The sequence below is a fragment of the Equus asinus genome, chromosome 25, assembly GCF_041296235.1.
Source record: "Equus asinus isolate D_3611 breed Donkey chromosome 25, EquAss-T2T_v2, whole genome shotgun sequence".
Taxonomy (NCBI): domain Eukaryota; kingdom Metazoa; phylum Chordata; class Mammalia; order Perissodactyla; family Equidae; genus Equus; species Equus asinus.
This window is the reverse complement of record NC_091814.1, coordinates 40,603,990-40,676,078: the sequence shown is the minus strand read 5'-3', so window position 1 is coordinate 40,676,078 and position 72,089 is coordinate 40,603,990. Positions and strand designations below refer to the sequence as shown.

Below are 72,089 nucleotides of genomic sequence, written 5' to 3'. Positions count from 1 at the left end.
ACAGTTTATTCTTTCCTTTATTCAGTGATTCTTATTTATTTATAAATGGCATACTTACATGTACATATATAAAACATCATACTAACATGCATTTTGTAAAGCACATACAGAAATAGACATTAAAAAGGATGAGAAGAGAAACAAGTTTAGGTGGAGGTTTTAAATGTTCCTCCTGCAGCCCATTGGATCATCCTGTGCCTCTCCTGGTCAGGATTCATCCCCTAGATTTACTGCTCAAGACCCTGGGAGGTCCTGAAAGTTAGGAAGTACTCTTCTAGAGGAGAGTTTTAGGAAATGAAGGACGTCACTCTCTCCTAGGCTTTCCTGTCTTTGTAGATGGTGTCACGCACACAGCTGCTCAAGCCCCAGACCTAGAAATCATCTTCAATTCCTCACTGCCATTTACCTTCATATACAGTCCCCAGCCGGTCCTGTCTGCTCACCCTCCCAACCAGGCCCAGAATCCCTGCTCCTCTCTCCACCTCTATGACTCCCATCCTACCCCAGATACTATCGCCTCTTATCTGGAACTCTGTAATAGTCTCTTGTCCTGAAAATCCACCCTCCATTGGACAGCCAGTGGGGTCTTTAAAACATGTAGAAAAGATTAGGTAATTGCCCTGCAAATTCTCCAGCTGGTTGACACTTCTGATAAAATCCAACCTCCTTATCCCAGCTTACAAAGCACAGTAAGAACTCAATAAATAGCGCTTGAATATTGTTAAATGTACGGATAGTAAAAAAAAAAAAAAAGAAAAAGGCTGAAAAATATATACAAAACTGTAGTTATCTTTACTGTTAATTTGCTCAATGGCGTTTCTTATAATTGAAAACAAAGTTGTTTACATTTTGTGAAGAAGAAGAAAGAGAAGGAGAGGGGAAAAGAGGAGGATAAAAAGAAGAAATGAAGGAATCTGTTTCCAGGGAAATTCCACTTTAACAACCAATTACTATTTTTACTACTATTTTCCCCTTCTAATTCAAGCAGATTCTAGCTTACATGCTTTGCAAGTGTTTAGCAGCAAGAAAGAATAGAAAAGATATGCTACTTCCCAGCTTTCTTTTTTTCCCAAAGAGCGAAACCCATTGAGCAGAATAGAGTTTGATGAGAGAAAAAGTGCCTCAGAGGAAAAGCAGGGATGGGATTTCCCTCCGAGAAAAAGAAACTGCCCTGAGTCGAGGGGAAAAGAGAGAGAGGTCTAAGGGACCTTGGAGAAAAAGGCCATGTGCAGCCTAAGGAAAGCTGGGAGGCTGGGTTCTCACCCAGGGCTGCTAGATCCTCATAGGGTTCAGGGCCCCAAGGGCCAAAGACAGCAGTAGTCTCAGTAGAAACAGCATAGATAATTGTCCAACACAATATATTGACCCTGCATAAGGCCCCAGAATCTTGGCACAGGCTCATGGGAAGTAAGAGAGTTTAGCCCAGAATGACAGAGGCCAAATTTCCAGCCAGTCCTAGACGTTGGTTGTGCAGAGCCAATATTAAGTTGATTTACAGAAACAAAAGAAATGTCATATTTCTTGGGCACCTTTATTTGTGTCCTAAGATTTATACCTACTATCTTCTTGCACAAAAATGTGCAAAGGATTTATCACCTTCATAAATTAGTTCTGATTCAATGTCATCACTATGATAATGTCACTCTTACTCCCATGCATTCTAATACGCTTTCCTGGGGCAGGAGGGTGGAGTGAAAGGGGTGGAATTATGCATCATGCTGGTGTTGTCCCAGAGAATGCATCTCATACATGCATTATCAGCTGGCATCCATTTCAGTGGGCAAAAAGCTGAGAACCAGTGTTCTATGCCTATCTATCTCATTCTGACTTCATTACAGTTGTTTGTTTGCATGCCTAGCCATGCCTACTACAGAGCTTCGGACGCAAGGAGATGAGATGGCAAAGCAGGTTCTGGCCTAAGACTGTCTGGGGTGGAAATCAGGCTCTGCCAGCTCAACAAACTCTGTGATATGGATGAAGGTTCCTAATCCGTCTCTCTTCTCATCTGAGGATAATAATATTCTTACTTCATGTTGTTATTATGAGGATTAAATATGATAATAATTTTAAGATGCTTAGCACAGTGCCTGTCACATGATAAGCTCCATTAATGTTAACTGTAATTACCAGCTTTTATTATAGTAGGCATTTGGAAAATGCTGAATGAATAAATGAATGAATGACCCATCCCCCAGCGTATTAAAAGCAAAAAATTTCCAAAACTACAATGAGATATCACCTTATACCAATCAGAATGGCTATAATTACCAAAACAAAAAACAGCAAATGTTAGAGAGGATGTGGAGAAAAGGGGACCCTCATACACTGCTGGTGGGAATGCATATTGGTGCAGCCACTATGGAAAATAGTATGGAGATTTCTCAAAAAATTAAAAATAGAAATACCTCACGATCCAGCTATCCCACTACTGCGTATTTATCCAAAGAACTTGAAATCAATGATCCAAAGACATTTATGCACCCCTATGTTCATTGCAGCATTATTCACAATAGCCAAGATGTGGAAGCAACCCAAGTGCCCACCTATAGATGAATGGATAAAGAAGATGTGGTGTATACATATACAATGGAATAGTACTCAGCCATAAAAAAGACAAAGTCATCCCATTTGAAACAACATGGATGGAACTTGAGGATATGATATTAAGAGAAACAAGCCAGACAGAGAAAGACAAATACTGTGTGATTTCACCCATGTGTGGAAGATAACAAATACAGGGATAGAGAGAACAGATTAGTGGTTACCAGAGGAGAAGGAGGTTGAGGGGATGGGAGAAAGGGATAAAGGGGCATATATGTATGGTGATAGATAAAAATTAGACTACTGGGGTGAGCACAATGAAGTGTATTCAGGAGCTGATAAACTATAACGTACACCTGAAATTACACAATGTTATAAACCATTACCATCCTAATAAAATTACTTGGGAAAAAAAGAAGCAGAAAATTTCCCAAGAAATATAGAATTGACCAGGTTATCCTCTATTTAAGTGCTGTTCTGGACCAAATACTACCACACTTTGTTTTTGCTACTAAAGCGCATCCATTGGGGTACTTGTCACATGTCTGAGGGGTGGTGAGGCGCTGCATGGAACATGCCCTCTCACTTGGGGGTCAATAGCCGACATTGGCAATAACTTCAGCCACGATCAGGAATGCGCTTTGTGATTATGCCAAAGAATTTTTTTCTAGAAATGCTAGGTGTCTTCCGTGGGAATCAATCTTTCAGTTTTGGCCTCAAGTAGCATTAGAATAAATCAATTTGAGGAATAATGGGAAATCAAGAAATTTGTATCCTTCTGCTGTGGATGTTCTTAAAACAACCCTCAGCCAACAATTCACCAGGGTGACCACTTGGACAGCAGCCATGTAAAAACACTCAAATTTCAAGAAATAGTGTTGATAAATTCCTTTCCAAATATTCTCTAGAAGAACTTCCGTGATGAAAAAAAAATGATGTGTATATGATCAATAGGTCTATGTTGCTTTCCCACGCAAATTCAAAGGGAAAATCACAAACATGTCATATTTTCTCACATCTTTGTGCCTTTGTCCATGCGATTCCCTTAGCCTGGAATGTCCTCCATGCCCCCATCCCCACTCACCCCCCTCATCCCAGCAAATCATAACAGTACGCTGCAGAGGTTGGTGGCACAGGTTCAAATCCCAGCTCCACTTTTCCCCAGCTAGGCGACACTGGGCACGTTATTTAACTTCTCTGTGATTCAGGTTCCTATGGGGATGATAATTGTACCAAGCTTGTAGGGTTTTCAGAAAATTAAATAGGTTAATATATGGAAAATGCTTAGAATAGGACAGTTTGTGGAACATAGTAAGCACTACATAATCGGTGTCATCATTGTCCTTCACATCCCAGCTCCAGCTCTAAACCCTTGAGAAGGTTCTTTCATTCCCCTGGGCAGAGTCACACACTTCCTCATCCGTGCTCGCACCTGTCTCTATTGTGGTGCGTATCACGTTCAATTACAGCCATCGGTGTGTATGTCTGCCTTGTCACTATGCAAAAATATGAGGAATGCAAACACCATCATTTTACCCTGAGAGTCTTCAGGCCTTACAACAGAGCCATGAACACAATAGATGTGCAATAAATATTTGGTTTACATACGAATGAATTAATTAAATGCTATTTAAGCTTTTCGAACTTCCCATGCAGTCAGTATTTTCCCCTCCTTGCATGAAACTGTGGAGCAATTGCTGTTGCTATGGCTGCTTCTGAAGTCAAATGAGGTAAGGTTTTGAACTCTCTCAGAGTTTGTATGATAGTCACTAGTATCATAAAAATTCATTATTAGCACCGTTAACGGAGCAGATTAACGTTATCACTGAGGTGGCAGAATGACTCTGCTTGGCACATGTTCTCTGTAGAGATGAGCCTGAAAGCTTCCTCGGGCAGCTCTCAAGCAGTGCATCCCTCCAGTGTTGCTGGGACATGGGACAAGCCTCAGTTCCAGCTGAGAGGAGATGTGGGAGTGGTTAGTCACAGTCAATCTGCAAGTGGAGAAGGGCCTTGGCAAGAGTGTGATCCAAGGAGACACTAAAAATAGCAGGTCCATGGAAGGCCAAGGGAACTTCCCCTTGTGAAAGTGAGAAGGGGTTGATGAAATAAGCTTCCTGGCTTGGTGAAAAGAAAACATCCTGAGTTGGAGTGTGAGAGAGGAACCAGCGAAGGCTCTGGCCGCTTTGGGAAGGCAGCGTGGAGCAGCAGGGAAAGCACCAGATTTGGAATCAAAGGAATCAAATCTTAATTCTTCCATTTGATGAGTTTTCTTCTCTTTAAAATGGAGAATCGAACGAAGAAAAGTATAAAACACCATATAAATATAAAAACACCATATAAAACACCATATAAACGTAGCAATGATCCAGTATAGTTAGAAAGGTCCCTTTCACACATGAACTCATAGAAAGGGCTCCCACCCTGAACAGAAGCCTCTCCATCTTCTCCACTCTAGGGTTGAAAGAGATGTCTCGGCCTCCTTTTCATTTAAGTTAGCAAGTTTTAAAGTTCAGAGGGACAATAGGCTTAAAGGTTTTCTTACAGATAAAACTTTTCATTGGGAATCTGCTTTTTTGTGGCCACTATAGCTTTGAAATGTAGGAAGCTGTACAGTGTGATTTATGACCTATTTGGAATTTTCTTACCTTAAAAGCAAACATTTAAGATGCAAACTGCCAGGTATGTGCTTCAGGAGCTGGCTGCTCTAGCTGGTAAGGGCCAATGTTGCACATCTCTTCCCAACTCCATGTTCGGCAACAGTACATTGGTAGCTTGAAATTAGCCATGGTGGGAATATTTAACCCAGGCAATTGACAAATGTTATAAATTAGGACGTTTTGGTTTTTTTTTTTCTAAAGGCTGACTTACCAGCACAGTACTGAGTCAAGAGTCCCCCAGCCATCACCCTCCAATCCTAGTGCTACAAAAAGGAAACTGAAACCACACATATAAATATTAGATGGGGAACATTATAGAGATACAATACTATGAGGATAGAAAAAACAATGAAAAACGCTGGTATACCAACTGCACATTTCCACCGCATGGGATTCTGGCAATGAGATATCTTGAGTTCTTTTTAACTGAGAGTAACTGTAATATGCCAAAGAATTTTGAATCAGCCTTATTTGGAGCCTCAAATGAATATACTCAAAGTCACGTTACAGCTGGAATTCAAACATCTCAATTGCGCTTTGAGGGTAATAAAATGATGGAATCACCACATTGTCAAAATAGGTGATCTGTCATTGATCCCAGTGAGCTAATGAAGTGCTGCATTTATAACCTTTCAATCTACATAATTGTCAAATGAACGAATAGTCTTTGTTTCTTCTTACATGTTTTATCTATTCTCTTAAAGTTTAAATGGATTGTTCCTTTCCTTCTGGAACTCCAGACGTTATGCTATGTTCTCAAGGCTGGTGCTTATGTTGGGGAAGAGAATGATGCCTTGCATGTATAAGGTGCTTGATGGTTCTCAGAGGCCTTTCTCACATGTAATGCTCAATTAATACTTACACATACCCCCCAAAGTAAGGTGCACCCATTTTCAGATGAGGAAAAAGATATTCAACATGATAACAAGAGCTGTGGACTCTGCACCCTACTGTCATTATTTCTACTGGACACTGGACACTGACTGTCATAGCCATCAACACTGCTATGCTAGATTGACTATCAACCTGCCCCTTCTTTTGTGTCACTCTTACAGTCATAAAGCTAAGGACAAGAGCTTAAATCTCATGTCCATACACTACAGCTTATGTCAAAATTTCAAGTGAACCAGTATCCAGTCTTGTTTTGGCTTCTGCTGTAGGACGAAGATCCTTCACCTAGCAGGACTCACAAAATGGTAGATTTTCCAAACATATGAGGGAGTTCAAAGTCTGGACAGAAGATATTATTATTATTATTATTATTATTATTATATAGCGAGCATCTATCCTATTCATAGCATTCTATCATCTTTTGAGTCTCCTTCCTGTATTTGGGGAAATATTCAAGTTATGAGTCATCACTGCTCCAACATAGGAGTCAGAATGCAAACTTCCAGCCTCCCTTGCAGCTAGGATTCACACGCATGAATTAGTTACTGCCAATCAGGTATGCCAGCATAAGATTTTGATTCTGAAGTAAAGAACAAAAGGAAAGAGGCTCTGCATGGACCTTCCATCTTTGCATCTTTGCTGGCGAGGAGGAGACAGAGGTGTTTGGTGTTCTGTGGTGGAAGCAGCAGCAGTGGCTATTTCCCGGGGATTGCAATGGTGTATTTCTCATGTAGGAGCAGCGGTTTTCCATTAGACCTGCAGCTGGGTTTGTGGTGTTGTTTCTCAAGGCTTGTCCTCAAGCCCACTTTTCCAGTCCACCCAACAGTTCTGTGGTCCACCCAATATTTTTTAAATAAAATGCTTTCCATTTATTCAGCAAGTGTGAGTTTCTTTTGCTTAGAGAATGCTGACTAATACAAAAACTCTGACTAATCCAATTATTTTTCTTATTTCTCAGATGTGGAAACTGAGGCTTTAAGAGTTTGTTAAGGGGCCAGCCCTCTGGCCAAGTGGTTGGGTTCATGCACTCCACCTCGGGGGCCCAGGGTTTCATCGGTTTGATCCTGGGCATGGATCTAGCACCACTCATCAAGCCATCCTGAGGCAGCACCCCACATAGCACAACCAGAGGGATCTACAGCTGGAGTGTGTATTGGGGGGCTTTAGGGAGAGGAAGAAGAACAAAGAAAGAAGAATGGCAACAGATGTTAGCTCAGGTGCCAATCTTTAAAAAAAAAAAGGTTTGGGGGCTGGCCAGTGGCACAGCGGTTAAGTGGGCACATTCTGCTTTGATGGCTCAGGGTTCGCCAGTTCGGATCCAGGGTGCAGACGTAGCACCGCTTGGCAAAAGCCATGCTGTGGTAGGTGTCCCATATATAAAGTGGAGGAAGATGGGCATGGATATTAGCTCAGGGCCAGTCTTCCTCAGCAAAAAGAGGAGGATTGGCAGCAGTTAGCTCAGGGCTAATCTTCCTTTAAAAAAAAAAACTGTTAAATTGCTCAAGATCACAAAGTTAGTCAGTGACAGAGCAAGGATTTGAACCAGGACTATGATAATCCAAAGCCCACATTGTAAGCCAGAAGGATGACACCACAAGGCCGTAAAGCTGATGCATTGGAGTTGAGTTGCTATTTTTTCAAGTTAGAATAAATTATAAACATATCTACTCTAACCTGAAGTTCTGAGAAATAAAGTCACAAAACAGAGGCCACAACCCAAATCTTCCGATCTGATATGCTTTCCGAGGTACCTCTCATCTTCACAATCCTGTCACATTTTTGCTTTACGTATTTTGAGATGGATTTTTAAGTGCAATTGAGTGCACGAATATTATACAGGGAGGAGATTACCACTGTTTCTTGCATCCCATACCTTCCTTCTGTATTCAATGTGCAAAGTATGTTCTTCGGGCGTTCTTTCAACAAGAGTCTATTTTTTAAACTATTCATCAAAAAATGCCCTTATTTTTCCCTCATTCTTGAATGACAGTTCAGTTGGATATAGATTTCTAGGTTGAACATCATTTTTCATCAACACCCTGAAGATATTATTTCATCGTTTTCTAGTGTCTGTTGTGGCTGATAGGAAGTATGCTATTGATCTACTTGTCTTTCTTTTGTGATTAATATGTTTTTTTCTAGCTGTTTTTAATGTTTTTATTTTACTTTAATAGTCTGCAATATCAGCCCAATTTGTTTGGTTTATTCTTAAATAGAGCTTGGGGCGTGCTCCATTTTCAGTCTTAGGACCCTTGTCTTTCATTAATTCTGGAAAACTCCCACTCATGATATCTTCTAATGTTGCCTCACCTCTGTGGGATAAAATGCTAGTTGCCCTCCCATATCCATTTTTCTCTATTTTCTTTGAGAATAGAACTATCAATTTTTTCTGGAACATGGATAGAAACTCTCCCTGCCTCCTCAATGGCTTTGTAATATGAAAAGTGATACATGTATCTTCTGAATAGTGCTCTTAAAGGAAATGGGCACGCATGCCCCTTTTCTCTTCCCTGAAAACTCCCCCACACCACCCCTGCCTAGGAGGCAGACCTGAGGGCCGGAGCTAAAAAAGCCGTGAGGGATCCTGAAACAGAAGCCACAAAGTGAAAATAACAGAGCCACTCTACCAGCCCTTGACATCTGGACTGCCATATGGGAGAGAAATAAATTTCTATCTTGTTTAGGCCTCTATATTTTAGGGTCTTTTTTTTTAAACCACTTCTATTGTATCTTAACAATGTATCTCTGTTCTCTCTACTCTCCCCTTTCCTCATGGCTTCCTTTATGTGTGTGTGTGTGTGTGTGTTTGTGTACGTTTGTGTTTATGCACACACACACACACACACACACACGACATTCTCATTCTAACCTCCATTTCTCCTATGCGTGTTCATACTCTTCTCCCTCATTGTTCCTCTGTGCTGTGCTCTGGGTGACTGTCTTCATTCTTTCTTCCAGTTCTCTCGTTCTCTTCAGCTGTCTAATGTGCTATTTAACATGTCCCTTTGAGTTTCTAATGTCAACAAACATATTTTTAATTTCTATACTTTCTATGTGGTTCTTTTTCAAATAAACCTGCTCTTTTTTCGTAATAAACTATTTTTTCATGGTATTCCTCCCTTTATGTCTCTGACATTTAAAGGATACTTATTTCGTAACCTCTTGCAGATTTTTTAGCTCAGTTCTTAGGTTGCTAATTTTCCGGTTTATCTTTGCATTCCCCTTCAATGTGATTCATTTCCTCATTTGTTTGGTTTTTCGTTTTTTTTTTTTTTTTCTTAGGAAGACTGGCCCTGAGCTAACATCTGTAGCCAATCTTGCTCTTTTTGATTGAGGAAGATTGTCGCTGAGTTAACATCTGTGCCAGTCTTCCTTGATTCTATGTGGGACGCCGCCACAGTGTGATTTGATGAGCAGTGCTAGGTCTGCATCTGGGATCTGAAGCTGCAAACACCGGGCCACTGAAGCAGAGCGCACAGACTTCACCACTACACCACCAGGCCGGCCCCTGGTTTGTAATTTTTCATTAAGACTTCGTCTTCAGCAGGGCTGGTTATCCCAGTGGACACCTGTGTGCCTAAGTTGTAGGAGTAGCCCAGCACAGCAGTTTGTTTGTTTCTGGGGAAATTCTGAGGGTTCAAATGTCCTGGACCAGTTTTTACGGTAATTTCTCAAGTTGAGATTTCTATATCCCATAGGTTGAATCCTATGGGATATAGAATTTGAATCCTACAATTTACTCCTGGAGAGGCCCATGGGACACTTAACTTTTCCCACCCACAGCCCCAGACCAATGACAAGCTTCCTACCCACTTCCTCACAACAGTTGTCAATGTTTTCTCTAGTCCCTTCTTCATGTACGAAGGTCCCCCTGGGCTCCAGGATTCATTGACAGAACTCTGTCACAGTTAGGGTTACCAGGTAAGATACAGAACACCCAGTTAAATTTGAATTTCAGATAAACAATTTTTACCGTAAGTATGTCCCATTCAACTTTTAGGACATACTTGCACTAAAAAAAACATTCATTGTTTATCTGTAATTCAAATTTCCCTGGGCATCCTGTATTTGTATTTGCTAAATTTGACAACCCTAGTCACACTGCCCTGCCTGAGCTTGGGCTAAGGCTACACATCCTATTCCTGCGTGGCCCTCAACACCACAGCCCCCAGTCTTAAAGTTAAAGTCTTCAGAACTTGAGCTCCAGGGACGCTGCCCATCTCAGCAAAAGAAGTTTTCCTTTAGGATGGATTCTTCAAAAAGAGGCAAACATGTCCCAGTTTTAGCTAAGGTTTGACTTCCAAAAAATCTGGCTGTCCAAAGATTTCCTCTATATTTTGGGGGCATAGGAAAGAAAGTAAAATTCTTTCGCTGCATTTTATTTTCACTGGGCCAACGGGAAGATGAGAAACTAGAGGATGAGGTAAAAATAGAAAATTATTAACTGAATGCGTTCAAATATGTATATTTTAAGACCTTAAATTAGTCGAAACCTAGAAAATGGAAGACATCAAATCATAGGTTGAGGAAATAAAGTGTTTTTGTATTAAAATGTTTCAGAGAAAGGCCCCTTTCAAAACAGTTCTAAATAAAGTTCTCGGAATAGAAAACGAGTATTTTGTTTTCACTTTTAGACATGGAAAATCCCAGGGACCAAAAATTCCAAAATCCTTTCCAGATCTTTTCTGACGTTTTTCAATAATTCCACATCCCTCACGTGGTTTCAAGGCAGGGCCTGATTTGGCCTGGACCCCAGATTCACCAAAGATCTCAAATTCAGGCTTCTGACATAACCTCCAAGTATTTTCACTTCCTGTTCTTGTATTTTACAAGTTAAAGGTATCGATTTGTTCAAGACAAGCATTTCAATACACCACAAATTTTTTTTAACTCTGTTTTGCTACATGTATTTTTTTTTAATATTCCAGAAGTCTTAGAAATTGATTCATGCCCTGGGCTTTCCGCTCCTCTGATGGGCTCTGCTGCTAAAAATTCACATTGTACGAGCCTGAAAGAGTGTGCATACTTCCAAAACCTCTCCCACCTTGATTTGAGTTCACAAAAGTAAGGTATACACTCTGCTAAATAGGAATTAATTATAGTGGAAAGGAGAGTGGCATAATTCTTCCGATGCTTGTGTCTTGGCCCAGAACTTCTTCGTTGTGTGAGATCTTTGGCTCTAACCTACCTCCTAGGTCTGTGGGAATCCCTCCAGGACAGCTCTACCCCACTCTAGGAAAACTCCCTGGATGACAGTGCAAAGCAACTCCCCAAACTTCCAAAACAAATTAAATCAGAGAGCTGGAGGATTTTTAATACACATTTTAGTACAGAGTAAGCCATGTAGCTTGGAAAATGTTTGGAAATTACACAAAAGCATAAAGTGGAAATTACATCTATCTTCACCACTCAGATGTTTCTCTGCATAAAACATATTTTTAACAAAAATGGAATCATACTCTACAAGTTTCAGATTTTTTTTTTACTTATCTACATACTGTAAACATTTTCTATCATATTAAATATCTTTCTATGGTAACATTTTGGTGACTACACATTCCATTTTATAAATATGTGTTAATTTATTTCATCAGTCCTCTATTTGGGGACATTTAGATGTCCCCAGTTTCTCTCAACTCTGTGATAATTATCTTTGTAGAACAGTTATTCTTGCAATCAGCCGTGATTACATCCTTAGGATGATTCCCCAGAAGTGAAACTGATAAGCTGTAGAATATGCATATTTTCAAGATTTGAAGTACACATTGCTAAATTATCTTGCAAAAGTTTTATCAGTCCTGCCAGTAGTAGTCAAGAGTATCTACTTATTTGCTTTAAGGAATCCTGTATAAAGATAGACTAGTAAGTGATTATCATATAAAAGAATTCTTCGTTAATGAAAAAAATTTATGACACGATTTCTTTAAATACTGAACTCTCCTAGTACATGTAAAACATTTTTCAATTTAAAATACAATTTTAGGTTTCTGTCGAAATTTTCTGTAACATAATTAATAAAGAAAATAAGGTATTTCTCTATTCTCCTTTTTAATGGAGAATACCACCTCTCAAAGAACTCTTTCTCTTTCTGTCCTCATCCAGACTGAGACGAGACTCCACGGTACAGTACGGTTATTCTGTTCTTAATCCATCTTCTATTTCATATTCAGTTTCCCATCATGCACTGGGTAAACACGGCAGCCTGACATGATGAGAAGCCTTCCCTGAAGACTACAGCCCACACTCATCCATCCCTTCACTGAACTCCTATTATACTTATTGTCTGTACCACACAATTAGCACTTTATTATATACTGTCTTGTTCTCTAATTGTCTGTACCACACAATTTAGCACTTTATTACATTCTGTCAGATTCTGTAATTCTGTCATGTATTTTTGTCTTGTCTCTCCACCTAGATTATAAGCATCAGGGTGGCAGGGACTCTGTATGGGCCTGCTTTAGCATTTCCCACAGTGCCAAACACTGTTCCAGGAACAGCAAAGTGGGCCTTCAGCAAATGCTGGCTGGTTTATTGGTTGGTGGGTGGGCAGGTTGGTGAGCGGGTTGAGAGACTGGTTGACTGATTTTCTGAAGGGCTTGAAGTAGGCTGTGTTATCTAGAACCTAGAGCAGGAAATAGAGAAGTTGCAGGTAACAGAAGTCTTGTGCCCTATGGTCATTCCAGCCACTATCCTTCAGTCCAACCTGCTTTGTTGCCTAGCAAGCCATTCAGTTTCTCTCTACCTAAGTTTTTCTATGTATACATAGAACACGGAAACCAAAACACATAACCAGACAATACCATTCTTTAAATCTCATAAAAATCAAATGTATTTCCTCTGAAGATTTTACATTATAACATTCTCTGACTGGGGAGGCACTGCCATGTAGCGGAGAGAGGTCAAGCTTTGGAATTAAAGAGACTGCTTACTAGTTGTGTGATCTTCAACAAATTGCTTAACTTCTCTCTCTCTCTCTGAAACTAAACCATCATTCCTCATCTCTGAAATCATTCCAAAGACCGTGATTATTTATGATATTGCCACTGTGTGCCTGTAATTGCCACAAGAATATTCTTATTTTTTCCAATTTCTGCAAATGCCATGCCTTGAAGTAAGTGTTAAGTATTATTATCCTAATAAACATAATTAGTGTCTCTGTTTTCTCACACACTAGTTGAAGAATGTCTGTCTCAGCTGTGATTCATAGGTTTGCTTCTCAGAGAAGAAAGTCAGGTAATTATACGACTTCTTTATCTTTCTTGGTTGAAGAGTCATTTACACTTACTGGTCTATCACACATCAGCCTTACTTCTAATAATTAATAAGAGAATAAACGCCCCATCTCCAGCATTAACAAACCCATTCCTCAGTGTGTCACTTTTACCTCTGCCACAAACATTTAGGTGGATCAAGCATTGAGTCAACCACATTTCTCTGAATTGGGGATGATACAAATAAAATGTTCTGTCCCTGTGTGTCATCTGCTTTTTCCCCTTCTGATCGATATGTTTTGCCATACTGTACCCTTTACCATGTTTTTGTCCTTGTTTTTTCAATTGGCAGATACACAGTAAAATGTGACTAGTCAATCACTGTTCCACATGTTATTCTCTCAAAAAAGATCAATTTAAGCCTCTCCTAAAAGTGCTACTCTGACCCTGGATCTTCTCCACCCTTGAAAACCCAAGGAGCCTCCAGAGCTCTGAATGGCGATTTGCAGGATGGAGGCCTCCCTTCCAGAGGAGCTTCCCTCCCTCGGCATGTGTCGCCTGAGCATCCCTTTGGTAAAGATGAGCTGTTTCCTTTTGCAAATCTCTGCTAAATGACCATGTTCAATTATTCTTTCAAGAGTATTTATCAAGGTCTGCCATGTAACAGGCAAGGCCAGGCTGCTGGAGATACAAAGATGAATATCACTCAGTTAGGAACTCACACTTGAGAAACCCACAGTCTAATGGGAAAGCAGCCAGGCCAACAGATAATTACCGTGCCGTGGGATAAGTGTGAATAGACTATGTGTGGCCAGGGTGTCAGCCTGAGCCCAGTTGTGCCCACCACTAAGTGTCAACTTCTTCTGATAAATCTAAGCAAGCAGTTGATCTGGTTAGAGCTGATTAGACTGAGGGAAATGACTGCTTGAAGATGTTTTTGTGGCAGCCTAGGGGTGGAGAAAGGAGGATAGGAAGGGGTGGCGTTGGGGTGGTGAAAGGGGGATGGGAAGGAAAAAATGTCTCATCTCTGACTTTGGTTCCCTGCCTTAGCTCCAGAGACTCATGCCTGAGCCCTGTGGAGGGAGAACCTACAGGTAGAGAGGGAAGGGGCTCAGTGAGACACTGGACACAAGTCATGCTGCTTTGGGGCCTGGATGAAAAAATGCAGCAAAGCAGAAGAAAAGGGGTTTCTCTCCACATCTTTAGGCACCAGGAGAGAGCAACCTTGGCCGAGAGTGACTGTGACAGTGGCTGAGATGAGACAGTGCCCCCCAGTGGCTTCATGGCAGGGGACACCAACAAGGAGCTCAAAGTAGAAGGAAAGAAAGGATGGGAGGGAGCATATTTGAGGTACCACCATCCGTCCCAGAGAAACTGGGGGAGACTTGGAGGGAAGGGTGGTTCTGCACTAGGCAGGTGAAGGCACAAACCAATGCAACGTGTCATTACCGTTAATATAATAACCATTACCATTAGGGCTGAGGCATAGATAAAACTTAGAGAAACACAGCTTCTATTTACACAAAAGTTGTGTGAACATGAAAAAGCACTTATTACCTTAAACCGAACAATGTTATATGTCAATTATATCTCAATAAGCCTGGCGAAAAACTTTTTTTAAAACTCTGTAGAGATAGAAGTTAACTTGGAGAAAACTGATAGTAATGCAAGTAACCCTTGTTCAGAGAAATCCAAGTTGTGTCCAGTGGAATGCAACTGGTCATCAAGCTCTGGATATGCCCAGTTCTGCTGGTCTTACGTCGATCTGTAAATTCATTTCTTGAATTGCTTCTCAGTCCACATACATGTGGTCCTTTGAGTTCTCCTTCGAACTGGTTGTAACATCTTCCTGGTTTCCGTATTAATTATTGAGTTAAATAAAATCTTTGACATGTGTTTGGAAAAAAACCCACAGGATTAAGCAAAGTGACACCTCTCCTAGTTATTAACAGGACGGAGGTCTCGTAGGTGGAGACACAAGAGGTCCAAGACAAGTAACAAAAGGAGATTCAGACACCCGCGGGGGGTGGGGGGGGGGGCGCTGGAAGTGGAGACTGAGTGATTGTGAGAGGGAGTTCGGCCAGGCTTCTCCTTCCCCACGAGGACAGGGGCTGACGGAAGGCTCTGCGTGGAGGCATTCCTGGTAAGATGGAATGAAAGAAATCGGCCCTGAGGTTGTAGACAGACTGGAGTCAGATGACTTGCCAGAAATGTCCAGAACCAATTTCTAAAAATATGACTTATCTCCTGAGCTGAACAAAATGAAATTCCATCTAAAGTATGTGAGTGAATAGAATTCAAACAAAAAAAAACCCATTCCAAACAGTACTAAAGGGCACCCTGGAAAATAAGTTGACAGCTGCTGGCGTGCAATAGTACAATGGCACAGGTTGTTAAAATACTTAAATATTTCCCTACCAGTTTGCATAAAGCCACAGCTCCAAGCCCCTGGAGTGCTGCCCCCACAGAATTTCAATCAATCATTGAAGGGTTAAAGCTTAGACATCAGAGCATTCCCAGCAACCCTCCGGCAGCCATCCCTTTGGCCAATGCTGAACCAGTTGTTCAATATTCTGAATTAACACTGTTATCCTTCCAGGTAACATACCTGCATATACAGGTATCTCCTTACACACACCACTTTTTTTCTTTTAATACAAATGAAAGAACTGAATAAATACTGTTCTGTATTTTGCTTTTTTTACCTGCTTGGTCCACCTTTAAATGCATGATCAAATATAGGTTGTATGTTTTTCTTTCAGAGCTAACATAATTTAGCTATAGCTAAGATACCTACCCTGAGAAACGGAGCACAGCAACAAAGAGTGAGACTCTGGAATAACTTAGGGGAGCTTTCCAGTAGGCCCAGAAGAAGCTGGCCAATGGGGACAGTGGCAATGACACTGCAAGCTGCAATCTGAGTGTACTAGTCCAGGATAACTATGATGGCTTAGGGGGAAGGAATAAGGAGGCACAGAACCACATAACTCTCCCCAAGTGCTCCCCAGAGGCGATCTGGGCTCCTGCCTTGTGTTACCAGCTGACAGAAGGCCTACACCTCCGGAGCCCACTATTAGCACCTAAATTTAGCTGTTACGCAGAATTGAACCAGCCTTGGATGCAAGCAAATTAAATTTCAAATTGTACTGACCTCACTGAACTATTTCCAGGGAATTTCCCCTTCATTCAAAAGGGACATAAAACGAAAGTTCTTCATAAAAGAACTAAAATATATTTCTCCTAATTGCCCATCTTCAATTCAAATGCTGAAAGGAAGCTTAGAGTTCTATTCATGAGGGAGAAAATACTTATAAACTAAACTTGCACCATAATTTTAAGTATCCTCTACACATCAAAAAGTTGAGCCCACTGGTCTTCATCTTCACAGCCATTTCATCTTCAAAACTCAAAGAACTAGTATTTAGGGGGGAGGGGTGTTTAATTTCTGTTTCTATAAATCGTATTTTTTCATTATTTTAATACTAATGAGAGAGACGAAGATTAAAGAAGAATGTTTAAAATGGAAGATGTTAACTGCATAGATTTTGGGGAAAAGGAGGATGGGAAAATGGGATCACGAAAAGATTGTCTAATGTTTTTTGGTTTACTGATATTCCCAGAAACTTCCAGTTTGGAAAGGAGTCATTAACAGAGAAAGCAATTTCTGCTGAGAGGCTGTCACCTAGTGGTGAGTTTTTACCATATTCATAATATGAGCAGCTACTGAGCTTTGGGATGGATGCTTTCAGAAGACATGTTTATTTCTCTTTGAGATCCCTGGGGAACATTTTAGACCACTGTCACAAGTAGCATAGACCCATTTGTGTGCTTCCCAAAGGCCTAATGCTCATGTAGGCAATCGTAATACAGGCTGAACAACTCTCAAAAGGAAGCTTTGCCTCTGTAATTATTTGAATATTGTCAAAGATGCCCTGCCAAGCAAAATCAACATTATCAACTTTCTCTTCTCTTTTCAACCAATGGCACCCTGATAATTCCCCCTTGCTGGTAGTCAAACTAAGCCCAAATTTTCAAAGGGTTTTCCAATTATTAGGGAATGACAAACCGATGTGTGCAACCCATTGGTACGTCAATGCAGAGATACAATTCAGAATGAGGGTCTCAAAGTCCACAACAAGGCAACATCCCCAGATTTAATCCACGCTAGGAATCCCTCCCTTCTCACCCTCAAAGAGGCATTACAATCCTCTTCGTCCAGCTCCTGTGTCCTGGTGCTCCCTAGTTTCCCGTCTCTGTGCTAACACCACCCCTCTTGGCCACCAGGGGCCCTACTGTTGCATCAACACCAGTCAACAAGGAGGCATTCTCTTCCCACCAGTGCAAAAGCCTATGTTCAGGCCACAGAGTTATCAGCATTCATTCTGCATTTCACACTATTTCAACTATTTATTGAGTGCCCACCATGTAGCAGGCACTATGTGTGTCCCAGGAAACAGGACAGGTCATTGTCCTGACCAAACTTCCATACTAATAAGAGAGAACTAAACACACTAATAAGTTGCGATAGGAAGGGAAAGTACTGGGTGCTATGAGGAGGAGGGTGTCACCCAGATGGGGGCGGAGGGGGGAGGGTGTCTGTGCTTGGTAACCTCTCAGGAAGGTTACTTTTGAGCCATGATCTGAAGGATGAGTAGAAGTCAGCCAGCTGCCGAGCATCCTGGGCATGTGTAAAAGCCCTGATCTTGGTAAGGACTTGGGGCTCCTGCAGAACTGAACAGAGGCCAGAATGCTGTAAACTAACTGCACTGGGAAAAGGACACCGCAAAATTCCAGGAGGTTTAAAATCTGCAATCACAATAGTAGCATTATTCATAATAGCCCCAAAGTAGAAACAACTCAGAAGTCCATCAACCGACGAATGGATAAATAAAATGTGGCATAGTCATACAATGGGATATTATTTGGCCATAAAAAGGAACAAAGTACTGACGCATGCTGCAGTATAGATGAACCTTCAGAACATTACACTAAGGGAGAGAAGCCAGACGCAAAAGACTACATAACATATGATTCCATTATATGAAATGTCCAGAATAGGCAAATCTACAGAAACAGAAAGACTAGTGGTTGCTTAGGGCTGGGGGCACAGAGTGGGAAGGAAAAGGGGAGTGACTGCTAATGGGTACAGGTTGTTGGGGTGGATGAAAATGTTCTAAAATTGATTGTGGTGATGGTTGCACAACTCTGTGAATATAGTAGATTTTTGAACTATTGTATGCTTAAAATGGGTGAATTGTATTGTATTGAGTTATATCTCAATAAAGTCATTATTTTAAAAAAACCTGGGGGCCAGCCTCATGGCCAAGTGGTTAAAATTCCACATGCTCCATTCCGGCCACCCAGGTTCATGGGTTCAGATCTGGGACACAACCCTACTTGACTCATCAGCCATGCTGTGGAGGCCTCCCATATAAAAGTAGAGGAGGATTGGCACAGATGTTAGCTCAGAGCTAATCTTCCTCAAGTGAAAAAAGAGGAAGATTGGTAATGGATGTTAGCTCAGGGCCAATCTTCCTCACCAAAAAAAAAAAATCTGGAATCACAGATCCCAAGTTAAGAATGCCAAATATGGAAGTACATCTCTCCTGTTCAATTCATTTTTTCCTTCAGGCTCCTTCTCCTTAAGAATCCAGTATGCATTCACCAAAGGGCTGAGCCAGGAGACAGTTGAGCATGACTGCACTATACTGTTCTCAAAACTGTCCCTTCCTGTGACCCCAAAGGGTTCTCTGAAACCAAGCTTATGCACAGGCTTTTCTTTTCTCCTCTCAAGAGATGTCCCTCTACTAGATGGCACTCAGCCTCAGAAGTTGAACCCTAAAAAGGAAGGGCCTTTGTCCTGGGGACTGGCAATCAGTCCAAATTCTAGCCACAGCCTGCTCCCTTCTCTGAAGATCTCTGGACTTTGATGCAAAAATGAACCCCAGCTTTTCCACCAGCCCCACTGACATACCCACACAACCAGAAATTCTGGGAGTAATTCTCATACCTCTAACCTGGTTATATGTTCTTTACACTGAGTGGAAAGATCTCTCGCTCACCTATGCACAGAGCTTTTTCTGGTCCACAATGCAATGCAACACTTTAAAATCCAACTTAGTTCTCCTTCATGGATGTTCCCCAATGTAGCGGTAGGTTGGCTGTCTAAAATCCATTTCCTCTTTTCTGGTAAAGGCAACTGTGACATTGTGATTTTATAATAAGAAATATATATTTGCTCTTCATCCAGTTGCTGGCACAGAACTCCTAAACCCTTGGCATCTTCTAAGTGATGAGAGCATAAATCTATCTTTTGTTATGTTAATGAGGTGACTCTTGGAAAGCACCTAAAGATGGGGTTTGGTTGCCAGGAGAACCAACCTGTGATTAGAATGTTGGAACTTTCATTCCCACTCCCTGACCTCAAGGGAGCCAAGAGGGGCCGAAGGTTGAACAATTGCCAATGGCCAATGATTTGATCAATCATGCCTATATAATGAAGCCTCCATAAAAACCCAAAAGGACAGGGCTCAGAGAGCTTGTGGGCTGGTGAACATGTGGAGGAGCAGGGAGTGGCACACCTGAAGAGGGCATGGAAGCTTCACACACTTTCCCCAGGCCTTGTCCTATGCATCTCTTCCATCTGGCTGTTCCTGAGTTATATCCTTTTATAATAAACCCGTGATCCAGTAAGCACAATGTTTCTCTGAGCTCTGTGAGCTGCTCTGGCAAATTAATCCACCCAAGGAGGGGGTCACGGGAATCTCTGATTTATAGCTAGTTGGTCAGAAGTATGGGTAACACCCTAGGCTTGCGATTGTTATCTGAAGTCCAAGGAGGGGATCATGGGAACCACCAATCTGTAGCAGGCTGGTCAGAAGCTCAGGGAGCAGCCTGGGTCTGAAGTGGCAGCTGAAGTTGGGTCAGGGGCAGTCTTGTTGGACTGAACTCTTAACCTGTGGAATCCGATGCTATGGGTAGTGTCAGAACTGAGTTAAATTGTAGGACACCCAGATGGTGTTGGGGAACTGCTGCTTGTTAGTATGGGGAACCCACACATGGGAACTGGTACTAGAACCTTTCAGCAACCTTACAAGAAGGTGAGGGGAACCTCTGTGGGAACCACCCTTCCGCCACGGTCAGTTCAGTAGCCTGTGATAGGGCTCTATGTCCTGCTCCAAGTATAGAACGTGTGGCCAGTTACAGCGCACTAGATTCCCCAAGCCCTTTCTTCTACATCACCAGGTTTCAAACCTGAATTGTAGCAAAGAAAATATGACATGGAACCCCAAGAGATTTTTTAAAAACAACGGAGAGTTGAAGGGAGTAAATGTCTCCGAATCCACCCTCTTGGCCTGCAGGTGGAGAGGCACCACGCTCTGCACCGTGGGAAAAACAGAGAAACAGGATGTGGTGCCTGCTTTGAGCACTCCCAGTGGAGTTAGGGGGCAAGAAATAAAAGCATGAAAAGTTAAGTAATGATGATTTTAAAACACCAGATAACAACAGAAGAAACGTCACAGAGCCCTCGGCCCTTATCAGAAAGTGTTAGAGGATGCCACTGTGAGCCTTTTGCTGACTCTCCCTTCTTTTAAGGCCTACTCGGTCATCCAAGACTGAGCTCAGGTATCACCTCCTCCAGGAAGACTTCTCCAAAACACTCTCCTGCTTCATCATACTCACAAACATACACGCACTCGCCTCTCCACCCAGATTAGCCTCCCCTCAGCGTTTCTTAATATCTTTGCACAGGTCTGTATATTTTTAAAGATGTCTCTCCCACAATTCACAGTAGAGGCCATGAATTTCTTAAGGGCATATGGTGGATACTGTGATGTGCCCCTCACCACTCAGTGAGACTCTTCCTCCCCCACCCTCTTTCTTGCTGTCTCCTACAACAGGTGTCAGCCCTGCATGACAGTCTGAGGGCTCTCTCTGCCTTCTCCAGTTTCCTCCGCCAATAAGTCTCCTGCACGTCAAATCCCATTTTAGCATCTGCTTCCGGACAAAACCTAGGACATTATTCTAAGGAATTCCTTTATATTACCACATTTATATAAACAGTAGCTGATGCATTTAGAATATTGCTTTATTGGTTGACAATATTAAGCCTAATGACCTATACCTTTTGGGTACTGAAATACTTAGTTTTGCATATATTAAAGAGCGATTTTGAAAAAAATTACTAACATTGTCCTGTTAGGATCTAATTTTCCTGTTAATATTACAAAACAAACAGAGGTTCCAAGGACTCTTCCTTCCTTTTTTGCAGGGTAACATAGGGTAGTGGTTAAAAGTACCAGCTCCCAGATTACTGAAATCAAACGACAGCTCAACCACCCATTGGCTCTATGGCCTTTGGCAAATCACTTCAGCTCTTTAACCCTGTTTCTGATCTGTAAAATGGGATGATGCTTCCTCATCTGTAAAATACGAATTAAAAAATTAGTACCCACCACGTAGGATTGTTTTACAAATTAATTTCTGGTACTATGCGCAATGAAAGGACCATTGTAACAGATTTAAAAAAGCATTTTGCAAACTAGAAAGCCCTTTGGGAAATTTATTTTCTCTAAATGAAATAAGCATCAGCCATTTATGGAAAATTGAGGTTAACTCATATCAGCAAGAGAAAGCTGGACTTGTTTATGGCTATGCTTCCCACTTATTAACACAGTACATGATATTAGAAAAGAAACTCTTGACATTCCCGCAAGTAGAGATTTTGATGAAAGATACTTTTCCCTTTCAAAAGTCTTTCAATCGTTCTCCAGAATACGCCAGAAAAGCTGCTGCATTCGTAACTGATCCGCTTTTAATACCCGTTCATCACTTTTGAACTTGAGCTTGCGGGCAGCAGCCCCTGCCTGAAGAGCACAGAGGCCCCGCCGGGCCGTCAGTGTTCTCAGCGTGCTTCTGAAACAGCAGCCCAAATTTCAACACCCAGAACCACGAAAATTCTGTCGTTGCAGGGCCCTGCTCAGAAGGAAAGTAAGACGGGAAGGAGCCCAGGAGGCGTCCGCAAGCGGAAGGACCGGCCGGGAGAAAGAGGAAGGGAGAGGTTTGGCCACGGCGGGATCAGGCGCGTGTGAGCGCGAGCTCCCGGGCACCGAGGTGCAAGTTCGGATGCTTGCAACTCTCGGGGGCCCAGGGCGGCGCGCGCGTGTTCCTTTAGCCCACACCGTTAGGGTACCGCCCAGGGAAGAGGAGACTCCACGGATGCATAACGTCTTGGGGGCGCGGGACGCGTGACCGTGCAGCTCCACCAGCGCCGCAGAAAGAGGCGCTCAACTACCGTCCCCAGGGCCCCGGGGCGTGGCGGGCACGTGGTGCCGGGCGGGGCATCCGCGGGGCCATAAAGAGCGCGGCGGGGCGGCGCAGAGATGCGGCTGCACAGCGCGGAGCGGCGGCGGGTTCCGCGGCGGCGGAGGCTGACCTCGCGGCTCGGGTGAGCGCGGCCCGCGCTGGCGTGGATGGACGGACCGGGACGGACAGACCCCCACGGGGTTCGGGCAGAGGGACGCGGGGGACGAGACTCGGGGGTGGGTGAGACGGGGACGGCCTGAAGGAAAGGGGGAAGGCAGATAAGCTGGGAAATGGAGCTGGAGGAAGTGTGAATGCGACACTCTGCGGGCCGGGAGCAAGTGCCCGACAGACCCGGGCAGAGGGACCTGCGCCCCTGGATTCTTTCACACCGCATAGCCGGTCTCTAAGGACCCTTTGCCCAAAATGATCAGAATCATCAGTTGAGCAGAAGAGAGTTTAGAGATTAAATTGGATATAATTCTTTCATCTTACGGGGCATTGGTTGTATTTCTGCGTTTTGTTGTTTTTGTTTTTTTTAGTTTCTCTGTTATTTCTTCCTTTCCAAAGATTTCTCTCTCAAGTCATCTTCTTGCCCAGAGCCGCGTCCTTCTCCTCCTCCGGAGATTTTTTTTTTTTTTTTTGAAACTTTGCCCTTTTAAGATCATTTGACTTCGGCAACCTGAATTCTTTGTACTAAGTGTTCTTGTCTGTGGCTATAGGTAATAAGATCCAAGAATAATAGCCCCTCCCCAGTGTTTCAGTAAGAACATTCTAAGTTCACATTAAGCCTCAAATTTAGAAACTATCGATCGTTCTCAGTTACAGTTGTTGTTACAGTTGCAGTTGTGATCTTTTCTCCATCTGTTCCATAAGAGTCTCACAGTTCACAAAGTTAGCAAACTTGGCTCATTTATTTGGTGTATTGCTCTGTGCAGAGAGATTTTTGAAGCCGTTCCTGCTCCCTGATGGCTTACAGGCCAGAAGAGGAGCAGAAACTACCCTGCTAATAACTCTGATATAAGGTTTTTAATAAAAAGCAAGGGTTTGAGGAGTTCTAAGAGGTGAAAAATTGTTTTCATCTTGGCAGATCAGGGAATGTTCCCTAGCGTTTAAAAAGTGAGTTTTAAAAGTTGGCTAGACTGAAGGGGCTACAGTGGGAGATAATGGCATTCCCAGGTGGGAGAACCACAGGAGAAAGGGAAGCAGGCCAGTCAGTACAAGGTAGGGAGGAGCAACGGGAGACAGTGCAGTGCATGCATTCCAGGCATGAAGAGATCTGTCCAGAAACCCAGACCGGGGAGTTTGCTGTTTATCCTGTGGAAGCCAGGGGATGTTATTGGCATTTTCTGTGCAGGGCAAAGGCAGAGCAGAAATGCCTGTGCTACTGGAAGATTAATCTGGCAGCCTGTGTGGATTGAAGAAGAGTGAGGATTAGGATAGAGATGCCCGACTCCCATCCCACACCCCCACAGGCCCCAGGGTTTGAGTTTTTAATTAATCAGACTGCACCTAAGTGCACTTAACTTGATTTCTTTCAATAAAAGATAGGTATATATAACTGCCAGTCCAAGCTTCCGACCGTCCTAAGCATATCAGTGTAACTGCCCTAAGTATGGAGTAAATGCTACTAAAAGCACAACAATATGGAAGTTTCTAGTGTGAACATCCTAGTAGTGTTGAACTTAGGAGAATTTTAATGCTGAACCCAGCTCTCACGCTTAAAGTTTCTTGAGCCCCTATGGGCCCCTAGGTCCTGGGCTTATGCGCATTGGCCTAGATAAGAGGTAACAAAGGGTAAGTTATGAGAAGGGCAGTAAGGGGGCGGGGAGGGGGCGGGAAAGGATTGCAGGGAAAGAAGATAAGAGAAGTGAAGTGACTTAGTCCCTGAACTGACAAGAGTAATGAGGGTTGAAGAGGAGTTACCAGTAGAGCTGAGATGACAGGAAAGAGGGTGCTGGCAAGGGACTAATAATCGTACTTGCTGACGTGCTATAGCCATCAGACGGGCTTCACGGAGCGGACTGCACTCACCCTTATTATGTACCTGGCTCTGTCGTTAATCACTTTACAAGAAGTAGTGCGTTCAATTCTCAACGACCCTAAGAAATATGGTCATGTTATCTCCATTTACAGAAGGGGAAACTGAATCACAGAGAGGTTGAATAATAGTGCCAAGGTCACAAAGCTAGCAGGTCATGGAGCCAGGATGCAGACCCGTGAAGTATGACTCTAGGGCTAGCACGCTCAGCCCTCTACTGTAAGAAACAAAGGAAGAAATCCTTCAGAGAATGAGACGGCAAGTTCCCCTTGGGGTATTGAGATGCTTGCAGAAGTCCCGGGAGGAGATATGCAGCAGGCATGGTATCGTATCTGATGCTCAGACATTCCTCTGGGGTAGAGAGGACCTGTGTAATTGGTCTGATGTTTTCCTCCTAGACCAGGTGATTACATTTTATCTTTCAAAACTTCCAACAGGAGTTTAGTCTCATCCTCAAACTAGGAAAAGTCGGAGAAATCTTAGTATCCTATATATCTGGTGAGGTTCCCCTTGACTGCCCTTCAGAACAGAGCAAAGCTACTTGAAGGATTTGACTTAATTTCAGGAGCAAGTCTTGCTGGGGACTCATCTGTTTGTAAGGGGAGGTATCAGATTGGCTTTCCACAAGAACCACAACTTTTGCTGTATTGTACTCTTTCATGTTTTTGTCCTGTTTCTGGTTTTAGGGGCTTACCTGAGCTGGGATGCTTGGGAGATATAGAAAAAGTAGAAGATGTGACCTCTGTACTCCAGAAGTGTATACTCCTTTTTGGGGATATGACAGCTATAAAAAGCAAACAAAATGAGCTAGTTCATAATAATTATATGTGTCAGATTTAAGTATAGTGGGCATTGGGTTTTTAAATATACCAGTGACCTCAGAACTTATACCCCCTCTTGTTGATTACCTATAGACATCACTGTATTTGCTCTAAGCCAACCATCTTTTATGTAATTGTCACCAAATACTATTTGATATTTTATTTTCTTCTTTAATTGTTAGACTCTGCTTTTGTAGTTTCAAGTTTTTATGTCTTCCAGCTCAAAAAATAATAATGCTTCTGCGACTAGTAAGTGGCGGAGCTGGGAGTTGAACCAGGCAGTCTGCCTGCAGAGTCCAGACTATTAAGCACAATGCTCTATTGCTCTCGTTGCCAGTTTTGGACAACTTCTTGGCTTTTTTATGCTGATTATGGACATGTACGCTCTCTGCCAGATGGTGAGGGATCCTTTTGCCCCACGTGAGTGAGGTCAAGTTGACTCGGCACTGGTCTCCCCATCTGTGGAGGTCATCATCCAAACAATCTGAACACCTCATTCAGTCACCCACACATTCATCACTTTTTAATTGAACACGAGGCGTTCAGCAAAGTGCTCAATGTGGGGAAAGGAAAGACAATGAGATATGTCCCCTGTCCTGGGAGCTTGGTCTAGGGGGGAGAGGTGAATAAATAATTGTGATGCAGTTTACATGGTTTGCTGGAACTAGGAAAACAGGGCAAAACTGGTCAAAATTAGAATTTGAAAGAATCGTTCGATAAATTTGAAAATAGTTTGATTGCCTCAGTCATCTATATAGATAAAATGGGAGGCCTTTGTGATGATAGTTTCCCGGAACATTGCTGCCTTCTTGTCACCACCGTCTCCTGTCTTTAAAGAATAATTTCCTCCCCTATAGAATTAAGCTCTAAAATTTTACATTCCTCTCATTTGCTCTGTGTGTTTGTGTCCTTGTAAGCATTTCTCACAGTTCTAAACTGGGAAAAGACTTTGCCCAGGAGTTTTATCATTAATTAGCGTTCCTTGAAGAAGGAAAAGAATCACATTGTATGTTTTCCAGACTCTTGTCAGCAGCTCAATGGCCTCCCCGAAGAAGAAACTTCAAGGTCTTGTTGCTGCAACCATCACGCCGATGACCGAGCATGGGTAACTATCATTTGGGACCTAAAGAAATTTGTTCTCACTCTGCCAAAATGGACAGAAGGTCTCGATCATAACAGTCACTCAGACTCTGCCTCTGTCGCCAAAGGGCGGCTTCTGTCAGTCACCCTGCTGCACTGTCTCTGACCCCAAGTCAGAGAGGAGGTCTCTATACCACAAATAGTGCAGACAGAGAGAAGGTAAGATGTGGCAGCTTGCCTTTCTGCCAGTGTCTGTAGCTCCACAAAGCAAATCCTCCTTGGATTTCATCAGAGCTCCGGCTTTGCCAAATAAAGCCAGTGGAGCTGAATAAGGAGAATCTCATTTGAGCAAGATTTGATGTCAAGCACTGGCCTGTCCCCTCTGGATCCTGTCTCTAGACGCCTGCGTGACTTCACCCCGGGCTGTTCATAGACTTCATGAAAATGTCCTGCCCTGAGGAAAGTGGGAAAGGTAACTAACTGCAAGGTGGCCCCCTTAGGGGTGTTTACAGTCTCATTCCAACATTGGTTAAATGTTGGGGAGCCTGCAGGAGTGGGAGGTTACAGCAGATGTTTGCTGAGAAATCATTACCCAAGCAAGTATTTTACTTCCAGATGAATAGTATGGTGGTTCCTTTGCTTATACTATCAGATAATTTGCCATAGGTGTTCATGCACAGACTATAACTCCTCTCTGGATATTGCCATTAATAAAAAGGGGATTCATCTACCTCCTGGATCTAAATGTTTTTGACCTGTTAAAGGAATCAGTCTACCGAAATAGAATTTTGGCTTCTTTAAGCTTCTCCTTTCTTCCTCTATAAAATATAATGATAATCATACCTACATCATGGAGTTATGAGCATTAAATGAGATTATCCATATAATACTGCTTAGCACAGGGTCAGTATGTACTTAGGTCAATAAGTTTGAACTGCTGTTGTGGCATAAGATGGGTGAAAGGAAGATGAGGTATTTAAGATATCTTTAAATAAGACTTTCGTTTTTTTGGTCTTCTGTTGGTGAATTTGTAAACCTTAAGCCTACCCCTTTAAAGTCGATGAAATTTCTCATGACACTCTTCTCATTCAAAGTTGGCCATATCACAGTTTTCCCTTAGATCATTGGAGTTCAAGGCTTCCAGCTTCTAAGATTCATGAAAAATCACATCTTTACTGGGTCTAAGTAAAATTCTTGGTGAGATGGCATTTAGATTACTCAGTGGTTAACAGCAATTTTTTTTTTCTGTTGCTCTCTTTCCACTAGTTCTAGAAAAGCCTGAAGTCAGCTTTTTCTCAGTGTGTCAGCCACTTATTGGGCAGATAAAACAGAAGACATGTGATTGCATGAGCAAGCAGAGTTTACTTCCTATTATGGAGTAATATCCTGTGTACAAGCTCAAAACACTAAGTCTGGTTGATGCTCCTGTAACCTGTTTAATCAGACCCCTCGTAGTCTACAAGTGGCTTCTTAAAACAGCCCTTTTTGTTCATCTGGGACTCACTGAGAGTATCAGTGTGTTTGTCCTCCTTATTCTGCTGTTTTCCTGGGACACCAGGCCCTGTGTATTAGAGGTTTCAAAAATGACTCTGCTTTGCTGGGTCCTTCTCCTTTTCCCAAACACCTCTGGCCCTGCTGCCTCCATTTCACTATTTCCTCTTTTTTCATCAATTCTTTTCTCTTCCAGGACCCTCACTTTCCTCAGGTGTGAAATCAAAATAAGAATGCATTTTTTTGTAAGGGCCTTGTTAGAATTAAACTAAATTATAATGTGTGTTAGTATGTAGCACAGAGTAGGCACATAAGCTTTGTTAGTTTCCTTCTCCCACCACCTGCTCCATGCAAACATTCCTATAGGTACAAAGCAGGTTTGGAGCACATGCCAAGAGCAGGTGAGCATTAAGCTACTTGCCCACAAGGGAATCTGCACTTCAGACATGTTTCCAAGACACAGGACAAAAAGAAAGGTCACTGGAATCTAACACCTGGAAATTCTTCCTGGTGACCTGCTGTCACAGAAATTTTCCTAACCTGGCTCATGCTGTATACCTTGGCCTCCATAATTTGGAATGGCTGAGCAATAACTATTCCCCTGCATCCTTTTGTCTTAGTAATTCTAAGGAATATTCATTAATGATTCAACTCTCTGAATTTAAGTTGATATCCTGCACTGGGGGAGATTGGCAGAAAGAACATGGTTAAATGGATTTTAGTTAGAGTATCTGGGTTCTTGACCACCAGCTAGTTGTCTGACCCTGGGGAGGTCTTGTCACTGTTTAAAAGTTCCCTTTCATAGTTGCAAAGAGAAGGTGTTCAACCACATTATCCCTAAGACCTATTCGAATTCTAAGAGTCTGTGGTCCTTTCGTGTTGTCATTAGGGATATTGTGGTGATCCCCATGAATGAGAATGTGTGAAGTCCCTGCAACTCCAGTGCATCCTCCACACTGGCGCCCAGTGAGCATCCTCGGAAATAAAGCTAATCATGTCACTCTTCTCTTTAAGAATCTCTGTTGACTCCCTTTTGTGTAAGCCTTGCTACTCATTGTATGTCCGTGGGCCATTTGCTCCAACATCGCATAGGAACTTGCTAGAAATGCAGAATCTCGGGCCCTACTACATACCGCTGAACCAGAACCTGCATCCCCGGGTCATTCTGTAGCACATTAAGGTCTGAGACGAACTGGTCTAAAGTGTAAAGCCCAGACTCTGGGATGACATAGTTACTCCTTTACAATCTTACCTTTCCTGCTTTGTTTCTGTTTCCCCAAACACCTCGTACCCTTTCTTCCCTCTGTGCCTTTCCCCATTCTGTTTCCTCTGCCTTTTTCTGTCGCCAGTGTCTCCTTTCTCTACTCCACTGCACACTTCTGTTCACTGGTCAAAACCCACCTTTGGTGAGTCTTTCCCATTTTCCCTAAAAAGAGTTAGAGAGCCCTCCCCTGTGAGCCCACAGCACCGTGTACATATCTTTTCACATTACATTAGAATTGTGTCGTTATAATAATTACTACAATAACTCTGTTACATATCTATCTCTCCCAACAGGCTTTGAGCTGCTTAACCTTACTCAACAGGTATTTACTGAGTATCAGGCAATACTGAGGACTGAGCATGTATGTTATTTATCTTTGTATCTTAAACATGTGGCACAGGGTGTGGTACATTTATTTCGTGATGGGTACTTTTGTTATTTCATGAGGAAAGGGAGCTAACACTGACTGGCTAAACACCATGTGTCAGTCACTGTCCTGGGCAGCTTAATATACACGTTGCCATTTAATCTTCACAGCAACTCTGTTAAAGGGCTCTTATCTCTGTTTTTGCAGTTGATGAAACCAAGATCCTAAAGATTAATGCTTACCCCTAGCCACATGGCTGAAAAGGAAGAGTTTTTCTCTACCCATCCCAACTCTTATGTTTTTCTACACCAGAGTGAAAGGCTTTTGCTTTCCTTAGTTGTTTCAAGAAGTCACTTTTTCCTTCAGGCAAGTACCCAGTCATTAGGACAGAAAGTCCATTTTCAGATTGGCCAAGATGTCACTAAAAAGTCGTGTTTTCTCTCTTTAATGTCCTTGACTTCACCATGGGAATCTTCACAACACCCTGTAGTAAAAACAAAGTTAGAGCGGTTCTGGCCCACTGGAGTCGGAGTTGTATAGATTATTGTCTTTTTAACTGTGTTGGGACACTCAATGACCCAGGCTCCCAGAACAGAACGTTGTCTACCTCTGGCAAGATGGGGCAGTACGGTCCCTGCATGCTTCTCTGCTGAAGGAGTTTTGAAATAGCCAAGTAGAGTTATTTTGCCGAAAGCGTACATAACTTCCATCTGACTTTGACTGCTGAGAGTTATACATAACAGGCAAAAAAGTGGAATGTCAGATTTTCTGATATGCATGCCACATCATGCCAGTTATGAAAAGAGCCTGTCCTGGTGATTCTGTATTCTCAAAGTGAAAGTCTTTCCCTGTGTGTCATGCACCAGGAGAGGAAATGAACAGCAATAGGGAAAGCCACGTCAGAAAAATTCTGTTATCCTTATACCCTAAGGGAAGAGAGAAAGTTCGCATGCAGTTTCACAGTTCGGTTTGTCCAAAAATAATTTGGTAAACTTTTTCTCCTCTTATATAGTTTGAAAGTAAACTAAATGTCCAAGAATAGAGGATTAGCTAAATGGTTTATGTTCGGCTGTACATGAAATGCTGTGTAGCCAGTGTAATAATGGTATCTGAAGATGTGGGAAAATATTCAATTTGGGCTGCTAAGTGAAAAAAATATGATGCTATGTACAATATGACTTTATTTATTTAGGAAAATACTATATTATGTATTTGTGAATAGAAAAATATCAAACTAATAAGTAATAATCTCCAGGGAGATCCTGAGGGTTTTTTTCCCCTTTTTTATTGTGTGTAGCTTCTAAAATAAACTATATAGCTTTTGTAATATGAAAAAAATAAGTACTTTTATTTAAAAAAGAAAAATCATGGACCTAAGGCAAAGAATCCAAAGCCATGAGAATTGAAATTAAGACATTGAATTGGAGTTAAGTATGGGAATGACCGCAGCAGGCATGGCATTTGGTTCTGGGACACTCTCCCCTGTGGTGACCAGTGGTTAGATCTGTGCTTGGAGCTCACAGAGGAAGAGACAATGCAATGGAAAGCCAAGCCAGTGTTTTCAAGTGAACTGGCTGTGCCACCTCTTGCTTCCCTGAGCAACAAGCCCCAACCAGCCAGCCAGTGGGGAGAAGAAGAATCTAATCTCGTCGTTTCCATCCTCTCTAGTGACTTCCTGATAACGGATGGAGTGCCTGCAGCAAGGACCGTAAACCCAGATACCAAGGGGAGGGCGAGTAGGGTGGGAAAACAGGGAAAGAAGCGAAGTCCCAGAGACAATTATCATCCTGTTGCCTCCTTAGCCCTGCTATTTGGGGCACCTTTGTGACAAATGTGACAACAGCCACGGGTGATTTCACTGCGCTCACTTGTGACTGGAGCTGCTGAGCATCTCTGCCGAGGGCCACAAATTTGCACCTCTAATCAGGCAGGAATCTGCAATCCCTGAGGTGACCTGAGGGGCTTCTGTGCCTCCGAAGGGGGCAGTCACTGCTCTTCCCAGCCAGTTGGTGCTGTATGGAAATGTAGGCCTGGCCTTGTTAGATCTTCTGGCTTTGCAAATAAAAGTCTTTTTTTTTTTTTAACATGAAAAAAATTCTAACATTGTGAAAGTCAAACAGTGTGCTTAGGAATCATCCCTTATCAACCTGTGATCTCTCTAAGGGGATTTGGTAGTTCCAAAAGGCCGTAAGTCCAGGGATGTTTTTGGGTGACTCTGCCACTGCCCCAGAAGTCCCACGATTAGTGTCACTCTTGTGGGCTAGGGGCATTTTATAAGACGCAGAAAACTGTGCTTTCTTGAAGAGATAGATGACATATCACCCGTTAGCACCCCTAACCTGAGTGAAATTGTCGTAGCTGTCATCCAGCAAGGCCTAACGGAGCGTGGGGAGGGCGTAGTGTAGACAGAAGCACTACCCACTGAAGCCATAAAATAGTGTGGAATTCACTGAGGAAGGAGAAGGAACCATGGGTTTCACTTACTGGCCTAGATCTGCCTAGGGTGCAGCCAACTTCCAGGAAAGAGGAGGACGCTGGAGTAGGGCCAGACAAATAGCAGCTCTGGAGGATGTAGGTGGGAGGGAGGATGATGGGATTTCATCCTATTTATTATTCCACCTCCTCCCTGGAGTTTCCTTCCCAGCCTCCCTCATTGGAATTAGCAGTCCCCCTGCTGAACCCCTGTACACTTTAACTCAGTCATATCCTTCATCATATTTTCCTCAATATTTTAGTTATTTATATATGCTATCTCCTTTGCTCAGTTAAAATCATAGTGGAATTTAAACGCATCATGCCAGTATGGGTATAAGCTGCCTTTAAGGCAGAGATGATGGGTATTTCACCATCGTTGTAAGTTTCTGAGTCACGCCTCCTTTACCAGCCTTTATTGAGCATCCGCGCCATGCCAAGTGCAGACGAGGGATTGTAAGTGTAAAAGGCACAGCTCCTGCCTTTCAAGTTCTTGCTCAAGCCTGGAGAATGGATATAAACAATTTACTGAATGATTTTCATGATGACAGAGATGTGAGCTTTGCTGAGAGTGTGAGATATTTCCAGTTTTTGTCACTGAGGAGTAATAACAGCATTTAATTGGAGCCAGACAGAATGCTGAGCACTTGTACTGGGCTCATTAGAGGCCTACTCGAGGGGAGTGGGCAGTGTCCCTGCTGAGTTTAGAGTCCACGTTGGGGGATACACACATACGCCCTAGAAGACTCAGTTGGTTTCTTCTCCTTAAGGATTTCTGAAAATGGAAGCAAGCTGTCCAGCTTCCCTTCCCAAATGAGAAAGCATTAGATTAAACCAGAAGAATGCAGATCAGAGTGAGGACAGTGCCTAGCAGGCCTCGACCATCCAGAGCTCTGCAGGCCTGTCCTTGGTGAACAAGCCAGGCCTGCTCTCAGTGTCTTTGAGGGTGTGGCCAAGGTGGGACAGGGAGGTATCAAGACTTCAGTGAGGGCCGGCCAGCCCAGTGGCGCAGCGTTTAAGTTCGCACATTCCACTTCGCACCTTCCACTTCTCGGCGGCCCGAGGTTCGCTGGTTCGGATACCAGGTGCGGACATGGCACCATTTGGCATACCATGCTGTGGTAGGCATCCCACATATAAAGTAGAGGAAGATGGGCATGGATGTTAGCTCAGGGCTAATCTTCCTCAAAAAAAAAAAAAAAAAAGACTTCAGTGAAAGTATACAGGAGCCACTGTGTTTGAATCTGTGACTCCGACAGGCTATTGCCCAGTGAGTTTATTTCCAGTTTCCAACCTGTGATTCATAAGTCTCCTGGGTCTGCCAGAGGCTGTTTCCTGGTTGCTTGCATGAGTAGATGGACATCAGTGGTCAAAACCAGAGTTAGTGTCACACAAACAAAGCGCCTGCTGATTGTCCTGCATTTCAGAGCTTATCCCAAGTGGGGAAGAGCTGATGGAAGCAGCAAGGAGCAGGTGTACAGTCATGAGCCACATAATGACATTTTGGTCAACAGCGGACGCATGGTCCCATAAGATTAATACTATATAGTCTAGGTGTGTAGTAAGCTACACCACCTAGATTTGTGTAAGTCCACCTGTGATGTTTGCACAACAAGAAATTGCCTAACAGCACATTTCTCAGAACTTCTCCCCGTCGTTAAGCAACTCATTACTGTATTGTAAAGGTGTGGTTCCAAGAGGCCAGAAATGTCTGAGGCAGAGAGATTTCGAGAAGTTGAGCAGGTCAGGCTGACCTAAATGAGGGTCTCGAGATGGATTGTCTAGGCAGCTCACTTCTCCATCCTCCATTTAGGTAAGAACAATCTAAATTCGTTCCTGTCATGCATTCAAGGAGCCTTCCCTGCTTAGCAAAACTGAGACCAGGATTCTGCATTTGAGCGAGTGGGGCAGGGCAGTGCTGGGGCGTGAGCCATCACAGAGGGAGTCTGCTCCCCTTGGAGGCTTATAACTACATGAAAGCACACCTTTTCCCAAGTGGCAGGCTCCAGCTAGTTGTCATTTGCGTGTTGTGGGCATTGATTGCCTGTGCAGTCTTTGTTTTATCTCTGTTGTTTCTATTCCCTTTGACAAATACCTTTTGATGTCTTTGTTTTCTCTATGCATCAGATTTTTTGTGTTGTTTTTGTTTTTTAAGGAATATAATAATAAAGATGAAAAGAATGTTAATAAGGTTAAAATTAAGTTAGGATTCTCTGGCCCCATTGACAAAAATGCAAACGGCAGCCAACTGGTACTTTGTGTTCTTGGCAAGGTAACCAGGGGTTCTGCAACATTTAACGCAGACTTGCCACACAGTTTTCCTTTGGATTTTCTCTCTCCATCCCCTATCCTTCCCATCTTCATTTTGATGGAGAACAGGTCGCTTTCTATGATTTGTATGTGAGTCCGTTTCCAGATTTTAGAATCAATAAGGAAAAGAGCCTTTATTGCCTAAAGCATCAGATCCTTACAAAGTCAGAGCTCTTCAAACTGCACAGTGCATGCAGATCACATGAGGATCTTGTTACAATGCAGATTTTCACTGGGTAGGGCTCCGTGGGACCTGGGACTCTGCATTTCTAACAAACTCCCCCAGGTGCCTTGCCTGCTGCTCCGCAGACACGCTTTGAGAGGCAAAGTGACACAAAGTTCCTTTCCAAATGTTAATCCTCTTCAATTTAAAACTAGCAAAAACAGTTTAAGCCTGCATTTGTTATCACAAATATTAAGTGCTGGGGCTGACCCGGTGACCTATTGGTGAAGTTCATACACTCTGCCTTGGCAGCCTGGGGTTCACAGGTTCAGATCCTGGGTGCAGACGTATGCACTGCTCATCAAGCCATACTGTGGTGGTGTCCCACATACAAAATGGAGGAAGATTGGCACAGATGTTAGCTCGGCAACAATCTTCCTCAAGCAAAAAGAGGAAGATTGGCAATAGATGTTAGCTCAGAGGCAATCTTCCTCACCAAAAAACAAGAAAGAAAAAAAGAAAACTATTAACTGCTGAAATTCTTAAATTGTTAAGATTGAATTTTCCTATCTTGTAAACCTAAAAAATTATTGTTTCCGACTGAATGTAAAATGTTAAGTTCTTTTTTAACCATGCTGCCAACCATTGCTCTTCCTAAAAAGGGCAAAAGATGATTAAGTAACTACTTTTTAAATATTACTTGTGATGAGATTTAAAGGTAAAGCCTTTGTTGATAACTAATAGTGTTTTGCTCACATAAGTGAGACACACCTGACTGAGTAGAGAAATCACCAGACTCAGGAGAAAAAAAAAGCATTACTCAGAGCAGGCTAAGAATTTCACAAACTGATTAGGTGGATTTTAATAAATATTAACAAGAGAGAAGAGTTTATAGACTTGGAGTTTGGTTGAATAAAAATGTCAAAAAAAGCTAAATATGCATTGTTTTCTATTTCTTTTTCCTGTCTTTTAGAGAAATCAACTTTTCAGTAATTGGTCAGTATGTGGATTATCTTGTGGAAGAACAGGGAGTGAAGAATATTTTTGGTAAGTCATTTTTAGAGATTTCACTACATATCTCTAGCTCAGTCCTCAGAAAATAGCTCTCAACTGATTGCTAACCAGGAGGTCACAGTGTCACTGTGTCATCGGTTGTGACTGAGCCTGGCTAAGCTGTGTAAAATCCATGAATTTGTGGACTCATCCATTTTAAGCCTATAAAGCACTCAGGAGATTATCTAATTTGCTGGTGTGCCTTCCAAACAGATAAGTTATTATTTGTATTCCCATTTAAAGAAGAAAATCTATGGCTCAGGTATATTATTTAGGTTGCTCAAGTCCACTCAGCCAAGAGGTGGTAGGGTAACTACAAAACCCAGCCTTCTCTCTCTTAAGGGGCTTCACTCTCACTTCACCCAGACCTCTCCTACTGTAAGCGTAAGAAAGGCTCTAAGTGCGGCACACAGAGGAATCGTGGGTCTAGCACTTACACTCGTTTACTTCATAGACGATGGAAATTAAAAGATCAGACCTTGAACATTTTAAGCCTGAGAACTATACTTACCTGCGATTGAGCTGCCCCTCGTGTTGCGTTCTCGTCACTCGGCCCCTTGGATTGCTTCTCATTCTGGGGACACTACACCTTGGCCCTGAGCTACTGCTCTGCCAGCAGGGGCCGCTTCAGAACTGGAGGCACTGTGGTCATAATCAGAACAGGCTAAAACTTCTGTGAAGAGGTGTCCAGCCCACATGTCAAAAGCGAAACCTGATTATAGAACCTCTCGGTGTCCCTCTATAGCTCCAGCCCATAGATGGGGAGACAGATTCTTCCTCCTCAGAGGGCTACAGGTTCCCGTGGGTTTGGGGAAGAAGTAGGAACATCCCTGCTACTGGAGCATGCTTGACTTGTGTCAAGGCCCCAAAGGAATGATAAAATCTTTCCTGCTGCCCCTCGCCTCCCACCCTCCTCCTCTGCCCCAATTGAGTGCTCAGCATTGGAGATCCAAAGTGCCGCCATATGCATTAGGCCCCAGTAATGTATCCTAGTGCCACTTGCATCCTTTCTGTGATCCATTAAGAGATGATTGTCGTAGAAGGGAAAGTTTGGCAATCATACAGATGTAGATTCAAACTTAGGTTATTTAGCGATTCAGAACCTCACATTTTCATTTGTAAATGAGAAGAATCATTCGTACTTTGCTGGGTTGTTGTGAGAATAAGTGAATATATAAGAGTGCTTGCTGCAAGAAATATTAATATCCTAGTGCTTTCTTATGAATTATCATTTAAAACATGAGCTGTCATAGAGCACTGCCATGTCAGACTTAGACAGAGGTCGTGTTAGATCTGTCATATATACCACTGTCCTCGTAAGTAACTCCCACTTACGACCACTTGACATCCCAGTACTCAATGGTCTTGATTTTCCTGTCCTTCAAACCCAAATATAGAACTGGGGGATGTGTTTGGAGATTTGCCTAAAATGTGGGCAGTCATCTCTGTCTCCATTCGAAATATGTGCTCTCTGTCCCTGATAGCAAGGACAGATTGTAATTACAAGTCATAATTAACCTTCCTGCTGCCTTTGACAAGGGGAAGGCAGAAAAAAGACTGAGTCTCAGGTGAAAGTGGAAACATGGCATTTTCCCCTCCTGGATTCTGTCTTCTGATGTTTCTCTGTGTCACTTGCTCGTAAGCAGGGATTTCTGACCCTGCACTCCCAGCATTGGCGTTGGAGGAGCAAAGTGTGTTTGTTGGTCCCACTGACTGCCTCTTTGTTTGGAACAGTGAACGGCACAACGGGAGAAGGCCTGTCCCTGAGCATCTCAGAGCGCCGCCGGGTCGCAGAGGAGTGGGTGACAAAAGGGAGGAACAAGTGAGTGGCCCCACGGTGATAAAAACTCTCATCTGCAAGAGCTGGAGTGCGGCTCTTCCCTGGGTGGCACAGCCTCCCCACCTTCTGCTCAGAGGCCAGGCTCAAGGTCAGCTTGTGGGAAAATGAGCAGGACCCGAGGATCCTAACACCTGGGCAAAGAGCTGAGGCGGAGGAGCGCCCTTCCTTTCTGTGTGCAAGAGCAGCCGGACTGCAAGACACACCTGGCCCTTAGAGGTTCCATCTGGAAACTGGAAACTGCCTCTTATCTATCTACCAGGCCAGTCCCCCCTGGGTTACCTGTCCTTGGGCTAAGGGGACATGAGAGGAAGGTGCTGGTGACCAACTCTGCTCTGCTCCTGGCTCTTCTGCTGAACAACTCATGCTCCTTCCCTTCTCAGGATGGATGCCTATCAACCCTGTTGCTTCCTCAGAGATCTTCTCAGTGCATATGACTCAGCATGCTCTTTATGGTACTTCCTCATAATCTTACGGAACTTTCTGCATCCTCCAAGCTTCAGTGTAATGATATATTTTTGTTATAATGCTCAATTCATGCCAGGGTTAAACAAATAGGACAGGAGCAGTTCAAGAAGCACATTCAATTAATCAAGCTTTATTCATTGTCTATTTTGGGGGCCACCCCAGTGGTGCAGTGGTTAAGTTTGCACATTCCACTTCAGCAGCCCAGGGTTTGCTGGTTCAGATCCCAGGTGCAGACATGGCACTGCTTGTCCAGCCATGCTGCGGCAGACATCCCACATATAAAGTAGAGGAAGATGGGCATGGATGTTAGCTCAGGGCCAGTCTTCCTCAGCAAAAAAAAAAAAAAAAAAAAGGAGAATTGGTGGCAGATGTTAGCTCAGGGCTAATCTTCCTCAAAAAAGAAAAGTGCATTTTCTATTTTTTGGTTGTGTATTATGCACTGTGCTGGCACTGAGGATATAAAACAGCTCTCTGCACTCAGGTTGCTTACTGTCCAATGGAGATGTCAGATCATGGAAACTAACCTTAAACTGATCCTTGTGATAAGTACTATAAACAGGCATCAGGGAAAGGAGTGATTGCTGTTGCCTTAGGGGGAGGCGAAGAGTAGAGGGAAGTCCCAAGTGAGCCAGGAGCAGAGGTGGTCAGTGTGAAGCCCATGGCCACCTTGGGAATCTTTTATTTTTTGAGGAAGATTAGCCCTGAGCTAACTACTGCCAATCCTCCTCTTTTTGCTGAGGAAGATAGGCTCTGAGTTGACATCTGTGCCCATCTTCCTCTACTTTATACGTGGGATGCCTACCACAGCATGGTGTGCCAAGCGGTGCCATGTCCACACTTGGGATCAGAACTTGCGAACTTAACTGCTGCGCCACTGGGCCAGCCCCACCTTGGGAATCTTTCAATGGCTCCCGAGCACCTTGAGGACTCTGAAATTGTATTGCATGCCAAGTTGAGTGTATGTCCACATAAGCATTTTCTGGTGATCCGTCAGCTTTCAGCTAATTTTCCATCAGGTCCTGGTTCCAAAAATATTAAAGACCATGGGCAGAGTGAGAAAAGAAGAAGGTTAAGGATAAACATTAAGAAAAGCACCAGATGGGCTGGCCCGGTGGCGCAGTGGTTAATTTAGCACGTTCCACTTCTCGGCGGCCCGGAGTTCGCTGATTCGGATCCCGGGTTTGGGCATGGCACCGCTTGGCAGAAAGCTATGCTGTGGTAGGCATCCCACGTATAAAGTAGAGGAAGATGGGCATGGATGTTAGCTCAGGGCCAGTCTTCCTCAGCAAAAAAGAGGAGGACTGGCAGTAGTTAGCTCAGGGCTAATCTTCCTCAAAAAAAAAAAAAAGCACCAGAAATAAGGGGGACAGCAAAGTGGGCAGAGACAGAAAGCCCTCAGGAGGGTAGGAGGGAGGTCGGGCGTGAATGTTGTCACTGCCGGAAGGGTGGTTTCAGAGAGCTGCGATGCAGCGTGGAGGTTAAGAGCGAGGACTGTAGAGCCAGCCCGCCTGAGTTTGGGTCCTGGCTCTGCCTCTTACTAGCTCTGTGAACTCAGGCAAGTCACTTAACTGCCCTGTGCTTCATCTGTAAAATAGGAATAATAGCACCTATCTTGTAAGGTGGTGGTGAGGATTCGAACAGTGCCTGACACATAGTACTAAGTATTATATAAGAATTCCTTGTAATTATTTGCAGAAGATGCTGTGTTCGTTATAACATTTGTTATAATAATTATTAGATGCTGTGAAAGTCAGTAGCTAGAGGACTGAGAAGACCATTTGAAGTGACCAGTGACCTCAAGAGCAGAGCCAGCAGGTTATTGTGGCAGAAGCAGACTGCGGTGAGCTGTAGAATGCAGCAGACGTGTGGAAGTGGGGGCAGTGAATGCAGCTTATTCTCGCAAAAACCTTCCTGGTGAAGGGAAGGAGAGATGGAGTCGTAGATTAAGGAGGAGGAAGCAGGATTAAAAGAAGGGTAGTTTCTTTTCTTCAAGTGGAGAAGTCTTGAGCACGTTTCTATGTTGAAAGCACACTGCCATGGGAGAAGGGATTAAAAGAAAGTAGAGAACTGATGCCTTTGATGGAAGGTCTTGGCAGGGGGCTTGAAATAAAACCAAAAGTAGATGGAGTAACTTTAGAAGACAGCTGAGAAGCTGGGAGGAAAGCATAGATGGTGACATAGCTGAGTGTAGAGGTGAAGAGGGGGAAAAGTAAGAGAGACTGTGCGAAGCCATCTTTAGCTTTGGTGTGTAAGAAGCGAAGACATCTGCCAAGAACAGGGAGTCGGGATGGAATTTAGAGCTTGAGGAGAATAGTCAAGATTTGGAGTAACCGCTGCAGGAAATTGGAAAGCGAAGTGAGTCATGGCGACCAGAAGGCTTTTTGGAGCCTCATTCTCCTGAATTGGGAAATTTCAAGTTTGTATTAAAGCCATAGGGTGGTTTTCTCTAGAAGCAGGGTGGAGAGGAGGAGGGTATAGATTATTGCTTTAACCTAAGCCTGGAGGAAGGGTAGTGAAGGGTTTAAGGAGGCTGTGCAGGAAGGCTGTTGGTAAGAGGAAAACACATCAGCCAGCCTTCTCTTCTCCTTTCGGAAGTCTTCTGCTATCCTTTAAAAATGCAAACCTGATCATGTCGCTTCCCACTAGTTCCTATTTTACCTAAGATACAACAAGTCAAGGATCATGGGAGGACTCAGTGATTGGGCCTAAGCAGGCACGTGGTGTCTCCATCCCTTGAGGATGGTATATGTGTCATTCAGAGTCCGTCGCTGACTGAGTTCACGGCTGAGTTTTGTTAATCCTTCCTGGGAATACCAGTCCTGCCGTGGCCTCCCCCCTCGGGGCCATGTGAAGCACCCCCAAAGGTGAACATTGGAGTCTCAGAAAACCTCTCTTGCGGCCAAATTCTGAGGACTTACAAGATAGGGAAAAGATTTTTACAGCGAATTCATTTCTCATATAGCTGGTTTCTGGTTTTGCTCTTTGAGGAATCTCTTTATTTTTATCTCCAACCAAAAATATCTCAGTTTTTTACTTATCTTCACGCACATGGCACTATCAAATACAGCCTCTAAAACAATGCTTAGTCGGGTCCGGCCCAGTGGTGCAGCCATTAAGTTCACACATTCTGCTTTGGCACCCGGGGTTCACTGGTTCAGATCCCGGGTACAAACCAACACAGTGCTTGTCAAGCCGTACTGTGGTATGCGTCCCACATATAAAGTAGAGGAGGATGGGCACGGATGTTAGCTCAGGGCCAGTCTTCCTCAGCAAAAAGAGGAGGATTGGCAACGGGCATTAACTCGGGGCTAATCTTCCTCAAAAAGAAAACAATGCTTGGTCAAAATAAGTATTCAAGTATTGATTAATCAGTTTGTTGGTTTCAAAATTCCACTGCCTGGTTGAACCTTAAATTTTATTCCCTGGACATTATTTTTAGTCCCTAATTACATTGATCTTAAATAGACCACTGTAGAATTTAATAGTCTTGAGATTGAGGTTAATGAGATGTTCACCAACTGCTGAAACCAGCACAAACCAGGATGGCGAGGCCATCTGTGTTACTGTAAACTTCAGGTGATGCCACAGTGTGTTCTCTTTTGCAGGTTGGATCAGATAGTAATTCACGTAGGGGCGCTGAGCTTGAAGGAGTCACAAGAACTGGTATGTATGCAGGTCCACCTGGGAGAGACCACTCAAGGGGCCTCCTCACTAGTAGTGACATTTTTCATGAAATTTGGCTAATTTTCTACTCTCTAGTGGTGCATCGGTTGGCATGTTTAGAGTTTGTTGCTAACCTCTAGTATCTAAGCTGTAGGTGAAATAGTAAATCACTTATTCCAGGATGGTTGTGATATTGTAATTTACAATAATATGTATTTGGTCTTTGTCCCATTTCTGGCACAGAGCTCCTAAAATCCTTGGAATTTCCTGTGATGAGAGCAATAAAGATGTCTCTTTTTATGTTAATGAGGTGATTTTTGGAAAGCACCTAAGAATGGGGGCCGGTTACCAGGAGAACCGACCATGTAACTAGAGAGTTGGAACTTTCAGCCCCAACCCTCAACCTCCAGGGAGGGGAAGGGATGGAGCTGGAAGTTGAAACAATTGACAATGGCCCACAATTTAATCAATCAGCCTACCTAATGAAGCCTCCATAGAAACCTAAAAGGGCGAGTTTCAAAGAGCTTCCAGATAGGTGAACCTGTGGAGATTTGGGGAAGGTGGCACCCTGGAGCTCAGAGAGGGCATGGACTCCCCAACCTTTCTTCATCCCTCGCCCTATGCATCTCTTCCATCTGGTTGTTCCTGAGTTATATCCTTTTGTAATAAACTTGTGATCCAGTAGGTAAAAGGCTTCTGAGTTCCGTGAGCTGCTCTAGCAAATTAATCAGCCTGAGGAAGGGGTTGTTGCCACCTCCCGTCTATAACCAGTCAGTCAGAAGCATATGTGATAACCTGGGCCTAGGACTGACATGTGAAGGCAGTTGGGGGTGGGGTGTAGTCTTGTGGGACTGAGTCCTTAACCTGTGGAATCTGACTATCTCCGGGTACATAGTGTCAGAGTTGAGTTGAACACCCAACTGGTGTTGGAGAATTGCTTGTTGGTCTGGGGAAACACTCACACCCACACACATCAGAATTGTGTCCAGACCCGTAACGGTCATCTTTCTTCTTTTGAAGGCCCAACATGCAGCAGAAATAGGAGCTGATGGCATCGCTGTCATTGCACCTTTCTTTCTCAAGCCATGGAACAAAGGTGAGTAGATAGGTCCAAACACACAGTGCCTCACATAGTCCACTTCTTTTTGCCTTCATTCAAAATGGTTATATTTAATTCGTGAAAGTAAATGTTTATGGACTGGAGGCATGAAGTTGCATTGGTGTAGCAGTTCTCCCAAATATTTGGCCTCCTTGGATCCATAAAATAAGACTATTAAACAGCCTCAACTCTTTTGCCAAGAATTTCCATTGAATCATTCACCAAGCCCCGGGTCAACCTATAAGTGCCTGTGTTTGGGTCAGGGGTCCACTCCTTGTCCAATCAGTTGTGCAGAGTAACAGTCACATGGGAAAGCATGGGACCATTTTTCTCAAAAAAGAGAAATATAAATGATGGGCCTTATGAGACTACAGATTTTATTCAACGTTGAGTCAGTGATGAACTTGAAAAGAAGTTTCACAGAAATATCCATTGTCTTCCAAAATATCAAGTTACTCCTTTCTCCTTCTCCTCTGCTTTCTCTATAGAAGCTGTTTGTGGTTTCCAAGTATACTGAGTCTTTTTAATCCTTTTGATTAGCAAAAAAAGAAATACAAATTTTAAAATGATTAAAAACAGACAAGATGTTATTTGTAGGCAGGATTAAGTAAATCCACAACTAAATGTATGATGGGTCAAAATTACCGTGAAATATCACCTATTATTGATAGAAGAAAATAGTTGTTAATATAGATAAGTAATTTAAATATTGCTATTTTAGGAATCTAGAATGGAAAAATTTTGAAGTTTTTTTCCACATGGTTTAAAAAAATTTTACATGAATACCTTTCCCAAAAGATAGACAAAGGAAAAATAGCATATTATACATAATAATTTTGTCAGAAATATTTATTGTAGACAGAATACATCATCACAGTATTCAGAGGAAGTACGTAAGATTCTCTCTCCTACTATCCAAAGCGTAAGCAATTCTGCTGGATTTATTTATCATCTGCAGTGATGTTGCAGTTGAACTTCACATTGGATGATGTAGGAAATCCCAATTCCTTAGTAAACAAGAGTGAGCTCTCTTCTGATATATCTGGATTTCTCCCAAAAAGGGAAAAGTACCAAACTATGGTTGAGTTATTTTGCAATGTGCCACTACTCTTATAACTTCCCTCTTTGATTGGTTGTTCTTTATCTTTTTATTGTAGAATTTTCTCAGTTACAACTTTATTATTTTGATTCTAATGCAAAGTCCTTGTTGTTCACTGACCATACTTAGCTGCCCTCTGGGGCAAAAGAGCAAGAGTCCTGCTGATGGTCTTCTGCTTTTTATAAGAGTATTTCATGAACCTCTCTTAATACGTGGGAAGGTTTGCACCAGTTTTGTGGGGTTTTTTAATCCATGTATCAGAACTTTGGGTCTATTTTATTTCCAGTTTCTTTTTTTTTTAATTGAGGCAACATTTGCTTATAACATATACATTTCAGGTGTACATCATTATATTTCAATTTCTGTGTAAACTGTATCATGTTCTCCACCCAAAGACTAATTAACATCCATCACCATACACATGTGCCCTATTACCCCTTTCACCCTTTTCCCTTCCCTCCTCGCTCTGGTAACCACCAATCTAATCTCTGTATCTATGTGTTTGTTTGTTGTTGCTTTTCTCTTCCACTGAGTAAAATCATACAGTATTTTACTTTCTCCACCCAACTTATTTCACTCAGCATAATACCCTCAAGGTCCCTCCATGTTGTCACAAATGACAAGATTTCATCTTTGTTATGGCTGAGTAGTATTCCATTGTGTATATATATCACATCTTCTTTATCCCTTCATCCATTGATGGGCGTTTAGGTTGTTTCCAAGTCTTGGCTATTGTGAATACAGTGAGGAACATAGGGGTGCAAATATCTTTTCGCATTCGTGTTTTCATGTTCTTTGGATAAATACCCAGAAGTGGGATAGCTGGATCATATGGTAGTTCTATTCTTAATTTTTTGAGGAATCTCCATAGTGTTTTCCACAGTGGCTGCACCACTTTACATTCCCACCTTTTCTCCACATCCTCTCCAACTCTTGTTATTTCTTGTCTTTTTAATTATAGCCATTCTGATGGATGTGAGGTGATATCTCATTGTAGTTTTGATTTGCATTCAGTGGGTGTAATGCCTTCAGCTTTGTTCTTTTTTCTCAGGATCCCTTTAGCTATTTGGGGCGTTTTGTCATTCCATATAAATTTTAAGATTCTTTGTTCTATTTTTGTGAAAAATGTTCGTGGAACTTTGGTAGGGATTGCATTGAATCTGTAGATTGCTTTAGGAAGTGTGGAGATTTTAACTATGTTAATTCTTCTAATCCAAGAGCACAGAATATCTTTCCATTTCTTTGTGTCTTCTTCAATTTCTTTCAACAGTGTTTTATAGTTTTCACTGTACAGATCTTTCACCTCTTTGGTTAAGTTTATTCCTAGGTATTTTATTCCCTTTGTTGCAATTGTAAATGGGATTGTATTCTTAATTTCTCTTTCTGCTACTTCATTGTTAGTGTATAGAAAAGCAACTGATTTTTGTATGTTGATTTTGTATCCTGCAATATACAATGAATAAATGTATTCATTTATTATTTCCAAAAGTTTTTTAGTGGATTCTTTAGGGTTTCTATATATAAAATCATGTCATCTGCAAATAGTGACAATTTCACTTCTTCCTTTCCGGTTTGGATCCCTTTTGTTTCTTTTTCTTGCCTGATTGCTCTGGCTAAGACTTCCAATACTATGTTAAAGAAGCGTGGTGAAAGAGGTCATCCTTGTCTGATGCCTGTTCTTAGAGAGATAGCTTTCAGTTTTTCTCCATTGAGAATGATATTAGCTGTGGGTTTGTTATATGTGACCTTTATTATGTTGAGGTACTTTCCTTCTATACCCATTTTATTCAGAGTTTTTATCATAAATGGATGCTGTATCTTGTCAAATGCTTTCTCTGCATCTATTTGATGCATCTATTTAGATGGCCATGTGATTTCTAGTCTTCATTTTGTTAATGTGATGTATCATGTTGATTGATTTGTGGATGTTGAACCATCCTTGCATCCCTGGAATAAATCCCACTTGATCGTACTGTGTGATCTTTTTCCTGTATTGTTGTATTCGATTCGCTAGTATTTTGTTGAGGATTTTTGCATTAATGTTCATCAATGATATTGGCCTATAATTTTCTTTTTTTTTGTCTGGTTTTGGTATCAGGGTAATGTTGGCTTCATAGAATGAGTTAGGAAGCTTCTCCTCCTCTTCAATTTTTTGAAAGTTTGAGAAGGATAGGTATTAAGTCTTCTTTGAATGTTTGGTAAAATTTGCCAGGGAAGCCATCTGATCCTGGACTTTTATTTTTTGGGAGGTTTTTGATTACTGTTTTGATCTCCTTACTGGTGATTGGTCTATTCAGATTTTCTGTTTCTTCTTGAGTCAGTTTTGGAAGGTTGTATGATTCTAAGAATTTGTCCATTTCTTCTAGATTATCCAATTTGTTGGTGTATACTTTTTTGTAGTATTGTCTCATAGTCTTTTGTATTTCTGAGGTGTTTGTTGTAATTTCTCCTCTTTGATTTCTGATCTTATTTATTTGACCCTCCTCTCTTATTTTCTTGTTAAGTCTAGCTAAAGGTATGTCAATTTTGTTTATCTTTTCAAAGAACCATCTCTTGGTTTCATTGATTTTTTCTATTTTTTTTTTAAATCTCTATTTCACTTATTTCTGCTCTGATTTTATTATGTCCTTCCTTCTACTGATTTTGGTCTTTGTTTGTTCTTTTTCCAGTTCCTTTAAGTGTACTGTTAGATTGTTTATTTGAGATTTTTCTTGTTTGCTAAAGTAGGCCTGAATTGCTATAAACTTCCCTCTTACAACCACTTTTGCCGTATCCCACAGATTTTGGCATGCTGTATTTTCATTTTCATTTGTCTCCATGTATTTTTTGCTTTCTCCTTTGATTTCTTCATTGACCCAATCATCGTTTAGTAGATTTTTGTTTAATCTCCACATGTTTGTGGCTTTTCCAATTTTCTTTCTGTAGTTGATTTCTAGTTTCATACAGTTGTGGTCAGAAAAGATGCTTGGTATTATTTCAGTCTTCTTAAATTTATTGAGACTTGTTTTATGGCCAAATATTCAGTCAGTCCTGGAGAATGTTCCATGTGCATTTGAAAAGAATGTGTATTCTGAGGTTTTTGGATGGGATGTTCTGTATATGTCTACTAAGTCCATCTGGTCTCATGCATCATTTAAGGCCAATGTTCCCTTATTGATCTTCTGTTTGGATGATCTATCCACTGATGTAAGTGGAGTGTTAAAGTCCCCTACTATTATTGTGTTACTGTCTATTTCTCCTTTTATGTCTGTTAATAATTGCTTTATATATTTAGGTGAGCCTGTGTTGGGTGCATAGATATTTACAAGTGTTATATCCTCTTGTTGAGTTGTTCCCTTTATCCTTATGTAATGTGTTTCTTTGTCTCTTGTTACAGTTTTTGCTTTAAAGTCTATTTTGTTTAATATAGGTATTGCTACCCCAGCTTTCTTTTCATCGCCATTTGCATGGAGTATCTTTCCAGCCCTTCACTTTCAGTTTGTGAATGTCTTTAGGTCTGAAGTGTGTCTCGTATGCAGCATATATGTGGGTCTTGTTTTTTCGTCTAATCAGCCACCCTTTGCCATTTGCTTGGAGCATTTAGTCCATCGATATTTAAAGTAGCTTTTGATAAGTATGTACTTATTGCCATTTTGTTACTTTTTCTCTGGCTGTTTTAGCAGTTCTTCTATGTTCCTTTCTTCTTCTCTTGTTCTCTTCCCTTGCAGTTTGATGGCTTTCTTTAGTATTATATTTGGGTTTCTTTCTCTTAATTTTTTGTGTATTAATTATAAGTTTCTGGTTTGCAATTACCATGATGTTTATATATAATAATCTACATATATAATGATCTATATTAAGTTGATGGTCTCCTTAGGTTGACCTCCTGCTAAAAGCTCTACTCTTTTACTCCCCTCCTCCCACATTTTATGTTTTGATATCATATCTAACCTCTGTTTTAATGTGTATCCATTACCCTCATATCATGGAAATAGGTAATTTCAGTAATTTTGTCCTTTGACCCTCTTATTATCTTCATAGGTGGTTGATCTGCTACCTTTACTGTATTTTTGCCTTTACCAGTGATTTTATTGTGCTTTTTTTTTTTTTTGGATAATTTCCTTATTCCTATTTGTGGCCTTCTCTTTCCCACTTAAATAAGTCCCTTTAGCATTTCTTGTGAGACTGGTTTCTTGGTGATAAAAGTTCTTTAATTTTTATTTGTCTGGGAAACTCTTTATCTCCACTTCTATTCTGGATGATAACCTTGCCAGGTAGAGTATTCTTGGCTAGAGGTCTTTTCCTTTCAGCACTTTAAATATATCATGCCACTCCCTTCTAGCCAGTAAGGTTTCTGCTGAGAAGTCGGCTGATAGCCTTTTGGGGTTCCCATTGTATGTAACTTATTGCCTTTCTATTGGGGCTTTTAGGATTCTCTCTTTATTTTTAATTTTTGACATTTTAATTATAATGTGTCTTGTTGTGGGCCTCTTTGGGTTTATCTTGTTTGGTGTTCTCTGCAGTTCCTGTACCTGGATGTCTGTTTCCTTCCTTAGGTTAGGAAAGTTTTCAGCTATTATTTCTTCAAATAGATTCTCTGCCCCTTTGTCTCTGTCTTCTTCTTGGACCCCTATAATATGAATGTTGGTATGCTTGATGTTGTCACAGAGGTCCCTTAGACTGTTCTCGTTCTTTATAATTCTTTTTTATTTTATCTGTTCAGTTTGGGTGAGTTCCTCTAGTCTTTCATCCAGCTCGCTGATCCATTCTTCTGTATCATCTCCTCCACTGTTGAGTCCCTCTAGTGAATTTTTCATTTCCAATATTGTATTCTTCATTTCTGATTGGTTCCTTTTTAATTTTCCAGTTCTTTGTTGAAGGTCTCACTGAGTTCATCCATTCTTCTCCCAAGATCAGTGAGCATCCTTATGACTTTTTGTTTTGAGCTCTTTGTTAGGTAGATTGTTTATTTCTGTTTCTTTAGTTCTTTATCTGGGATTTTGTCCTATTCCCTTACTTGGAACATGTTTCTTTACCTCCTCATTTTGCCTCTTTCTGTGTGCTTATATCTATGTATTAGGTAGGTCAGCTACATCTACCAATCTTGGAGATGTGGGCTTATGTAAGAGATGCCTTATGGGGCCCAGCAATGTGCTTCCCTCTCATCACCTGTTCTGAATGTTCCAGGAATTTCCACTGTCTGGACTGTGTATGCCCTTTTGATGTGGCATGGTTGCTCTTGCTGTGGGCACACGTGTAGGCTAGGCTGGCCCCTGGGCTGTCTGGTTTAAGGCTCAACTGTGTGTAGCTGCTGTAGTCAGTTTAGTCACTTGGTGGGTGAGGCAAGCCCCTGCATGGGGCTGGCTGCAAGGTCTAATAGCACACACCTGCTGCTGTTTAGCTGTTATGTAAGTCAGGCCCCCAGAGTGGCTGGTGCTAGGCTTAGGAGCTCACAATTGCTGTATGCCTCTCATGAGGCTCCCTGCAGTGCAAAGCTATTGTCAGCTCTCTCAGGAGCACAGAGGGGTGGATCCAGCCCCAGGCGTGGCAGCACACAATTGTTTCAGGCATTGGAAGGTGCGGCAGATCCCCCGTGTGGCTATTTGAGATGGCCAGTGGCACAAGTCTGCTGTGGCTGATATGCCCTACCGCCCATGGGCTTACATACCCCACCAACACAGGCCCACCCCTCACGCATGCCCTGCTGAGGGGAACCCATTCACCCTGCTGCAGAGATCCCACACGCCCCACTTATGTGGGCCCACAGGCTTGCTGGTGGGTAGGGCCTGTCCTTCACATAGGCTGCCAGCCCTGGCTGAGCTGAATTAAATCGGTGCTCTAATGGGAGGGGCAAACCCCTGTGCTAACAGGCCAGAGGGAGAAATCCAATAGCATCTGCCAGCATCTGTGTCAGCACGCCTGTACTGGGTCACAATAATGGCTGTCACCAGTGTCTCAGTCCCTAGAGAGATGGGACCAGCTGTTCCTGCCTCTGTGAGATGCACTCAGAGCTTAGCAAGTGAGTCTCTTTTACCAAAGGACTGTGTACTTTTCTTTCTTGTGTTTTTGTGTTAGAACAGGTGAATCTATGCATGGGCCCTTTAAGAGCAGGCTTTTCTTTCTCTGAAGTTTTATAGTTTTTCTGGGGGTATTCCCATTGCTTGTAAAAGCCAGAAAAGCCAAGTATTATGGGAACTTGTCTTGGTTGTGCCGAATTCAAAGGCTGGGATGCCTATTGTGGCATAGATCTCCCACTCAGATCTCCCCACTCCTTGGGGAAAAGCTTTCCTGCCTTTAAGATTGCTCCTGGCCGTGAAGCACCACCCTAGGATGTGGTTTTCCCTCAGCAGAGGGGTATTTCTGCCTCTTCCACCCCTGTCAGTGTTGTCCCTTGTTGTGGGGGTTCTATTTTTCCAGTTTCCGGATCTCTCTCACAGGAAATTGTTCCACAGGTAGTTGGAGATTTGTTGCGTCCGTGGGAGGAGGTGAGTTCAGAGTCCTGCTATGCCGCCGTCTCCCCAGAATCCTCTACACCAGTTTTTTTAATAACAGTTTACTATGGCAGGAAAGTGATCATCTTGTTTTGGCTTCTCTACAGAAAGGAAAATAAAACTTTCAGTGAAGTCAGTTGCAAAGACATTGCAGTAGCAATCTCGGGGATGGTAAGAGTGGTCAAGAACTTTTGGCTTCCAAAAAGGATGGTTACATTTCACTGGAGGGTTCATTTTTTTTTTTTTTTTTTTACCAGGGAAAGCCAGTGTTTTCTGCTTGTTCACACTAGGACTTTTCCTGCTGTTCTTTCAGATGTCCTGATTAATTTCCTAAAGGAGGTGGCTGCTGCTGCCCCTGCACTGCCATTTTATTACTATCACATCCCTGCCTTGACAGGGGTAAAAAGTAAGTACTCCTTTCCCTCCATGTCTCACGTCTTACTCTGTTTCGCTAAGAAACCCCCACTCCATCCCACCGCACCCCACCCCACGTCACAAAAGCATGACACTATTGCCTAGGTGTTCCAGTTGCTTCAGAATAAGTCTCTCATCAAAAATAAGTCAGCCCTTATCAATCACTGACACCATCTTATAATGAAGGTTAAGTATGAAAGATGAGTTGACCCCTAGGCACGTCCACACACTTTGTGTCAATCACACACCTCTCCTTCTTATATGGGGAGGTACAGCCTATACGCCCCATAGGACAGGGACTGTGTCTACCTTGTACCCTACTGTATGCTCAGTGCCTGGCACTTAGGAACATACTCTGATCCCTTCTCACTTTTCTTCTAGCTTTTCTTTTACTATTATTATTATACTTCTCCAGCAAGAAGATTATTGCAATTAGATGAAATTTCTTAGATTATTTTTTAAATCCCATTCCTTTCTAAGTTCCTTAAAAGAAAAACGGAAGCTGTGCTTTATAAATGTGTAAACATTCATCTACTGTCTTCAAGGAAGTGAAGCCTTGGAGCTATATTTTTTGTTTTTTTTAAAGATTGGCACCTGAGGGGCCAGCCCAGTGGCGTGGCAGTTAAGTGCGCATGTTCCCATGTGGCAGCCTGGGCATTCGCTGGTTCAGATCCCAGGTGCGGACATGGCACTGCTTGGCAAGCCATGCTGTGGTAGGCATCCCACATATAAAGTAGAGGAAGATGGGCAGAGGTGTTAGCTCAGGGCCAGTCTTCCTCAGCAAAAAAAGGAGGATTGGCAGCAGTTAGCTCAGGGCTAATCTTCCTCAAAAAAAAAAAAAGATTGACACCTGAGCTAACAACTGTTGCCAATCTTTTTTTTGTTTTAATTCTCCCCAAAGCCCCCCAGTACATAGTTGTAGATTCTAGTTGTGAGTGCCACTGGTTGTGCTATGTGGGACGCTGCCTCAGCATGGCCTGATGAGTGGTTCCATGTCTGCGCCCAGGATCCGAACCCGTGAAACCCTGGGCTGCTTAAGTGAGCACGAACTTAACCACTCGGCTACAGGGCCGGCCCCTGGGGCTATAATTTGACAAGTACATGGGAACTACTCAGCAAGGGCAAGTGATTATGTCCAGTCTGCAGTCAGTTCCAGCTGAGAGCAGCCCCTGGTAGCTCAATGCAGATGTGTAGGTCTCTTTGAGATGTTATTTGATATTTTCCGGAGGTGTGCAGATTAACGAGTCGTTTATTGTTTTGAGCAGTTCGTGCCGAGGAGGTGTTAGATGGGATTCAGGAGAAGATCCCCACCTTCCAAGGGCTGAAATTCAGTGACACAGATCTCTTAGACTTCGGGCAGTGTGTAGATCAAAATCGCCAACGACAGTTTGCTTTCCTTTTCGGGGTGGATGAGGTAAGTCACCCCCCTGGCATATCCCAGTAGGTTAGTTTCCCTCCAAAACAATTTATGTAGCTTCTTATGTAGTAGCATCTTTTTCTCTTTTTCATAAAAGTGAATACTCTTTGTTTCTGATTAGCAACTGTTGAGTGCTCTGGTGATGGGAGCTACTGGAGCTGTGGGCAGGTAAGTATGACTCATTTTTCCCAACGGTTATAAATGTACAGTCCCCCCACAGAGACATTCATCATCTAAGTAGTTGTATTTCTTGCATGTACACCTTTTCTAATAGAAGCTGCTTTTCTTTCCCACATTCTTTCAGTGAAAGGGAATTAAGTAGAGCTTAGCAGTTAGCAACTCAGTCGTTATTAGAATCATCTGTTGCCTTAGCGGTGTGGCACACAAGCTGAGAGCATGCACCGAATTTCTTTGTCAGAAATCATTTGGTTACAAATAACAGAAACCCATTCAAACTAACTTACATGAAAGAAGGTAAGTTATTATAAAATACTGGGAGATTACATAAAACCCAAGAGGCGGAAGTACAGCCAGGCCTCAGAGAGGATGAGAACCTGGAACTGCAGAGCCCTCAACAGCCAAGGCAGATCCTTCTACACCTTTGGCCCTTTGGACTCTCACCTCTGCATCTCTCTGCACATCTCTTTATTTCCCTCTGTCTTTCTTTCCAGATGGGCTTTCTCTGATTCCACTTGCACATGGCCAATCATGATGCCCAAATGTAGCATCTTAGGATGTCGCTAGATAGCACTGCCTAGTCCAGGTGTCCACCTAAAATCCAGTCAGCTGCAGCCAGGAAAGTAGAATCACTGCTCAGCAGAAGGCTTAGGGAAGGTGGGCAATTCGATTAGCATGTCCACTGCACGTGTTAATCTAATTCATTAGAAGTGCACCTGCAAGCAGATTGATCAAAATATTTGCATTAACTGAAAGTACGTTTCCTCCCAGTAGGAAAAGTACAAGGGAAGCAAAGTAATATTCATAATGTGTCTGGGTGAGTGAGGCTTTGAGGAAGAGTAATTGAGTTGGATGGTTTTAAGGGCTTGTTCACCAACCAGGGTGGCCTGCAGTATCCATCACCACTACGGACATTTCTACCGAGGAAACCAGAATGCCTGCATCTGCTGAACATGGAACATTTTTTTCCCCTGGAAATTCTTACTTTTTTGACTTTTGTTTTTTGACCTCCATACTAGATGTTTTAATTCTGTCAACATAATCTATAAGCAAAGTGCATTTGGTTAGACTTCGTTTCTTCTTGATTATCATCACATTCCTCTTTGTCTAACTGAGGATACACCTAAGACCACTGGGATTAGAATTTTAGTAATCTGAAACTCTTCAGACATTCATGTACATGTCGTGACTTAGGGATATTTCACATCTGCAAGTGACTTATCTCTGCTCATAGATTTTATTTTTCCTTAATTTATTACCAGAAGATGATGCAACTTCACGTTCCTGGAATCCCTTGCTGTTGACTCCAGGGTCTACATATATGAGGTACCAACAACATTCTGTTCTTGGTACATCAAGATAAATACATTTTTCTGATACTAACTTACTATATGAGAAGTCATTAGAAACTGAGGAAACATCCTTGTTACGAATTTCTATAACCTTCTGCCTGCTGGTTTCCCTAAGAATTCCATGATTAGTCTAAGATAATTTTCTTTATTGGTACGGTTAGTGATTTTTTTTTCCAAGTCCACAAGAACATTTTATGAGATCAAATAACATTCTCACCTTCATTTTTGTTCACTTGTAATAAAAGTCAGCATGAAGTGATGGAAAGCCTCTGTGACAATTCTGTGGCCCTTTTTTGAGCCGTAGTTTGTTCACAGTGAAATAGAAAACAGGTCTATCTGGCAGGACTTTGAGAGGATTAGACATAATTTATGTCAAGCACCTGGAATATAATAGACACTCAACAAATGGTCTTTCATTTTATTATTATCATTATTAATATTATTAGAAACTAGGTAATAAATAAGTTGGCAAAGAATTTAGGTCATCTGTTGGGATTTGCCCCTTTTACTGTGGTGCTCCATTCACCCAGTTCCTCAGCATAAGGCTTTAGGACTCTCCTCAGATACTGCATTTTATCCACGGTTCTTACCCAGCACTACACCTCTGTGTGGGCCCTGGGGCAGGTGCCGGCCTCAGTTGCTCCCTAGCAAATACACCTCCATCATTCACTCTTTTTTCTTTTTCCTAACTATGTTTTTTCTGTTTTTCTTCCTTTATTTGCTTTGGTGTTCTCTGCCTCCTCCTGGCACTGCGTGGTCTCGCTTGAAACCTCAGAACTTGAAGAAACCTGATCCTCTGATAGATTAGGGCCTAAATAGACTTCTGGAAGTCCTGGCGTATTTTTTTTTCCCTTTTAAGCAGCAAAGGGGTTTGAAGATCTGGACCTTTCTCACTGAGTTATTGATCCTGCAGGATGTGCTGTTTTCTTTCTAGCACCTATAATTACCTGGGAAAAAAGACAAACCAGATGTTGGAGGCTTTTGAACGAAAGGACTTCTCTTCAGCCCTGAACCATCAGGTTAACTTTTTCTTCACTTCACATAAATCGCAGCCTTTTTCTTCCCCACTGGATAATTCTTATTCTCTCTCATCAGCATTCCTACCACGCCTGCCCTCATTAAAATCGCCTAGCTGCCTCTTTCTTTGCTTTCCTTCTGTTCCTTACTTTTTCTTGTTTAAAACCAAACCTGTCCTTGTCATCCATGTTCCCTACATGTCTAATCAGTACAGGCCCCATACGGGAATGACTCCTCTCTGGTCCTCCTAGAAATGATCTTATTTTTACTGTATGTTCAAAGTATTTTTGTGACTGTAAAATAATAGTGATAGATTTCTGGGGAAATGACCACATGCTATCCCCTTGAGGACGTCACACCTGAGTCACCAGGGTATATGTGAAGCTGGTAACCTAAAATGGGGAGACTCAATCCAAAGTCAGAGCAGGTCAGTGCTCTTCACCCTGGAAATGTGCTGAGAACTGAAAACATCCACCAGGCAGGAAACAAGAGCCTTGTGGTTGATCCAGGAGAAGATACTGACTTTGAAACAGGAAAAGCAGCAGGAGCTGATATGTTACAGGGAGGACCCCAGAGGAAATGGTGGTTGCTATTAATGTTACATAGAGGACAACCTCTCTGTGCAGAAAATGAAGAACCTCACTGAAAGGTAGAACCAGTCTCAGCAGCTGAGTAGGGTGTGTACTTTAGACAAATGGGATGAGGTAGAAAGAAATAGGGTAGGCACAAGCAAAAGACTTTTGGAGGCTCAAAGGCACAGGGGTTTTCAGAGTAATAAAAGCGACTGAGAGGAGCATCCCAAGAAAATAAGTGGGAATGAAAGACATAAGCAAGATCAGGGCAGGTGGTCGGTCCCAGTAGAGCTCAGATAAGGGGTCTTTTTGAACTGGACAGGCCACCATCAGGGCAATCAGAGATTACAGAGCAGAAGTGCAAAGCATCCTGGAGGTTAGAGGAAGTGACCTGAGCTCCAACCCAGAGAGCATATGAGGAAGCAGTTGCCAGGAGTGATTAATAATCCCCCACCCTTTAGTCCTGAACAGTGAGCCAACCTGAATCTACATTCTACGTAAAGTTTAAATACCTTATTTAATTTTCCCTTTGTTCAGCCCCAGACCCAGTGAAGCTGAGAGCAGGAGCAGGGTAAGGACTTAGGAAGCTATGCCAAGTAAACTAAACATTGGCAAGACTTTGGTTTAAATTAAGATAAGAGGTCTGAATTGTACGGACTCTGCCATCTCTTTGCATTCACGGTTATTATCTTTTCCCTTAGTTTCCAAGAAAAAGTTATTTCTGAAAATTCCAGCCCGTTCTGAGCTGAACGACAGGGAAATCATAGGATGGAGCAAACTGAGACAGCTGTGATATGGACCCTTTCACTCAGTGGTTTCTTTTGTTGGCTGATCCAGTTTCCATCTTTTTTTCTTTTCCTTTAGTCCCACTCAAATAAATCATCCCACTCAACAGTATTGGTAAGGAATTTAGTTTACCACATTCTCTGTTTCTTCTTACTGAAGGCAAGTGGGAGTGGGTCTCATTTACTCATTTATTCATATACAAAGGGCTGAGCTGAGTGCAGAATTTCAATAAAGCTGGTCTCTGTCCTAAAGGAGTTTGCAGTCAAGTGAAGAAGCAGACAAGTAAAAAGTTAGGGCTAAATTTATTCATTATCATAGACTTAAATGCCCTCTGTTATGCTTACATAAAGGAAATGACACGTGTACAAAGATATTCCTTACAGCATTGTTTATAATAACAAAAGGTGGAAACAACCAAACATCCATCCATAAGGAAATCGTTAAATACATTATGTTTGAGTTATGCAATGGAATTACATATGGTCCTTTATAAGGATGAGATATTTTGTATGTACAGATCTGGAAATATCTCCATGATACATTAAGTATCAAAAAGCAGCAAAGTATGGACTTGTGAATGTAATGTGCTATAGCTTGTGTATGAGGGGAAAAAAGAACATATATATATATATATATATATATATATATATATATATATATATATTTGTTTGTAAGGCTCTGGGTATTAAAATTTTATTCTGCATTGAATTTTTTATTAGTAGTATACAATTGATTAAAACAACATAAAAGTAAAATGTTATTGAAAATGCATCTCTTAATGAGATGGACGGGAGTCTTCTTTTAATGAATTAGTTCATGAATTCATGGATGAATATTACTTAATGCTAGGATGAGTTAAAGTTCAGCATCAGTACTATTTCTGTTTTTTGTTTGCAGAGAAATAAGTGCTGTGAAACCCCATTCCTATAAGTTAGTAGATGAGAATAGAAGAAATTTTGCTATAGAAGTGTCACTCAATTCTTCGAACGGTTTTTTACTCATATGCCAAAAATCACGGAATGCTTGATCATTTAATGATTTTCAGCTGACAACCTGAGTAACAACATTGAAAGCAAAAAATTGAAAACTCTATGATTTTTTAGAGGACTTGTTATCCATTAATTAGAGGAATCACTCTGTCACTCTTTGTCAGTGCCAATACCAACATTTTGATTGGCTCCTTTATTTGGTTCCCAGAGGTGTCCCTAGGCAGTGATATACGAGGTATGTTTTTCAAAAATGGGAGAAGGACTGTGAAAGGGGAAATATAAAAGGACAACCTGCTCCTCCATTACATGTGAATTCTTATTCTGATCAGTTTTAGAAAATAGCACTTATGGAAGTTGAGGCTATAGAAATTAATTCCCATAAATCTTAGCCGCAGCCAAGTGCCCCTTAGGTATCTTGGAAAGTGCCCCAGAGGTTAGTGTGCTCCTCTTTGAAAACAACTGTGCCAGCTGATCAGTTTACCTACATAAGCCAGGTGGGTAAAGGATGCCTTCCCCCATCTTATCTCTCTTGTACAATTCTATTGTTGGAGCTTCTTTTCTGCATGGGCCCATTTTCTAAAACTTGTATGTATGAAAAGATCCTAATATATCCTGGATGGATCTCAACCATCCTCATGTGGCTGTCTTTCTCCACTCTGACAGACCTTCAGAAAACTAAGGTGTGTGGACTTTTTAGTTTGGGGTTTCTGCAATTTGACCTCTAAGTGCTTGAAGTTGTTATCACAGTTCGGTAATACTGACTATACATTTGTTTATTCCTTTTCAGTTTTGTATTCAGAGATTCATCAACTTTGTGGTCAAACTAGGTAAGTTTCCTGCTTTGTCTGCTACTGGAGAGCGTAAAGGAAATGGACTTTTCTCTGAGGGTTTGGGAGAAAGTGAGGAGGGACTTGCATCACTTTCTCTGAAGGTTCAACAAGAACGCCTTTTAGTGCTCTGTTGTGAGCAGAGTTTTATTTCCAAAACTAACCTTCAGGGCCAACCCTATAAATTGGTGAAGTACACCTAGTTGGAGGGACTTTGGCCCCCTTCTACAAATCTCTCTCCTCCATTTTAGCACTTTGTTCACCTCCCGACTCTGCACACACACACCATTTTTTGTTCCTTCTCTCCTATACCAGCAGCCCCCCCTCCCTTTACTTGCCTCTGCTCATTAAAATTCTACTGCCCCACTGTGGCTGATTTCAGCCTAAGTGCTTGGAAGAAGGGAATCTGAATATAGATCTTACTAAACTGTGAATGACTGACAGCTCTCCCAAGAGTATTTGCAATTTAAAGAGAGTTTATTCACAGGTAAGCTTAAATGGATGGAGGTTTGGATGACAATGTAAAATTTGAGGAAAATGTTGTGAATTTGAGTAAAGAAATCTCTCCAGAGTCTCCTAAGTCTTATCCCATGGCAAATGACAAATGCCACCATTCACTCCATTTCTATAAGAGATTGGCCCTTCTTGAGAACCTGGGTCAAGTCCAGGAAAAGTTTTAGGTTTCTTCTTGGCAGATCTCCCACCTCCTTTACAGAACCTTTCTACCTCATCCTGGCAACTCCTCCTGAGCGCCAAGCACCTGTTATGTGTTATGCCCCTCATTCTCACAGGGTTCTCAGCTAGCTACCTTAATCCTGCAAAGACAGTGTTTCCCATTTGCTTTTCCACCTTCATGAGTTTTGTGGTATTTGTGTGCTACCAGTGCTATTAATTGCCTATTATTATTCCCTTGTTGTAAGCAATGCTTTTCACACAATTTTGGGTTTGGTATGATATTTATATGTCCCTAAAATGCGTTAAAGTAGATATCAAACTATTAAATTTTTAAAAGAACTAAAAGTTTACCTGTGTATATAAGATCACTTTGCACACCAGCCATAATATTGCAGCAGTTTTGCAAAATATAGCTCTAAGATGTTAGCTGAAAGGATTGTCTCTTTGGCCATAATATTTGCATTTTAAAAGGGGACTCCTGAAGGTAGTTTTTATGATCTAGAAGAACATATCTTCAAAGAACTCATTTCACACTGCCTTTGGGGTTCTAGTTTTCATGGTTTAGTCAAAGAGAGACTTATCTTAGTAAACTTTTAGTCTTATAAAGGTAGCTCCTTATTCCACCATATGTAATAAGCCTATGAGGGCCATTTTGCATTCATCAAACTATATTCTATATATTTAATCATGCTAGTATTTTTCTTCCCAATGGTCACTTGTTACTGTAACTAAGTTAACTTGGATCTGAGAATAATAGCCAGTTAAGAAAACAAATATCTTTCTCTCTGTGCTGTGTTCTGGATTATTTCCTTAGCTCTACCTTCAAAATCACTAATTCTATCTTTAGCTATGTTTTCTCCTATTTAGTTTCACTAATTATATATGTTTCATTTCTTTTTGGCTTTATTTCACGTTTTCCTGTTCTTTTTATATTTTAGCCTATGGCTTCTACTCCTTCTTTTATCTCCATGAAGTCTCTTTTGGAATTTTGTATCAGCTGTTCTCAGGATGTGAAATTTGTCAGTTGTGCATTTGCTGGCTCTCATGTGGCTTCTTTTTCCTCATGTGCTTAGTAATTTCTGAACTCCTCTTCAGAACTGTTGTTTCCTGGGGAATCCATTGTGAGGTGTCCTATCAAGAGGTTTTACATTTGCCTCTGCTAGGACACTATAGTTTTACCAGTTCTAATCAGTCTTTAGGGTAATTTCTTAGTCTGGTTCCTATACCAAGTGTGCAATGCAAATATGGGTCCATATTTCTGTATAGCACAGGATTGGCATTTCTTTCATATGATCTTTTTCCATCCACAGCCCAAGCTTCTTTGCTTCTCTATCCCCAGGCCAATGGGCTGGATTTTTTTCTATTGCTTTTCCTAAAAGGCTGGCTACCAGTTTCACAAAGGGAATTTAATTCCAGCTCCTTGCTGTGCACAGACCCAAGGCTTCATTTTGCATTCCTGCTCCAGTGTTATAACACCAGCTCTAAAACAGTGGCTTTGAGTCATAAACTACTTTAAATAGTACATTTCTCAGGGACTTCTTAGATGTGCTTGAATTAAATTCTGTCCCGGCAATGAAGTCCTACATCATTTGATCAACAACAGTATATCCCTAAATCAGATGATCCTCACCGACCATTTGGCTTCAGTTACTCCTCACCACCCTGACCTCTTTATCCCTGATCCCTTTGGTCCCTCCTTGCTTTCGAGGTTGACTTTGAGTCTTCATTTTATAGTTTGTCAACTTGTTAAAAATGTTCCCACGTTTCTATGTATTTGAATAAGGAAGAAGGATTTCCTACATCTGCTCAGTCTGCCATATTGACTAGAAATGTTCCCATCTTTTAGTACCCCCTTATCCTATCACAGTAGTCACTGTAAGAATGTGATCTCTTCTTTGGGATGTTTGTGGTGAAGCTGACAGTCCCAGTCACGTTTCCTCATTTGTTTTTCCTGTCTAGGTTTTGGAGTGTCACAGACCAAAGCCATCATGACTCTGGTCTCCGGGATTCCGATGGGCCCACCCCGGCTTCCACTGCAGAAGGCCTCGAGGGAGTTTACGGATAATGCTGAAGCTAAACTGAGGAGCCTGGATTTCCTTTCTTTCAATGATTTAAAGGATGGAAACTTGGGAGCCTGTAGTTAGTGCCTCTCTATTAAATCAGAGTGTGTACATTGAGATATAATCCACCTTGAATAATCAAGAACTTTTTAGAAGAACTTAAACTAAACTCTTTCCTAGCAAGTGAAATCTCACATCAATCAACAAGTATTTAAGTACCTACTATGATCCTTAAAAAGTTTTATTTTGTGAAGAGGCAAAAAAAGGAGTGATGAGCTGTAAGTCATTCAATATTTCACAAAATATTTGTGGAGAAATTTCTCCTTGTATGGATGAGATGGAATCAAGAGGAAAATTTTAATTGGTTAATTCCAGCTGTCTTTAGGAGGTCTCATTATCTTGATTTCTGACTCTTAATCCCATTTTAAGCTTTTCTAATTTCAAACCACTATAACGTACTTTCATTTTAAAAATATTCATTTGGAATCTAGGGCTCTTGCTTTTAGGCACGCCCACTAACTTTAATGCCAAATTACAACATGCCTCAACTACACACAACTGTTAACACACCAGCTCCCTTGGCTGCTCAGTCTACCTCAAGAACATCTGCTTTCAGATTAATTGCAACATCACAATTTTCCCCCCAAAACACTGGGTAAGGTAAAAACTTGCTTCAGTTCTTATAACCAAAGGTCCCGTTAGGGTGGTTTTCACATAACAAAGGAAAGGTCTTCCCCAAAGAAGAATTCAAGTCTCCGCTTGTCGCTATACAGAAAACTCAAAGTTTCAAACAAAGAGCTCTGCTCTGGGCACCACGAACTTCCCCTCTCCTCACTGAGAAGAAAGTCTCTCCCCCGTAGCACCCTGAACTATTGGAGGCGAAGGCCTTTTTGTTTTTCTTGCTTGAGAAAGACTGTCCCTGAGCTAACATCTGTGCCAATCTTCCGCTGTTGTGTATATGGGATGCTGCCACAGCATGGCTTGATGAACGGTGTGGAGGTCCACTCTGGGGTTCCGAACCGATGAACCCCAGGCCGCCAATGTGGAATGCTCGAACTTAACCATTATGCCACCAGACTGGCCCCTGTCCATGCCTTCTTTACACTTTTCTTTCTCCGTAATATATCTCTGGCTGTTCAGTCTCCTTTCTAACAAACCCTGGTGTGTGCTTTCTACTAAGACAGTATATTGACAGTTAACCCCTGGTGATGTTAAACTTGATTATCCAGTCTGTTAATTACCTGAGATTTGGTTTTTGTTTCTTCTCTAATTAGTCTGCTCAATGGCAGAGGAAAAGTATTTGCAATTCATATCAGTTTACTCTTTAATTCTTAAAATTAAAAAGAGAACTTTTTCAAAATGAGAATTATAAATTATCAGTGGACTCAGTTATCTTTTCTAACCCTCTCTTCAATTGGTCAGCTGGTTAAAAAGAGTTACATTTGTATCTCCTCTTTTTTTTTTTCTAGTTATTTTATTGAGGTCGTGTTGGCTTTCAACATTGTGTAAATTTCAGGTGTATGTTGTTATATTTCAGTTTCTGTGTAGATTGCTCCGTGTTTACCACCAACAGTCCAGTTTTTATCTGTCACCATACATATGTGTCCCTTTACCCCCTTGGCCCTCTCCCCACCCACTTTCCTCCAGTAACCACTAATCTGTTCTCCTTATCTGTGTTTGTTTAACTTCCACACATGAGTCCTCACTCCTCTTTTCGCCCAGGAATGACATATACTGTTTTCTCGTATTTCTTTCTCTTTCAGGAGTAAGGTATCTGAATTAAAAATTGAACCACAATGGGTTATGTGAGCTTATATTCTATCACATTGAAACTTTTATTTCTTTATAGCTGTTAACTTCTTGAAAGAAGAAAAGTGAGGTTTTTGTTACAATGTTTGGTTCTGGATGCGATATCCTTACTTAATGATATTAAAGCCAAATTAATATTTCAATGAAGATAAATCTTGGGCATCCACTAAGCAAAGAACTCTGTTTTTCTGTTTTTGCTCTGTGAAGTCGAAGTTTAGAGGACTTTTAAGATGGTTAATGAAATCTTCTGAACACAGAGTAATATCATGATTGAAAATGATAGCTCTATCTATTTTAACATGCAATTCCTTAGAAATGAATGATTATATATAGCAGTAGGTTACTAATTCATCACAAGTAAAATTTTGGAATATTATGAACTTACTATTATCTTTGAATTAGTTTTTAATATTAAAACTAAAGTAATGATGTGAAATATTTCATTCAACACAATACTAAAAGCTGATTTTTAACCTCTGTTTCAAGATGGAAATCTGAAATCGTTTCATTGGGGATGGTTGGAAGGACAAAGTGGTTTCAGGGCTGGTTTTACTTAGGATCTCTCTTGGGTTTATTCAAAGTTGTAGGAAGATAACCAGAGTGTGTGGGGTTGGTGGGTAATGTGCATTGTTCCTCAGAAAGGCCATTTGCTACAACTTGAGGGAAATTTCCTCTTTATGATCACCTGAAGGGCACAGAACATCTCTGCTCTCAGGAATCTGAAGTCTAAGAGGAGGCGAGGCTGGGCTGGGGGACTTTCTAGAGTGACTCTGTAACCCAAGGCCATGTACACCCCTGGGCTCACCTAGGCTTTTCATATGAGGAGAAATGGAATGGGACATACATGCCCATCAAATCAAGAAGAGCAAACAATGTATCTAACTCATTTAACCATCCCTCTTATCGCGTGCTCACTCAGCCCCCAATTTCCTTAAATGAAACTAAGGAAACTTGGAACCAAAATTATGCAAACAGCAGAGCTAAGCCCTAGGTAGAGGTGGGACATCACCTTGCACTTGGGTTTCTGAAGCTGAGAAATGGCTACCTGGTGGACAAAATAACTGACCTAAATCATGTTTTTCTTTGTCAACCCCTTTGGTGACTCTTAGGAAATCATTTGATACATAGGAGACTTCTTTTGCAGTTTAAATTAGACAACCAAAAGAAAAAGCTTACAGGAATTTCTTAAATTTTATCACACAGTTAGTAAATGTAATGGAATGGGTTCCACAAAATGCATACAGAACTCGTATCCAGCAAGACTTGTTACCTACACGAGTACACCGGTTACAGGGAGTGTTCAAGTTCTGTGCCAGGTGGATCACCTAAGGAGACTGGACATCAAGTGTTCACCCCTGATACATCTTCTATACAGCAGCTGGGATTCCTTTTATAAATGCCAGGGTCCCGGGTTTGAGCCATATGTTAGGTGAGGCCATGTAGGCACAGAAGTGTTTGCAAATGCCAACCTTTGGTGTGAGGAACAGCCCTCCTCCCACCCATTAGCCAGCAACCTAATAGAGTTATCTTTGAGGTCCTAGAAGTGGGCTCCCCCTAGCAGGCAAGCACATCAGCATCTCAGAGTGCTCTATAGTCCAAGTCCAGTTTGCCCCATTTATAGGTCACCCTGCAGCAGGTAGAAGGAGGTGGTACAATTATCACGTAGAACGTTCCTGGGAATCCTTGGACTGGGGTGAAACAAAGTGATCCGCCTCAGGACTTCATCGAATAGGCACATGTAAAGCATCTTGTACTGAGGGCTGCAAATAATATTCACAAGCCTAGATTGTCTTCAGGTTGCAATCGCTACCTGGACTCCCCAGAACACTGATCCAACTAGCATTGTCCTTTTCCTAAGGAAACAGCCTCAATCAGCTTTGATGTGCCAATTTGAACAGCCCTCCAGAATCATTTTACTGAGTATCCACTTTTTGCTCTTGTGCTCGTCTATATAGAACCGCGCCTGTCTGTAGGTCTTCCGTCAGGATCACTCAGTACGGCCAGAGGAAAGTGACGGAGGATGGGGGTGCAGGAGAAGAGAGACCAACTTCCATGAGGTGGTGAGGGAGGGTGCTCTGATTCCATCAGACTTAATCTGAGATTAGGAGGCTGGGAAGGAGCCAGGCAGGTAAAGAGTGGCAGAGGATGCATTCCAAGTAGGAGCCACAGATTTGACAATTCCAAGCCACAGAAGAGTCTGGAGTGTGAAGAACTGAACAAAAAGTCGGTGGACTAGAGTTCAGACACCAAGGAAAGAATAGGAAGGAAACAGTTTAAAGGGTTTGGAAGGAGACAGGTCCTATAAGCCCTTATAAGTCATAGGAGCATTAAACTAAAGGTGTTTTTCTGACTATAACTTTATTTTTAGTGTAAAATAACTATAAGCCCCACAAAAGATTGAAAAATTGGTAAAGGAAACAGTGCAGAAGGAAGAAAAGAAAGTTTACAATACGCCTTTATTATATTATAGTTTATGTACAAACTATATTGTTACAAATTGTTGTTTATAAAGTTGTTTTGTGGAAAAATTGATATATTTTTCTATTTGAAATCTTTAGTTTTCTTGGGTTTGGATAATAGGGATCCTGATTCTTCTGGTTAAAATTAAGCAAAATATTTTTTACTTTAGTGGCTTTTTATTTAGCTGTCGGGTTTTCAGGAGTGAATTAAACATATTATTTAAGGATAAGTACACTTACATTCTGTACCAGATAATTCTAGTATCTAAACCTTTACAGGCACGATTCTGATGTCTGTTTTTTTCTGCTAGTTCTCACTCCTGGTACTTTAGATCCTCACATCTTGTGATTTTTAAATTTGAGATTGTGTTCAATGGAACTTTATATGTGGGAATTATTTGAAGTCTGGATGAAACATGCATTCTACCCAAGAGGACGTGGTTTTAATTCATCCAGGTGATTTATCCCTGCTGACTAGTGACCACTTTAAAATAATTGACTTGAGATTTTGGGGAGTATCACAGGAAGTGAATCTTTTTTTTCCCTCTACCCAGCATGTAGTTTGTAACAGACAAGTTTCCCTAATATACTTTTCTTTGGGGTTTGTTTTTTGTTGTTATACTGTGTTTGTTTTTCTTTTTGTTTCATTGTTGCCGTTGTTGTTCACTGTTCACTGAAGGCGTGAGGCATCCTGGCTGGCTGTGCGGTGGTCTCAGCCTCTGCTCTGGTGGTCTCAGCCTCTGCTCTGGACAGCCTCCAGGCTTGGTCTCCTTTCTCCTAAGCCCCATGCAGCTCTTAGTAAAAGGAAGGTCAAGTTCATCAGGGGTCAGCACACTCTTTCAGGGCAGGTGCTTAAAGAGGGTTCCCTTGCCTCTTGGAATTCATTCATTCACTTCATGTTTCTTTACCTTTAAGGCATTTTCATACTTTCTTGGCAGCACAGTAATGCATTTTTTTAATTGTATTCAACATTTTTGTTATTTTTCAGTGGTATTATTTAGGGCATCCTCCCTCCCCCCTATTTTTTTTCAAGCTTTTAGAATCTTTCGCTTTAGATACCTCTTTTAAATACAGCAAATTTATATTGTGCTTACGTGTTCCAATCCGACAGTCATTTTCTCCTAATGGGTGAGCATATCCCATTTACCTTTATTGAAAGTTTTTCTAAAGTAGTTCATAAAAATACAGTACGTTCTATACTAGTATCCAGTAGAAAATTACAAATTCTGAATATGTGAAACTATTTAACATTGAAAAAAAGTAAAACCCCATAACCTTATAGAAAGGTATTACTGGTATGAGTGAGAGCTGGTATAAAGCAGGCAACAAAATGCTCGAATATACAAATGCACGGGGAAATAAAGCTTCACACTGTAACATGAGAATCGTAACAGCAAATGTGAATATCATGTTTCGATGACTATGTAAGTAAGAAACAAGCCAAACTGTAAAGTTAAACTAATTCCTATAGAATAAAGGCAGAGAAAGCAAATATAACTGTAAAAGTGGAAAAAAGCAAGTTGCAAAATCCAATGAACTTGAATAAATTTCTGTACAAGTAGCCACAGAACTTGTAGATAAACAAATGATTTAATAGAAATTGGTACAATGGATATAGAAAAATAATACATGGGATTGACTTCTACTGTCGTGCTTGCTTGTTAAAGCAAAAAAAGCAAATATTCACTGACCTATATGCACAGCAAGCCATAAAAAAGTAATAATTCTAATAGAAATTGGCATTTCAATGAATACCATGACTATATTAACAAGGAAGAATATAATTTTAAAGGTATCAGATATGTTTTATTCTTCATCCTCAAAATCTGGACACTCATTTCTGCTGGAATCCAGGTTACACGCTTCATCTGTGACATTCATCACGTTAAGAGTCATCAGTCCTTTAAGTCATAGCCCATTATCAGTACCATTATTCCACTTTTTAAAAATAATTTAACTTTTCTCTTGTTTTAAAGCATTGCATTTGCTGTGTCTGGGTACATTTCAGGCCCTGTGCTTATTTTCTCCAACTCTGTTTTGTTTGCTCGGTTAGTGGGCACCCACAGTTGTTCTCAGCAGCATCCTTCTCTGGGTCTACAGCATCATTTGAACTTAACGGTAGACCAAACTCTCCCTGGCTTTTGAGCCATGGGTTACTGTAGTGACACGTTTAAAACTAAATCTTGGAAGAATGATCCAGATTCTGCCTCTGATCAGCTTGGTGTTTTGTGGCTTGTTATTTTAACAAAATTATGCCTAGTGGGTGAAATGTACATTCTTACTGGGATGTTCTGGGTTGGTGCCTTTTGTCCCTAAAGGGTGGCACATCACTTTTTGTGCTCTAGGACATACTGATCACTGCAGCTCACCCTGGATCCTTATCTGTACACCTCTCGGCAACCTTGCTCTTGGTGGGGCCTCAGCCTTTCAACCATATATGGGTGCAATGAACACAATGTGATTTTCAGATGTTATGTTTTTTTAGAAAAAAATAGTTTTAAATATGGTGTATGCCAGGTACTGAACTTCACATGCTTATTTATTCTTTATACTTACTTTATAATGTAGGTAATGATATTTCATCCAATGTAAGATGCTATTGATTGTAAGACATCATTATTTTATATACCTCTGAGAAAGAAAAAAACAGATAAAGTTTGACATGCCATCTCATTCCAGAGATATCAAAATGTTTTGTAAAAATGTGTTTTAGAAGTGATACAATATAGCATCTTCCCATTTTTAAAATCAAGTAACTGTGGCAGGAAGAAGTTAAATATCTTTATCAAGGTCACACATGGTCTGTGGCAGAGCCATGATATGAATCTTAACTCCGTAACACTAGACCATATTTTACACCTGGAATCTTAAAACCATTTGTCTACTATTAACAACACCTCTTAGCCAGTGTTCAAGATTCAAGCCCAAGGAGCTACTGATGTAGTGGAGAGTTGGGTTCAGTAAAGTACGAAATGGCAAACAGTATAACATGGTTGTATGGGAGGCAGGGCTGCCTCGTGGTTATGAGGATGACCTCAGATCCAGGCTGTGTGGGTTCAAGTCCCAGCTCCACCATTTACCAGCTGTGTGACCTACAATATGTTATTCAACTTCTCAGTCCTTCAGTTACCTCGTCTATAACATGGAAATTATATCTACCTTCTTGTGAATACACAAAGTAATACATGTAAAGTTCATAGAAGAGTGTCTGGCACATCATATGCACAGTGAAGTATTAGTTATTAGTTTTGGTAGCTATCCACGGCATTCAGTATGTGTTTATACAACAGAGAAACATATCACTGCTAAACCTTTTAACTGGTAGCTGGCAAAATACAGTGGAAAATGATACTAAACCCAAGGCAAGAGCTGAAATGGAAATTTGCATTTGGTATTACTACAGCCCAGATTATAGTACCACCCTCATATTTTTTCCTAGGTTGCGAATTTTTGACTCTGCTTCCATCTAACAGTAGAGGGTAGGGAATGGAGAATATCTGTGAGCTCTTGAATGACCCATGTGTGACTATTTGAAACAGTAACTAACACAAGAAGAGAATGCCTTTTGCTAAGTGATTTTAGAGGAACGTCAGGTCAAAGAGGTATAGACAAGAAATGGGAAACCAATGAGTCACCATCATTGAGAGATTTGAAGTATTTATGTGTGTATGGGGTAGGGAGGTATGTGATGACTTGTTGTATTAAAAATGTTACTCTTGGGGCCGGCCCAGTGGCGCAGCAGTTAAGTTCACACGTTCTGCTTTGGCGGCCCAGGGTTCGCCAGTTTGGATCCCAAGTGCAGACCTATGCACTGCTTGTCAAGCCATGCTGTGGCAGGCATCCCACATATAAAATAGAGGAAGATGGGCACGGATGTTAGCTCAGGGCCAGTCTTCCTCAACAAAAAGAGGAGGATTGGCAGCAGATGTTAGCTCAGGGCTAATCTTTTTCTTCAAAAAAAAATGTTACTCTTGAAGCACTGTGATGAGTACCTGGGAAGACAGACTGGGAACAAGTAAACCATTTGGTGGTCTGCTGCAATAGGTAACCAACAATGAAGCTCTGAACTAAGGAAGTGGTAGCAGGGATGGAGAGGAGGGAATGAAATGAAAGATACTTAAAAAGAAGAATCTACAGAACCCGGATATGGAAGATACTTGTGTTTATTATTTATTCTGTGTAACAAATCACCCCAAAACTTAGCAGCTTGAAACTGCAAATATTTATTAACTCACACAGTTTCTGAGGGTCAAGAATCCAGGAGCAGCGTGACTGGGTGGTTCTGGCTTAGGGTTGCAGTCAAGCTTCACTCATCTCAAGGTCCAACTGGAGCTAGACAGTCTGCTTCCAGGTTCACTCACACAGTTGTGGGCAGGCCTCAGTTCCTTGTGGCTGTTGGTCAGAGGCTTCAGTTTTTCACCACACTATGGCACCTTGCTTCCCCTAGAAAGATCCGAGTGAGTGAGAGAAGAGAGTAAGAGCAAGCATGAGCGAACCAAAGCCCAAAACAAAAGCCACAGTCTTTTAAAGCAATCTCAGAAATCACCTACCATCCCCTTCTGTATGCCTTTAATTAGTCAAAAAGATCAACCCTAGTACAATGTAGGATGGGACTACACAGGGTATAAATTTTAGATGGCAAAGAGTACTGTTGGCCATCTTAAAGGCTGTCACAATAATGAGGGAATCAGGATTGTCGCCCAAGAATCAAAGCCTGGGGGACATCATGTAGAGAGGTCCACCATGCATTTACACGTGTTGGTCTGAAGCTCAGAAGAAGGTTTTGGAAGGAGATAGATGTTTAGAAGATAGCAACACATGGATGGTAGTTGAAACCATGGGAAGAATAAGATTGTCCAGGCAGAGTGTATATACAGTGCTAAGAACAGAACCTGGGCACGACTGGCGTTCGGCGTGCATATGAAGGAAGTTGTGTAGTAGTCTGAGATGGAGTGATCAGAGACATGTGAGCAGAGCTGTGCTCAAAGGAACTCCAAAAGCCTCAAATGGGAGGGGTGAAGGTGCTCAGAGAGCATTTGCTTCAGGAGTCTCATCCTTGGAGGAGAACATAAAGCTTGGGGAAACAGGCAGTTGGCAAGCGTTGCCATCCTCAAAGGACCGAGGGTCTTCTAACCACCACTGAAGGCCGCTTTGAAGTGTGGAAAGCCCTTGAACCTCAGCAGTTGTGTACCGCATGAGGTGCCACTCCCAACCGCCCCATCACGGGCTGAGTCTGAGGCTCAGGAGGCAGGCTCCAAGGCAGCTCAGAAGCAGCACAATTCAACATCAGCCTTCCCAGCTGCAGAGCAGGAGGCCGGAGCTGAAAGACCAGCATCCACCCTACCCCTGACTCGAGAGAAGGGAAGACTCAACCCAGAGGAGCCAAAGGACCTGCCCAGACCACGGCCAGTGGGGAGCGAGTAAATGGTTAACAGCTGGCTCTGGCAGAGGTTGGGGAAAGAAGCCCAGATGTGTAGCATTTGCCAGTTTCCATGGTCTTAAGTATTCCCACCATGATGATTTCAAACTACAACATGACGTCAGCTGGCTCACAGACTTCCTGGAAGTTGAACAGTTGGCTCTCAGGAGCATGACACTAATATTTTTTTTCATGTATTATTATATCATTTAAATTTTTTGCAATCATTTATGCATTGTTTTGTTTTAAGATTGGCACCTGACCTAACATCTGTTGCCAATCTTCTTTTTTTTTTCCTTCTCCCCAAAGCGCCCCCTCAGTACAAAGTTGTATATTCTAGGTGTAGGTCCTTCTGGTGGTGCTGTGTGGGACACTGCCTCAGCATGCCTTGATGAGCGGTCTAGGTTGGCGCCCAGGATCCGAACCAGCAAAACTCTGGGCTGCCAAAGCGGAGCACATGAACTTAACCACAGGGCCAACGCCTATGCATTAACTTAAGAATTAGATAGATAAATTATTTTTTAAATAAAAAGGCATATTAGCAACCAATCTCAGCCTAGGACCCAGGTTGACTTTCCCTAGAGAGGTGACATCTGATTCATCTGGACCAATAGGAGTGACCATACTGTTCAGTAGCAGATACCCAAAGTCCTGCACTTCAGGACTTGGGTTAGATTCCTGATGAAGCACAGTTCCTGGGCACTCAAACAGTGGTACCTGCCACATTCCAGGCCGTAGGCCAACAGAGACCACTCTCAGGAATCAGAGCCAATGTCCCTTCTCTTAGTCTTTTCCTGCAGGTTTCTTCCCGCACTCCCGTCCACATGGTTTTCATCCTTCCAACAGGAAAACCATCATTTGCTCTCTGGTCAATGGACCATCAACAACCCACTTAAAACACTTGAAACTTAGCCTCATAAAATTCATTTAGTCTTCCTAAGAGCAAATAGGACCATGGTCTTTTTAATGTTCTACCATTCTCTCAAGAGTGTGACCTACAGAAATGTGAGATAATAAACAGGTGTTGTGTTAGCCACTAAGATTGAGTACTTTGTTATGTGGCAACAGAAAACTAGTATAGCCACTTAGTGACTCTTTTGTGGAAACAGTGCATTCAATCTACACTTTCTTTTTCTTCAGTCTTTGAATTTCTTCTTCAAAAGGCTGCCCAAAGTCTTTTAAATTCTTTCGAATCATGATCAGGAGACTCAACTATCTCTAAGCCCTCCTCACTGATGATAGTTAGAATTAATGGCTACATGGGCTGGCCTGGTGGCGCAGCAGTTAAGTGCACACGTTCTGCTTTGGCAGCCCTGGATTTGCTGGTTCTGATCCTGGGTGCGGACATGCCACTGCTTGGCACACTGTGCTGTGGTAGGCGTCCCACACACAGAGTAAAGAAGGATGGGCACAGATGTTAGCTCAGGGCCAGTCTTCCTCACAGAAAGAGGAGGATTGGCGGCAGATGTTAGCTCAGGCTAATCCTCCTCAAACAAAAGAAAAAAAAGAATTAATGGCCACAGAGCTGGGGTCACATTTTAATAAAATTATTAAATATTGCTTTGATGGAATCTCAATACTGCAAGCAGTTCAAAGGGCTGTGGTTCCCCCATTGCAAAAAACCCCAAAAGACAAAAAAACAAAAGCAGAAGGACCAAAGACTTAACCAAGAATGTTCATATCAGCTCTCTTCGTATTAGCCAAAACTAGAACAAATGTCCATTAACAGGAGAATGGGAAAACAAATTGTGGAATATTCATAAAATGGAAGACTAAACAGCAATAAAAAAAGTACTGCTATGCCTAACAACA

General features: G+C 41.9%; 1 protein-coding gene across 19 annotated transcripts; it reads left to right on the top strand.

Annotated features, from left to right (window-relative positions):
- The first annotated feature begins 22,351 nt into the window (after positions 1-22,351).
- NPL (N-acetylneuraminate pyruvate lyase) lies at positions 22,352-66,243 on the top strand. 19 transcript variants are annotated; one of them, XM_070497977.1, is made up of 13 exons: positions 22,637-22,751; positions 26,488-26,573; positions 35,589-35,662; positions 37,403-37,490; positions 37,889-37,960; positions 41,579-41,636; positions 42,657-42,732; positions 50,618-50,710; positions 51,984-52,132; positions 52,257-52,303; positions 54,599-54,683; positions 57,816-57,855; positions 60,490-61,963. In XM_070497977.1, the coding sequence occupies exons 2-13, from the start codon at positions 26,506-26,508 to the stop codon at positions 60,672-60,674; spliced, it is 1,035 nt and encodes a 344-aa protein (XP_070354078.1). In that variant the 5' UTR covers positions 22,637-22,751; positions 26,488-26,505; the 3' UTR covers positions 60,675-61,963. The 19 variants fall into 19 exon arrangements, with proteins under 19 accessions (XP_070354083.1, XP_070354084.1, XP_070354077.1 ...); XM_070497975.1 differs by having other exon boundaries at positions 54,578-54,683; XM_044758421.2 differs by having other exon boundaries at positions 22,689-22,845.
- The last annotated feature ends 5,846 nt before the right edge of the window (positions 66,244-72,089 follow it).

Coding starts and splice junctions, on each gene's coding strand:
- NPL (XM_044758420.2), top strand. CDS start 22,777: ATGGACGGACCGGGACGGACAGACCCCCACGGGGTTCGGGCAGAGGGA. Junction 54,684..57,815: donor CTTCAGCCCTGAACCATCAG/GTTAACTTTTTC, acceptor ATTCCTTTTCAG/TTTTGTATTCAGAGATTCAT. Junction 57,856..60,489: donor CAACTTTGTGGTCAAACTAG/GTAAGTTTCCTG, acceptor TTTCCTGTCTAG/GTTTTGGAGTGTCACAGACC.